At 41.1% G+C, this 66,529-nt stretch overlaps 2 protein-coding genes across 2 annotated transcripts in view; both read left to right on the forward strand.

Moving 5' to 3' along the window:
• Positions 1 to 1,158: 1,158 nt before the first annotated feature.
• On the forward strand, positions 1,159 to 14,745 carry LOC121396577 (urokinase plasminogen activator surface receptor-like). Its single transcript, XM_041571666.1, has 6 exons — positions 1,159 to 1,384; positions 8,810 to 8,959; positions 9,121 to 9,264; positions 10,853 to 11,002; positions 11,860 to 11,994; positions 13,675 to 14,745. The coding sequence occupies exons 1-6, from the start codon at positions 1,237 to 1,239 to the stop codon at positions 13,920 to 13,922; spliced, it is 975 nt and encodes a 324-aa protein (XP_041427600.1). The 5' UTR covers positions 1,159 to 1,236; the 3' UTR covers positions 13,923 to 14,745.
• A 42,923-nt stretch (positions 14,746 to 57,668) lies between these two features.
• Positions 57,669 to 66,529, forward strand: part of LOC108704964 (phospholipase A2 inhibitor and Ly6/PLAUR domain-containing protein) — a 12,334-nt gene continuing 3,473 nt past the window's right edge. Inside the window, exons 1-3 of the mRNA XM_018241716.2 lie at positions 57,669 to 57,788; positions 62,451 to 62,579; positions 63,841 to 63,984. Of these exons, the coding sequence (XP_018097205.1) occupies positions 57,737 to 57,788; positions 62,451 to 62,579; positions 63,841 to 63,984 (325 nt within the window). The 5' untranslated portion in view covers positions 57,669 to 57,736. The remainder of the gene's footprint in view (positions 57,789 to 62,450; positions 62,580 to 63,840; positions 63,985 to 66,529) is intronic.

Consider the following 66,529-nt stretch of genomic DNA (forward strand, 5'->3'; position numbering starts at 1 on the left):
ACATCTTGAAGATCTTTATGGAGGGGCCAAGTCAGGTGAAGGCCACTGTCCAGGTCTTCAAAGTTGTGCACATTAGCTCCCCATCATGGATCTTGTTAACCCATCTTTCATGTGTCAGTGACACTGCACATGCTCAGTGTGCTCTGGGCTGCTGTTGGGAAACTATGCTTAGGGGTTGTGGGAAACCATCAACACATTAGCAGAATGTGAAATTACATCTCTCATAGGAACTGATGCTCCAGGGCTCCAGCTACAGGGCTGATCATTAAAGATGTAGAATGCACTGGTTTCTCAGATGCCATGTAATCTGTAATCTGAATAATCATCATCATTGTATTGTGACATTTAAATTCTAAACAGAATATACAGAATAAATTGTGAGTCGGTCTCTAAGGACAGGAGCAGCCCAAGGCATGTTCTGTTAATGAGCAGAAAAGAAGATAGGGAACCACTGGGGCATCTTCAGAGGCAAAAAATAGACTGAGGGGTCTAAACAGGGGAGCAGGCAGAGTCGTGGGCAGAGTCCAGGCTGGAAGTGGGTGGGAGGATGGGTGTCATAGTGCTCCGGGCCCCTCTGAAGATTTTTTTGCAGGGGGGCCTGGTGCACTCTAGTTACCACACTGCCTGGATCTGCTTCCTCTGCAGTTACGCCCCAGCTAGGTAGTAACCCATAGCAACCAATCACCATTTTTCTGCAGGTAGAACAGAACCTTAGTAGAAAAGGTTTGATTCCTTCCTATGGATTACGGCCCAGGTGCAAATTTGCCCAGTCTTGGTAAACAAGTCCCATTTGCATCCTGCAGAAATGAACATTGGGGGTAACTAAAAGTGCTAAGTTTGCCCCCAGATTCAGTTACCTATTATAAGCAATCAGCAGCAAACCCAAAATAGTCTTCGATATGAAACCATTGGTTGGTGACCAATCACTCAGCAGATGTTCCTTTTTTATCCAGTTATCCAAAGTGTTTGTCTCTGCTTTAGTTGCAATTGACTTATCCTTGAGTCTTCAACCTAACATTGCTTCCTGTTCTATATTTACGTTCATAGCCACAAGGATTTTTTATTTTATATATAACTTAGGTGTGACCTCATGCAACATAGGAGTGGCTTCATGCAACATAGGCGTGACCTCATATAACAAAGGAGTGACCTCATATCATTATATGCAAATAAGTGTTCAGAGTTGGAAAGTGCTCTTGTCCTACCCAGGGCCTGACTATATCACTACCATTGGTTATGAAAATCCAAATTCTTCTCTTTCTTTCTGCAGTTAACAGTTTGCGGTGCCTACAGTGTATTGGAAGTGCCTCCTCCTGCCGTATGGTGGCCAGGAAATGTCAAGCCTATGAAACCACCTGCATCTCCCTGGCTTATAGATCTACAGGTGAGATGTTTGGGAATGGGATATAACAGTTCCAACAGATTTCCTAGAGTCTGATGTATTGATGGGGCCCTTCCCATTTATATATAGTCATAGCTATTTTGGTGAGCAGATAAGGCAGTAAGTCAAAGTAGAGTGAGAAGATTGATCTAAAGTTGACCTTTTCTGTATACAATATATAACTACAGATAACAGGACTTATGAGTCAGACCAGGCAGGACACTTAAGTAGGAAGAGTGATATGTGCTAATTAGATCACCCCAGACATTGTGTGTATATATATATATATATATATATATATATATAGCCATAGATATTCTCATGAGCAGGTGGGTCATTTAGATACAGTAGGGCAGAGGTTCCCCATCTTTTTTGTACCTTTGAGTCACAAAGGGTTGAGGAGCATTACAAGCATGAATAAAGTTTCCAGGGGAACTAAATGAGAGCTGGGATTTGGTAGTCCCTATGTGGACAGACAGCCTACAGGAGGCTCTGTTTGGCAGTACATCTGGTTTTATGCAATTAAATATTGACTCCAAGCCAGGAATTCAAAATTACGCACCTGCTTTAGGGCCACTGGGAGCAACAGCCAAGGATTTGGAGAACAAGATATTGCTCCCGAGCCACTGGTTGGGGATCACTGCAGTAGGATGAGAAGGTTGATCTGTAGGTGGCACCTCTGCATCTATAACTACAGTTATAACAGGACTTTGATTTTCAGGCAGGAGAATGCAGTGGGCAAGAGTGATTTTTTATTAGATATAACCACAAATACAGCAGTAGTTCAATGAACAGATGTGGCAGTAGACGTAGGGTGATGGAAAATCATTCAGAGAAATGTACAATTTCATCTATTTATACAACGGCAGTGACCTATGATTATATGACACAGCAACCTGTAAAGAACAGATCAAGAAATATGAGGGAAGATGAAATAAATACCTCTTCTGAAGCAAATGTCCAGTCACTCCACGTCTGGGTACTGGGATTCTAATATAAGTGTTATGTGACAGTGATCATTACGTGCAGCCAAGTGCAGGCACATTTAGCCATCTCCAGATGAGCAGATGCATTTACAGAGATGTTATATGTCACTTACCTAAAAGAGAGAGGCCTCCACTGTCTCTGAGGCTTACATAAAGGAATTCATGATTGACTCATACATTTATTGACTGGAATGAGTTCTCGGAACAAGGCCCGGTGCCCCACAAGCTGTGAATATTGCAATGGGATGTATCACAGAGTACTTTTTGTAAAATGCCGCAGGGCTTATCACTCTATTTCTCAGACAGCTATATATACAGGGGGTACAAAGACAACAACACTGTTTTATGTATCTTTGTGGATCATTGTTCTTGATTTATTTAACATATTACACAGCCCTTTACAAAAAATGTTTAATCATTCACTCCAGTCCCTGCCTTCGTGAAGCTTAAAGGAACAGTAATGTCAAAAAATAAGTGTTTTAAAGTAATGAAAATATAATGCAGTGTTGCCCTGCACTAGTAAAACTGCTGTGTTTGCTTAAGAAACACTACTATTGTTTATATAAATAAGCTGCTGTGTAGCCATGGGGGCAGCCATTCAAGCACAGGATACACAGTAGATAACAGATGAGTACTACTATAGTTTATATAAATAAGCTGCTGTGTAGCCATGGGGGCAGCCATTCAAAGCTGAAAAGGCTCAGGTTACATAGCAAATAACAAATAAGCTCTGTCTGTCTAATGGTGTTATCTGTTATCCATTAGCTAACCTATGCCATATAGCCGTTTTTCAATTTCCGCCATTGCTACACAGCAGCTTGTTTATTTGAACTATAGTAGCGTTTCTGAAGCAAACACATCAGTTTTACCAGTGCAGTGCAACACTATATGATATTTTCATTACTTTAAAACACTTACATTTTTTGGTGTTACTGTTCCTTTAAGGGTATGTATGTCTGATTGCAGTAGATCAAAGGGTAGAAGTCCACGGGCGATTTTGGTGCGTTCCGACGCGCCGTGCCAAAACACAGGTGTCACGTCGCATTCGATGTGACGCCTCCGTTTTGACGCATTGCGTAGGATCGCACCGTGGAGTTCTACCCTTTGAACTACTGCAGTCAGACATACACTACATATAAAAGTATATGACCATCAGTTCTAATTACTGGAGTTATGTTGTTAAGCCAAACCCAACATTGCTAACAAAATCCATGACAATTCCATGCTTCCAGTGTTGTAACAACAGTTTGGGTTTGGATCCTTCCTGTTTCAGCAGAATAATAACCTATGGGGCAAAGTTAGGTCCATATAAAATGGACAGGAAGAAGTTAACTAGCCTGGAGAACACTGGTCTCAACCCACTTGAATACATGCACTGGAGCCCAAACCAGGCCTGATTACCAGATATCAATGGTCAGCCTCCTACATATGAAAAAAGCAAAATCCACCAACAATGTTCCACCAAGCCTTCTGAGAAGAATAGAGGGTAAAACCTGTTGTAGTAGCAAAAAGAGGAGCAACTTTTGGCTCAACAGAAGTTCTCAAAGCTTGGGGGTTCCTTGTAGCTCTGCAAATGGGTGAGTTGTAACTTGCACACTCACATCACAGTTATGGTATAGGGCAACTAACCCAGTCCCAGATGGGAACTGTCTCAAACATCAAGTCCTTAAAACCACAGCTTTTCAATGAGTGTTCATCAGTTTATCAAGCTTTAGTAAAGTACTGCGGCCAACTGAACAATCTAAAGGACAAGCATAACTCCAAGCAATTTAAACTGTGCAAACTGGGGCATTCTTCTTCCACTGACATCTAAGCACAACCCTGGGGAAGCTGCAGTTCTTCAGCTTGGCTGTGGGAAGTCTTTCTTTTTCAGATTCATCTCACTTACTGTTGGAATGAGAATGACTGTATAAAACACCATAAATGATCACAATGCTGTGTCCTCAATGATTATGGTCATGAGATCTAAGAAGAATTCTTTTTTTTTAAATATAAGGCATGAAATATGTGATACAACTAGACTTTTGTGTCATAAGAAACTTGCAACTTGTTTATGATGTACTAAGGTAACAGAGAACTTTTGCTTATGCCAATGAAAACTGAGGGTTATCTAATACTATTCACTTATTAGCCCCATATTCATTTTTGAAACTTTTTTTAATTTTGGACATTCGTGGGAAAAGGATACAATGACAGGGAGTGGAATATACAGTCAAGGTCTTTTATTTGTTCCAGATCCCTGGCATATCTCCTGCCACTGGAATCCCACAGTTGGTGGCACACAAAAAACATTATTTACTTCTATAGTTATAGACTGGGAACTATCTTCTAAAATGACTTGGTTGGCTAAATTCAGCTTCTCAAAGGAGGTCAAGGGAATTTTCTAAACAAAGAAATCCCCATGAGTACAAATACAATCCTGCTCTCTCTGAGATGATGCTACAGTATTTTTGTTCATAGTGCATGAGAAGCATACAAATGTGGTCTTAGAAACCTAAAAATGAAGTCAAAATGAGCTTTCTTCTCTTGAGAAAGTTATCAGGGAAACCAAGGTTAGACTTTAATGATCTGGAAGAACTGCTCCCATAACTTTGCCGAATCATGAAATATGTGAATATTATTATGTTTTCTACCTTCTAAACTGTAAAACAATGCTCCCATGCTCCCAGAGAACATCTAGAAGTACAAGTAAGCAGCTTCAATATTGAAAATCAACATTCGGTGAGAAATACATTAAAGCTGCGCTGTCTCCCTGATCTGCTTTTATTGTTGTTGAAAACCTGTGTTTCAAAGATATTAGACACAATACCTTTTCATTTTCTTTCTGCGCCCGGGAAATGGATCAAACCATGGATGTGATTGGATCTGACTCTTTTGAAGACATAAAACCCAAGAGGTGCATTATTGCTGCCTGCATGAGAGTATGTAGAGCAGCCAATTTACTAACATACTTGAATGATCGCTTGTCATTTAGTGCATCAAGCCAAGGCCTGTCCATCATATTGATCATTTTTACATAGTTCATGTTTATTTGGGACAGCAACCATCATGTGTAGGGTCAATGTTTGGAGACAAAAGCATCTCATCTCAACCCCCCAAAATATATTTTATTCATAAAGGAGACCTAATACCAAAATGGATACAAAAACTAACCAGGCCCTTTTTACAATTTACAATAAATGAAGAAGCCAGTTTATTAATTTTCTAATAAACATAAGAGATTAAACTGATTCTGTTTTTTATTTCCAAAATTTTTTTTGATCAAGTTGATTTGGGAAAATATGGAAATCTGTTGTTCATTTTTAAAAATTTGGCACAAATTACTTAGTAATATACCTCACCTTGCCAGGTTTTAGCTGCTTTATTTTTTCAGTCAAACTCAAGATTTTGCCACCTGAGAAATCTTAAAAATTCAAGTTTTGGAAAAATTATATTCCAAAACAAATTGAAATCATGTTTTTTTCATCACTTTTTTGAGTTTCACTTCATTTGCTTCAAATTATCAAATTCATTATGCTGTATGTATTTGACCTCCAAAAAAAAAAATTCCCTAAAATATTTTGAAAGGGTAGAATCAATACATCACCTGGCACAGCTGGATTGACACACAAAAATGATTATGGGGCCCATTTACTTAGTTCGAGTGAAGGAATAGAGGAAAAATAGTTCGAATTTCGAATGGTCGAATATGGCTACTTCGACCATCGAATGGGCTACTTCTACCTTCGACTACGACCTTCGACTTCGAAACGATTCGAACTAAAAATCGTTCGACTATTCGACCATTCGATAGTTGAAGTACTGTCTCTTTAAAAAAAACTTCGACCCCCTACTTCGCCACCTAAAACCTACCGAGGCCAATGGGGAAGATCCCCATAGGCTTCCTAACAATTTCCTGATCGAAGGAATATCCTTCGATCGATGGATTAAAATCCTTCGATCGAACGATTATTCCTTCGATCGTTCGATCGTAGGAATAGCGGTAAACCCTTCGACTTCGATATTCGAAGTCAAAGGATTTTACTTTGACGGTTGAATATCGAGGGTTAATTAACCCTCGATATTCGACCCTAGGTAAATGTGCCCCTACATGTTACAAAAATGAACATTTGTCACACTTCTCAGGGTATCCACAAAATCTACATAACACTATGCAGTAATACGGATTTTATTTATGGGGTAATAAGAATAAATTTACTACTTCAGTACGGTACAAAACAAATCGCTAAAGTTATTGCTATTTTATAGACTTTTGGCAGCAGAAAAAAAAAGTCTTAAAGGATAAGTAAACCTTTAAAATAAGCGATTTTAAAATTGATGAGAGTGCTATTCTAAGCACTTTTGTAATTTACATTCATTATTTATTCTTTTTTCATTCCAAGATATTAAGGGATACATGTACTGTTAATATAAATGAATTTTGTTACAATAGCGCCACCTGCTGGTCAGTTTCCCACCAGTCTGACCACCAAGTAGTCAAGGAAGTTGTCAGGAGAAAGAGCTCTGATGTTTTTCTGCATAGAAAAGATTTCAGAAATGTTTCTATTTTTTTTCCTAAGCAGAAGAACATCAGAGCAGCCTCTTTCTTTCTCCTGACAACTTCCTTGACTACTTGGTGGTCAGACTGGTCAGAAAATGGCCAGCAGGTGGCGCTGTTGTAACAAAATTAATTTATATTAACAGTCCATGTTTCCCTTAATATCTTGGAATGAAAAAATAATAAATAATGAATGTAAATTACAAAAGTGCGTAGTTTAGCACTCTAATCAATTTTACATTCATTTATTGTAAAGGTTTACTTATCCTTTAATTACATTTATTCAGCATTCTTCTTCTAACAGGGTAGTTATTCTGTGTGGAATGGTTATTTAGTACAACATTTTACTTTATTTTTCTATACTGCCCCTTTTCCTATTCCTTAATACCCCTATCTGTTTTAGAAATAATAGAGAATCCTGAAAAGTAGAACCCAAATTTGCTATTATATGTATGTGTATCTTTATTTATACAGCACTTCTTGTACACGGAGCACTGTACATTTTGACATTCCATTGCCAGTATATAGGGAATAAACATTGCAATAAATAAACATATAAAAATAATATATGAATAATATATATTTTTTATATAATTCATAAAAATATATACAGTTACCAAGGTCAAAAGAGAAGGAAAGTCTAAATTACTGTGGGTTCCAAATGTTGGGTGACCCCCAGTGATTATAATAATTTACCTGATACCCCGGGGCAGAAAATTGCACCAGCCTTGGCTACTTTTCTACAAGGTATCAGGTAAGTGAAAGAATGAAAACTCCATTACATTTTTACTGCAATCACATTTTTCAAAGGGACTTTTTTGCAATGTTCTCCTGCCATTAACTACTGTGTTGCATAAACAGACACAGAGGGAAGTGTATATACTTTTTTAAAAATTCCAAAAATGTGTTGTCTTAAAGGGGATGTAAACCCAAGAATAAAATTTTGCCTAATGAAAGAAAATAGGATTCTAAGGAACTTTCCAATATACATTCAATGCAAATTTTGAATGGCTTTAACGTATTTATAACTGTAATAGCTACTGAAAGCATTTTCTATCCCTTGCTATTCTCTGCCATGGTGGTTCTGACTTTTAAAACAATGTAACACAAGTTTGTGGATTATTAGACCTGTCTTTGTAGGTGGAGAGCTGACTTCACAACATTGATTAATTGTCGGACATATGCCCTCCTCCTTTCTCTACTCAGGAGTCATGTTGCAAAAATGCTCCACCAATGAAAGGTCTGTTAATCAGATGGCTTCTGTTACATTGTTTCAAAAATCAGAGCCAAAAAGGTTCAGAAAAACACTGTTTTCTGTAGCCAATTACATTTACAAATAACTTTATAATTGATAATTGAAAAATCTATAATGAATGTATATTGAAAAGTTCATTAGAATTTTATTTTCTTACTTTAAACAACAATTTAGTTTTGGGGTTACATTAAGTTTACATGACTTTAAGCACAGGAACTGATTCAAGTGATCACAAAGGGACCTTGTTCTAAAGGTGTTTATTGATTTTATAGCACATACTGTAAAACTGCAAAAGAACTGCAAACTGTAGAACTGCAAAGTTTTTGTGTAAAGACAGTGGTCACTTTAAATAAATATAAACACTCATTTTTTTTTGCCTTTTTCTCACGGCTATTTACACTGGACTTTTCTTGGCCCTTGTAGCTAAATGTATCAACATTTTAACTTACACACAGGTATTCTGGCCCAGGTAAGGTTTGAACCCACAGCCTGTTGGGTATTCATAAGTAGGTTCAAATCCAGGCAGGGCAGTAACCCCCTACCATGTGTACATTTCACTCACAGTTTGAATATAGACAACTAGAAGAAAAAATATTGAAAAAAAGTTTATCAAGCTAATATAAAATAATTTCTTCTGTTTTTTTTCCTAGCTGGAAGCACCACTTCCAATACCGTGATGAAGGGTTGCTCAACAAGGGCTTTGTGCAACCAAACATCTGTCATCGACACAGGAAATCGATCAATATATATGTCTGCATCATGTTGTGAGACAGATTACTGCAATATCAACCGCTACTCAAGTAAGTAGTTTAAGCCACGTAGACACTTGCATTATCATAGAAGTAGGGTTATGTAGTGCTTGGGGCTTATGTAGCAATAAGGGTATGTTCCATTATTACACCCATAATGCAATATTCTGGGACTTGATCAGTAGTCTGATTGCTGCTTTCCATTCCACCAGCTAAGGCCGTGTTCTCCAACCGGATGCAGTGTTACACATGTAAAAATAACAACCTCTATTGTGGCTATCCAAACCTCGACAAAGTATTCTGCGATGGAGTTGACAACTGGTGTGTGGATGTGCTAACTAAGGAGTATACTAATGGTGAGTTGATTCAATGAGATTGCAATCGTAGTTCATCATGCAAGTGTATTTCATTTGCAAGCAGTGGTGCAATGAAAGGGGACACAAATAAAGGCAATAAAGAAGGAGACAATAGGAGAAAAGGCCCACGGATTTTGTTGATGGTTCTGTAAAACATGATGATCACCATGTACAGAGCAAACTGGAGTCACAGGAGCACAGGGGGATATTAGGGGTGAAATTAGGGTTTGTCCTAATTTTGGGAAGGTTGAAGTTCACCAAACTTGAAAGCAAAAGCCATCACTATCTTGTTGATTTCTCAGTCATGGACGATGAACTGTTGGCTGATGATCACAAGTTGAATTGGTTGCAGATCAGTTTTTATCCTGACCAATGATGACTGTAGGTCCACCAGGTGGAATCACTGAATTTACCTTTGGCTTAAAGGGATACTGTCATGGGGAAAAAAATTTTTTCAAAATGAATCAGTTAATAGTGCTACTCCAGCAGAATTCTGCACTGAAATCCATTTCTCAAAAGAGCAAACCGTTTTTTTTAATTTCAATTTTGAAATCTGACATGCGGCTAGACATTTTGTCAATTTCCCAGCTGCCCCTTATCATGTGACTTGTGCCTGCACTTTAGGAGAGAAATGCTTTCTGGCAGGCTGCTGTTTTTCCTTCTTAATGTAACTGAATGTGTCTCAGTGGGACCTGGATTTTACTATTGAGTGCTGTTCTTAGATCTACCAGGCAGCTGTTATCTTGTTTTAGGGAGCTGCTATCTGGTTACCTTCCCATTTTTCTTTTGTTTGGCTGCTGGGGGGGAAAAGGGAGGGGGTGATATCACTCCAACTTGCAGTACAGCAGTAAAGAGTGATTGAAGTTTATCAGAGCACAAGTCACATGACTTGGGGCAGCTGGGAAATTGACAATATGTCTAGCCCCATGTCAGATTTCAAAATTGAATATAAAAAAAATCTGTTTGCTCTTTTGAGAAATGGATTTCAGTGCAGAATTCTGCTGGAGCAGCACTATTAACTGATTTATTTTGAAAAAAAAATTTTTTCCCATGACAGTATCCCTTTAAGGTGAGCTGCTCATTTAGCGAGGTTGCCAAATGAGCGGATCTTGCCCAGATATGCCCACCAATGGCAGGGTGATATTGGGTTAATCCGAATGTTTAGCCCTAGAGCCTAAGATCGGATTATATGAAGGAAATGGCGCTGACAGATAGTAGAAATGCATCCGATGGAGTCGCAGGAAAAATCAAACCTGCCCAATCTACATCAGCCCAATTATTGGCCAGATATCGATCAGGGAGACTCAGTAGATGCCCAACACATGGTCAGATAAATTGCCAAATTGGTCTAAAAGACTATCGTCAGGTTTAATCTGTGTATGGCCTCCTTAAGGTTTTGCATTAGGCTTAAAATTTACACGCAAAACCATGATCTGTATCATAGCTGTTTAATTAGGTGAAATTATCTGGAGAAAGTGAATTACCAATTTATGGTTGTTCTTGAGTAATGGTTCCCAGGCTTTTTGGTATAGCCCAATCAACAGCTTGTACTGAAGGGTTTTGCAGTGACAGTTGACTTTTCTTTCAGGTAAGGTGACAGCAAGCGCCTACTCAAAGGGCTGTGGATCTGGGGAAGCCTGTAACTCGTTACTTGCATTTGACACAGGATCCTTCCAGCGCTATACACAGTACTCGTGCTGCAACAGTCAGACCCTATGCAATGATGCCTACCAGTCTAGTGAGTATGAACCATTCAGGGGCACTGGATGAGAAGTATTCATTGGTAAAGGGGGTTGGACAATATCGGTCTTTGTTGGACCAACAGGCAATTTATAATGTATTATCCAAGTTTTATTATTTGGAGCAATGATGCATTCATTAATCCAGAAGAACATCCCTTAACAAAGGGATATGTTTTCATGACCTATATTGAAAACCATCTGAGATTTATAGAATGGACTTTGTTAAGAAAAGGCCAGTCTTAAATACATGACTGCAGAGCCTAACTGCACAATGGGAGGCTGAGAATTATGATCAATAACTACTATTTTAGTGAATGTAGTGAAACGAGTAAGGCTGGAAAGTCTTTTAAGTATTCTTATTGTTCTATACATCACAGCAGGATAAGGAATTGATACGTGTAAATGTAAACAAATCTATGGAATTGATAAAACATCAAATAAACACTGTTTTTCTCTTGAGGGGCTTCGTTTGATTGGCTAGCATAATAATAACCAAACCTGTTAGGGCAGAGACACAGGCTCAAGCAGATTAGTTGCCCAGCGACAAATCTCTTCTTCGGGCAACTAATCTCCCTGATTTGCCTTCCCGCCAGCTAGAATGTAAATCGCTGTCGGGATGGCACTTGGAATGCTTTGTTTTTCGAAGTTGCCTCACAAGGAAACTTCGGGCGACTTTGGAAAACAAAGCTTTCCGTATGCCATTCTGCTGGCGGAAAAGCAGGGGAAGGCAATTCAGTCGCCCGAAGAAGAGGATTAATCGCCGGCAACTAAATCTCCCCTAGCTCTGCCCTTAAAGATTTGGATTCATTGTGAGTTTCTACATAAGCCTAAATGTACATCTTTATTTTCTCAGCAACACAAATCCTCAATAACATAAATGGGATCACATGCTGGGCCTGCTTGGACACCGGCAACAATGAGTGCGATGTGAAGAACCAAGTCCAGATCTCATGTAAAGGCACACTTATCAGATGCATGGAAGCTTATGGTAATAACCAGCTATTTTATCTCATTCTCTTGTTGAGGTAGTAACTACCCAAAGATGTAACAATACAGGGAGGAGTAGGGAGAAACCACTAGTAACTTGGAGGCATAAATTCCATTGCTTGTTTGTAGACAATGCAGGATAACAAATAGTAGTAGACCTAAAGGTATGTACTCTAGTTAGGGGCTTGCTACCATAGACAGGGTCAAGTTTGAATAGCTTGGTCAACCATGTAGCTCCAGCTTTAGGGTTCAAGTGCTTTCTGACAGTGGGCTTAAAGGGATTCTGTCATGATTTTTATAATGTAGTGAAATTTATTTCTAAATTACACTGTAAATAATTCACTCTAAAATATAAAATTTTATTCCTGAACCAACAAGTTTTTTTTTTATAGTTGTAATATTGGTGTGTAGGTGCATCTCAGGTCATTTTGCCTGGTCATGTGCTTTCAGAAAGAGCCAGCACTTTAGGATGGAACTGCTTTCTGGCAGGTGTTGTTTCTCCTACTCAATGTAACTGAATGTGTTTCAATGGGACCTGGATTTTACTCTTGAGTATTGTTCTTAGAGCTATCAGGCAGCTGTTATCTTGTGTTAAGGTGACCATACACGGAGAGATCCGCTCGTTTGGCAATGTCGGCAAATGAGCGGATCTCTCTCCGATATGCCCACCTTGAGGTGGGCAATATCGGGCTGATCCGATCGTGGGCCCTAGGACTTTCGGCCAGATCTCAATCGGGGAAGCCCGTCGGGGGGCCCCATACACGGGCCAATAAGCTGCCGACTCGGTCTGTCGACAGCTTTTATCGGCCCGTGTATGGCCACCTTTAGGGAGCTTCTATATGGTTACCTTCCCAATGTTCTGTTGTTTGGCTGCTGGTGGGAGGAAGGTGATATCACGCCAACTTGCAGTACAGCAGTAAAGAGTGACTGAAGAGCACAAATCACATGACTGGGGGCACCTGGGAAACACTACTTAGACGATATGTCTAGCCCCATGTCAGATTTCAAAATAAAATATAAAAATATCTGTTTGCTCTTTTGAGAAATGGATTTCAGTGCAGAATTCTGCTGGAGCAGCACTATTAAATGATGTGTTTTGGAAAAAAAACAAACATTTTTTCCCATGACAGTATCCCTTTAAGTTGCCATGGCCTGGACTACTAATCTCCAAATTGAAGCCAGTCCTTGTAGGTAACGTGTGCTATAATTAAAATGTTTTGTGGCCATCTTTTAAAAACTGGGCCAGTGAGCCTGCAAGTAGAGAAAGAAACGGTGTTATATTTAGAAAAAAACATTTGTTGAAGTCTTGGATCCCTGGTTTTCAGTTACTGAACTGTTTCCTAGTCACTTTTATGGGAGACCACTTTAGGTAAAAGATATTGTTTATTTAACTGCTTTTAACGAGCTCCATAGTTTCTGAATTCACAGAACCCCGAACAAATGAATCAGAGTTTTATAGAGTTACCAGTGGGAGAGCATAGAGATATCTCTTCACAGCACAGAAAATCAAAGACTGCTCTTATAACCAAGAAGGTGGCTCTGCCCCAAGGCCAGGATACTAGTGACCAAGTCTAGTTGAGAACAGAATACATCTGGGTCAGGGGGGAATCTTAGTCAGGGGGGCTCACGAGGATACACAGAATTTTATGCTCTCTCTCATTCCCGTGTTCTTTGTCTCCAGACCAGAACCGTAAGGTAGTGATGAAAGGCTGCAGCACAGTGACTTATTGCTCTGCCACCTACCCATCGCTGAATGTGCCCAACATCTCGGAGATACAGTGCTGCGCAGGGAGCAACTGTAACAATTTCACACAAATGTCCACCACGAGTGAAATCAACGGGGCCTGGAGCCCAAGCACAGACGTCAGGCTTCTAATACTTCTCTTCACCCTGCTCTGTACTCTCTTCTGTATAGTGGATCCCAACTAGGCCCATGTCCACATTAAAACAATAATTATTTATAAAGAAGGGGAAGCAGTGGAGACTGTGAGATACCTACTGAGCTTCCCCAATCAGTGTTACCAATACCACCACTTATGTATCTTCCCGTGCTGTATATCTCATCTATAAGAGGTGATAGTGGTGCCTATAGAGGTTCATTCCCAGAATGGTGAGAACAGCAGAATCTGGAAAATTTAAATTTGCACAGATGTCTACGTACTTTGACCTCTTCATGTTGTTGCTCGACTATATTATCTGCTGCGCAGAGACTGATACAATCAAAATTGGACTTGTACAAGCCTATTTATAAAGTAAAATGTGCCCATTGATGTCACATAAGAAGCAGACCTTGTGTTGAATCACAGCCGTGATGTACTAAAGCTCAAATAACCAACACACAGCTTGGAAGAATGTTGGGAACCAATTTATTTAAAGAGCTAGGATGGCTATAAGCAATGACTTCTCCTTACCCTTCTGATTGGGTTTTTTAGGAAACCTTGGAACTTGGCTTTGGATATAATCCATTTGAAAACACTAATATTCCACCCTGTACCCAGGCTCTCTTCTTACCGCTACAGAACTGACCTACAATGGGCAACTTTGTCAAGCCCTCAGCCAAAATATTGAGCTGTGAACTTCTAGCTGTGTTACAAAACTCCCTTTCATGGAAGAAAAACTTGTATGTGGCATAAGTGACCCTTCTAGAGCCCTTTCCTCCGCTTCAGTAAATTATTATATGTCTATATTTTGAAGTTAGAGGGGTGGTTACCCCTTTAAGTTAATTTTTCCTTTGTTATAGAATGGCCATAACTAAGCGTTTTTTCAATTGGTCTTCATTATTTATTTATTTTTGTTTTGTTTTTTTTATAATTTGCCTTCTTCTGACTCTATCCAGCTTTCAAATGGGGATCACTGACCCCATGTAAAAATCAAATGATCTGTAAGGCTACACAATTATTATTATTATTGCTACTTTTGATTGCTGATTTCTATTCAGGCCTCTCCTATTCATATTCCAGCCTCTCATTCAAATCAGTGTATGGTTGCTATGGTAATTTGAACCTTAGCAACTTGATTTCTGAAGTTGCAAACTGGAGAGCTGCTGAATAAAAACTAAACTCAAAAAACACAAATAAAAAAATGTAAAACCAGAATATCATTCTTTGCATCATACTAAAAATGAACTTGAAGATGAACAATAAAATAAAATAATAATGCACCCCATGCTTCCGTTCTGGGTTTCCCAGACCTACCTGTATGTAACTCAACCTTTTTGCCTTTATTTGGTCACAGAACCCCTCAGTGACTTCTAATATCCTTATCATTTACAGTAGGGGGTACATTATCCCTTATAATACGTGAGTGATACTCAGAGTTCCCTGTATAACTCAGCCTGCAGCCTTGTGTCTTTATATGGTCACAGAACAACCCCTCAGTGACTTCTAATATCCTTATCATTTACAGTAGGGGGTACATTATCCCTTATAATACATGAGTGATACTCAGAGTTCCCTGTATAACTCAGCCTGCAGCCTTGTGTCTTTATATGGTCACAGAACAACCTCTCAGTGACTTCTAATATCCTTATCATTTACAGTAGGGGGTACATTATCCCTTATAATACATGAGTGATACTCAGAGTTCCCTGTATAACTCAGCCTGCAGCCTTGTGTCTTTATATGGTCACAGAACCCCTCAGTGACTTCTAATATCCTTATCATTTACAGTAGGGGGTACATTATCCCTTATAATACGTGAGTGATACTCAGAGTTCCCTGTATAACTCAGCCTGCAGCCTTGTGTCTTTATATGGTCACAGAACAACCCCTCAGTGACTTCTAATATCCTTATCATTTACAGTAGGGGGTACATTATCCCTTATAATACATGAGTGATACTCAGAGTTCCCTGTATAACTCAGCCTGCAGCCTTGTGTCTTTATATGGTCACAGAACAACCTCTCAGTGACTTCTAATATCCTTATCATTTACAGTAGGGGGTACATTATCCCTTATAATACATGAGTGATACTCAGAGTTCCCTGTATAACTCAGCCTGCAGCCTTGTGTCTTTATATGGTCACAGAACCCCTCAGTGACTTCTAATATCCTTATCATTTACAGTAGGGGGTACATTATCCCTTATAATACATGAGTGATACTCTGAGTTCCCTGTATAACTCAGCCTACAGCCTTGTGTCTTTATATGGTCACAGAACAATCGCTCAGTGACTTCTAATATCCTTATCATTTACAGTAGGGGGTACATTATCCCTTATAATACGTGAGTGATGCTCAGAGTTCCCTGTATAACTCAGCCTGCAGCCTTGTGCCTTTATATGGTCACAGAACAACCCCTCAGAGACTTCTAATATCCTTATCATTTACAGTAGGGGGTACATTATCCCTTATAATACATGAGTGATACTCAGAGTTCCCTGTATAACTCAGCCTGCAGCCTGTGTCTTTATATGGTCACAGAACCCCTCAGTCACTTTTAATATCCTTATGATTTACAGTAGGGGGTACATTATCCCTTATAATACACGAGTGATACTCAGAGTTCCCTTTATAACTCAGCCTGCAGCCTTGTGTCTTTATATGGTCACAGAACAACCCCTCAGTGTCTTCTAATATCCTTATCATTTACAGTAGGGGGTACATTATCCCTTATAATACGTGAGTGATGCTCAGAGTTCCCTGTATAACTCAGCCTGCAGCCTTGTGCCTTTATATGGTCACAGAACAACCCCTCAGAGACTTCTAATATCCTTATCATTTACAGTAGGGGGTACATTATCCCTTATAATACACGAGTGATACTCAGAGTTCCCTTTATAACTCAGCCTGCAGCCTTGTGTCCTTTATATGGTCACAGAACAACCCTCAGTGTCTTCTAATATCCTTATCATTTACAGTAGGGGGTACAGTATCCCTTATAATACATGAGTGATACTCAGAGTTCCCTGTATAACTCAGCCTGCAGCCTTGTGCCTTTATATGGTCACAGAACAACCCCTCAGAGACTTCTGATATCCTTATCATTTACAGTAGGGGGTACATTATCCCTTATAATACATGAGTGATACTCAGAGTTCCCTGTATAACTCAGCCTGCAGCCTTGTGTCTTTATATGGTCACAGAACAACCCCTCAGTGTCTTCTAATATCCTTATCATTTACAGTAGGGGGTACATTATCCCTTATAATACATGAGTGATGCTCAGAGTTCCCTGTATAACTCAGCCTGCAGCCTTGTGCCTTTATATGGTCACAGAACTCCTCAGTGACTTCTAATATCCTTATCATTTACAGTAGGAGGTACATTATTCCTTATAATACACGAGTGATACTCTCTCTCTATATTTATTTTATTACAAGAAGCATATGGCTAGTGGTTTTGTTTATAGTTCTATTCCCACACCTCGCTCCCTCCAGGCATGGACAAGGTAAAATGTTTTCACCAGGAAAACTCCCGGCGGGTCCAGACGTCAGTGGGCCGACGGTCTAAGGTTTTCTGCTGGTCCCCTGGCATCCCAGTCCAACACTAACCATGAATCATCAGAGTATTACCCATGTATGAATACAGTCAACTGAAAAGGTTCTGCTTTGGAACCTGTTCTGATAAGATCACTGAACTATTCTACTTACTTACCAGGCTCTTCTTCTCCTGGGGTTTCTAGTCCATGGGCTCACTGGGCAATAATCATAGCAAAATTCATAGAATAAGGCCTCTGGTTTCTAATGGTGGCCCTTTTAGGAAGTGAACTCTGCAGTTTTGCTCCACTGTTGATGCTGGAGTCCATCAAAGGTCTGGAGGCCTGGTCTGAAGATTCATGTTACAAATGCATCTGCTCCAACTGTAGGAACTCTGACATCACCTGAGGCACATTCAGTTTGGTAGCCCTGATGTAGGCAAATACATAAACTGCAGTTAAAAGCTCCCTTTGCTACCAAGACATACAATTTGTTATTATAAGATCAGCCCCTTTAATAAAATCCCCCAGATCAAGCCTTTATAACACAGGATACACAGTAGATAACAGATAAGTACTACTATAGTTTATATAAACAAGTTGCTGTGTAGCCATGGGGGCAGCCATTCAAGCACAGGATACACAGCAGATAACAGATAAGTACTACTATAGTTTATATAAACAAGTTGCTGTGTAGCCATGGGGGCAGCCATTCAAGCACAGGATACACAGTAGATAACAGATAAGTACTACTATAGTTTATATAAACAAGCTGCTGTGTAGCCATGGGGGCAGCCATTCAAGCACAGGATACACAGTAGATAACAGATAAGTACTACTATAGTTTATATAAACAAGCTGCTGTGTAGCCATGGGGGCAGCCATTCAAGCACAGGATACACAGTAGATAACAGATAAGTACTACTATAGTTTATATAAACAAGCTGCTGTGTAGCCATGGGGACAGCCATTCAAGCACAGGATACACAGTAGATAACAGATAAGTACTACTATAGTTTATATAAACAAGCTGCTGTGTAGCCATGGGGGCAACCATTCATTCACAGGATACACAGTAGATAACAGATAAGTACTACTATAGTTTATATAAGCAAGCTGCTGTGTAGCCACGGGGGCAGCCATTCAAGCACAGGATACACAGTAGATAACAGATAAGTACTACTATAGTTTATATAAACAAGCTGCTGTGTAGCCAGGGGGAACAGCCATTCAAGCACAGGATACACAGTAGATAACAGATAAGTACTACTATAGTTTATATAAACAAGCTGCTGTGTAGCCACGGGGGCAGCCATTCAAGCACAGGATACACAGTAGATAACAGATAAGTACTACTATAGTTTATATAAACAAGCTGCTGTGTAGCCAGGGGGACAGCCATTCAAGCACAGGATACACAGTAGATAACAGATAAGTACTACTATAGTTTATATAAAACAAGCTGCTGTGTAGCCATGGGGGCAACCATTCAAGCACAGGATACACAGTAGATAACAGATAAGTACTACTATAGTTTATATAAGCAAGCTGCTGTGTAGCCCACGGGGGCAGCCATTCAAGCACAGGATACACAGTAGATAACAGATAAGTACTACTATAGTTTATATAAACAAGCTGCTGTGTAGCCAGGGGGACAGCCATTCAAGCACAGGATACACAGTAGATAACAGATAAGTACTACTATAGTTTATATAAACAAGCTGCTGTGTAGCCACGGGGGCAGCCATTCAAGCACAGGATACACAGTAGATAACAGATAAGTACTACTATAGTTTATATAAACAAGCTGCTGTGTAGCCAGGGGGACAGCCATTCAAGCACAGGATACACAGTAGATAACAGATAAGTACTACTATAGTTTATATAAACAAGCTGCTGTGTAGCCATGGGGGCAGCCATTCAAGCACAGGATACACAGTAGATAACAGATCTAAAGAATCCCATTGTATACTAGAGAGCGTATCTGGTATCTGCTGTGTATATCCTGTGCCTTTTCTCCTTTTTCAGCTTTGAATGGCTGCCCCCATGAGGTTAATACTGTTCCTTTAAAGTATCTACAGCAATTGTAGCAACTGTGTTTGTATTTAAACTCTCTCCAATCTCTTTATCCTGCCTGTGAACTCAGAGCTTCTAAAGAACCGGGGGCCATATTTAGAAGCCAGTTGTAATTGAGGAAAAAGAAGGGTGCGGGGGACAATAGACGCATACAGATGGGCTCAATCTGCCCGCGGCCTCCTTTAATAAATTATTCATTATAGGAACATTTTTGATCTGCATCGGAGCTTTCAAACTGAGTTTCGGGCAGATAAAAAAAAAAGAAGAAAACGTGAAGTGATAAATATTTCACCCGGTGCCATAATTACTTTATTGCTGTTGTTAGTACAAGTCGGGAGAAAATTTTTATGTCATTATAATGTAGGGAAATCAGTGCAATCCACATAAACATGTCGCTTTCTCATATGATATCGCAAAACAGTCACCGAGTCTTTAAGCCGTTTGTCTCATTGAGAGTGACGGGTGGTATTAAAAGAAACACCCCAAAAAACTCCATCTCTCAAATTCTTGGTGGGTGCAGAGGGTTGTACTGTTAGCTGCGTATCCCAGTGTCCCCTAAAAGGGAGGCCATTTTTTGGTAGCTTATGGGGACACTAGGGGGCTTGTTTATTATGCTGTATAAAACATCATTCTCAGCAAAATCCGTATAAAAAGCTGTGTAAAATAAATGGCAAATTTGTCAAGGTGTGTTTTCGCCATGCGAAAGCCAGATTTTCCGCCGTTATTTTACACTGCGTCAGACCTTTGTAAGTAAGTTCTGGTGGAAGTTGCTCAAACAAAAAAGCTAGGGATGCACCGAATCCAGGATTCGGTTCGGGATTTGACCAGGATTCAGCCTTTTTCAGCAGAAGAATCCGAAATAGTGGATTCGATGCATCCCTACAAAAAGCACATATAACAATTACGCTATTTTTACATTGTTTTACATGGCGATGTCTGGCAATGGGGCCGATTTACTAAAGGGCGAAGTGGCTAGCGACTTTCCGCCCGAAATCACATCCGCAGGGACATTGGCAATTCACTTACAGGCGCTAGAGAAAGAGACATTCGCTATCGTTCTTTCGCACTCTATCGGCAGGCGATTTTTGGCTCTTGCGAATGGTCGTTGCTCCGCAATTTCACTAAATTGCGGATTTTACTGAACGTTACCTCTTTCACCAGAGTTTCCTTCTCCACCTCAGACCAGGCTGTAACAAAGCTACATCTTCTTTAATCTTCTGTCACTCACATCATATCCTGTACTCCGGAAAATAATAAAATCATAATAGTGTAAAAAACGCAGACGACTTTTCTATTTTTAAAGCGGATCTATTAAAGATTTTTTTAAAACATTTGAGGGCATGCCACATATATTTTAGGGTGGGCTCATGTCTAGGGCATTAGAGGAGCTTTTATGTCTTTATCAAGCACCCATGGACATGTGTAATAATAAGTGGCCAGCTTGTTTCGTGGCTTCACGCCACTTCCTCCGGAGTTCCTAAGGAAGTGGCGTGAAGCCATGAAAAACGTTGAGCACATGGCCCCTATCATGTCTGGGCTATATTTATACTAGTGTTCATTTATACGTAAGGCACAAACGAACATTAGCGAATCTTCGGTATGAAATGCTTGCACTGAAGAAGTATCGCTAGTGAAAAGTCGCCACCATTTGGCACCTAGGACGCAACCTTGCATTTTAGTGAATTAGAGTAATGGTGACAAATTTGCGCCTGGCAAAGTGTGCAAAGTGGTCGCTGGCGCTGAATCTGCCCCATAGTACACCACATAATAAATCAACCCAAATCAACCCATAGCAAACAATTGGCAGGTAGAATTTACTAGTCATGATCAAAAGCAAATATCTTATTGTTTGGCCTGGGTTACTGCTACTAGGAAAACTTGTTTTTTATATGTAGGGGTCAATAATCTCCTTAGCATGTTGATAAGGGGTGAGTGCAAAGAATAGCTTGTGTTTGTCTGTATGAATTTTGCGCTCACAGTCTCATTACACTCCCACCTAATTGTTTAACATGTAGGGGGTTATTTACTAAACTCCAAATGCAAAAATCACTAAAAATTCGTATTTTTTTTTATATAAAATCAGACTTTTCAAAAATCCCTAATTTTTCTGAATTTCCATGTCTCTCAGCCAACTTTTTTTCATGCCTGATAGATATCTGGCTCATTTTAAAACTGATAGAGGTTGGGCAGGCTATCAGACTGGGCCCATAAATGGGCCAATAAGCTGTCCTCTTGGTCTGGAGAAACTGAGTTGGCAGATTTCATCAACCTACGCATAGTCAGAGAGTATCAGAATGAGATAACTGGGGCCCACGGGAAAACCTGACCTCAAGGTCCCCTGCTCCACATTATGTCCAACTCCAATGTCTCCCCTCCCCTGCGACGCCACTATCATCACTGGCAGGTATATAGGTGTAGGGAGCAGGGCCGGATTTACATAGCACACGCCCCTAGTGCCGCTGTCATTCGTCGTCTCTGTCCCCTACCTTTTATTCGTTCAAATTTTCGTCATCGGGACTGGAGCAATGGGTATTGGTGGTAAAAATGCAAAAATCTATTGTATCTGCATCTCTCCAGTGATTCTGAACCAACGTGGGTAGGGTTACCATCTGGCCAGTATTTTACCGGCCTGGACGGTAAAAATTATGGTTGTTCCCAAAGTTATTCATAGGGAAAAGCGATATATATATATATATATATATATATATATATATATATATATATATATATATAGGAAGGCTGGTATTTTTTTCCAGAAAAGGTGGCAATCCGAAATGTGGGTGTGGTTGGGCAGCATGCCGCCCCCTAAAATCCTGTCACCCTAGGCCTGGGCCTTGGTGGCCTCTCCAAAAATCCAGGCCTGGTAGGGAGCAAACTAATCCGGCACCAGGCAACAGACAGACAGTGGGGCCCACTGAGATTTTTTATTAATACCCTGTGGTCCTGTCTGACCCTGTATGTATGACCAGCTTTAGAGAAATTGTTTTTCTTGCTTAAGTGGCTTTTTTTACATTTAAAGTGTGGCTCACGTGTAAAGAAAGGTTGGGGACCCCTGACCTAAGGCATCCTTACCTTTAGGGTAGGACTACATGGACGTTTTCGACGCAATCCAACACGCGGCGACAAAACAACGGCGTCAAATCGCATGCAACGGAAATAAGGATGGTGTCTGACGCGACTGTCGGATGCAGATGCTGCAAGCTGCGTCTGCATCCGACAGAAGTGTTGCGTCGGATCAACGCTGCGACTTCATCCGACATTTCCATTACTTACCTTATTTCTGTCGCATACGATTTGACGCGGCGTTTTGTCGCAGCGCGTTGGATCATGCCAAAAACGTCCATGTAGTCCTACTGTAGAGTGGACCCCTCAAGCAACTGCTCTAGGCCACCCACGGGGGCAGCAGCACAATTAGGGAACCATGTACATGATAAGCTCCACAGGGTACTGCACAATGTTCACTTTTGGGTTCTTGAATCTCTTCAGTGGTACTTTGACCTTGACTATGAAAGCCCTGGTCTTAATCCAACTGAATATCGGTGGTCCTAAGCATCATCTGATTCACCTGGAAGAATAAGCCAAAATGCCAAACAGTGTGCAAAACAGACATATAATTACCCCTGACTTAACATGCGAAAATGTGCATTCTGTGTTTCTTGTCTAACGGGAGATAAATGGCAGCTAGATCTTGCATATAAATAGAGCCTACTGTTGCTTTAATAGGCCACATACAGAGACATCTCTGCTTTATGTTAAGAGGGTTGATGTGGGGAGGGTTAGCTTAGCTGAAGTGCCACTTATTAACGATCTCTGATTTATTGCTGCCAAACTCCAGGGATCCAGTTGTTGTGAAAACTCCATTGCCACTCTCTTCTAATAGCCTCTAGCTGCTGGGATAGGCTGGGAGATGGAGTCCACAGCAGCTGGAGGGCTGGGAACCTGCTGTATTGAGTGAGTTCAGACATCTAGGAACTCTCACTGGGGACGTGTGATTCTCATTTGCTCAGCATGGGGAATTATAAGTAGCAGCTGCCAGAAAAGTTTGCCTACGGCAGCCTAGCAGTCTCCTGTTCCCTTCTGTAGGCAGCACAATACAGGATCACTCAGCTCTAATCTGGGGGATAACTTTATTTGTGGCATGTTTATGAGATTGCGGCAGATCTGAATTCTGCTCGCTGCTCAAGGCTAATTATGCCTGTTAATTATTAGGCAAAATCCATTTTGTGTCTGGCAGAAGTCTGACATTTCTCAGCTACATGGCAGTTGCACATGGGGGCACTACAGGCATTTAGCACGGCACGTTTTTTTAGTATCCCAAGCAGTCACAAGCTGCCTTTCATTTCTTTCTATGTCAGTTGCCTGGCAAGCACTTTAACAAACTGTCAGGTGATTTCCATGGAGGGCAATTGTGGGAGGCTGGTAAGTTTGGCAGAGAAGGTGGCACCCTGCCCATTACATTAGGCTGTTGCTGCAGAATCAAACTAGGCTATACCCCATAAAGGATAAGTAAACCTTTAAAATAAGTGAATGTAAAATTGACGAGGGGGCTATTCTAAGCACTTCTGCAATGTACATTCATTATTTATTTTCTTTTAATTCCAAGCTATTAAGGGATACATGTACTGTTAATATGAATGAATTTTGTTACAACAGCGCCACCTGCTGGTCAGTTTCCCACCAGTCTGACCACCAAGTAGTCAAGGAAGTTGTCAGGAGAAGGAAAGAGGCTGATCTGATGTTCTTCTGCTTAGGAAAGATGTGAGAGAAGTTATCTGAGGCTTCTCATTTTATTCCTAAGCAGAAGAACATCAGCCTCTTTCTTTCTCCTGACAACTTCCTTGACTACTTGGTGGTCAGACTGGTGGGAAACTGACCAGCAGGTGGCGCTGTTGTAACAAAATTCATTCATATTAACAGTACATGTATCCCTTAATATCTTGGAATGAAAAGAAAATAGATAATGAATATGCATTGCAGAAGCGCTTAGAATATCCCCCTCATCAATTTAACATTCACTTACTTTAAAGGTTTACTTGTCCTTTAATGGGAGAAATGTTATGTCACTACCCTCAGCAGAAGGAAAGGCCAGGAGCTGTCCTCAACTACAACTCCCACTAATCCTAAGAGCTCACAAAGCATTCTGGAAGATGCAGTTCCAAACACACCCTCTGATCTATGAACATGTTGCCATAAACCATTCATCAATAGGCCAGCCCCAAACAACCAGAGAAAGAAAAGGCTTTTACGTCGACAGCTTTGTAGATATACACTGTAATATTTTCCTTCAGTGGAGATAATTTGTGCACTGTGCTTGGCGGGTCTCATGATTTATACACTATCGCCTACAGCAGCTTCTGGCACAGCCTGGTACACTGGCGCACTCTGCTGGATGACTGTAAAAGTAAAAAAACTATTTTAAAAGAGAACTAAAGCCTAACTAAAGAAGTAGCTAGAAATGTTGTAAATGATGTTTTGTGCTTCTGTACCAGCCCAAGGCAACCACAGCCCTTTAGCAGTAAAGATCTGTGTCTCCAAAGATGCCCCAGTAGCTCCCCATCTTCTTTTCTGCTGATTCACTGCACATGCTCTGTGCTGCTGTCACTTACTGAGCTTAGGGACCCACTCACAATATACAGTACACATAGAATAGAAATGTCACAATATAAGGCTGATTAGTAATTAATACAGATAAATACTACATGGCAGCACAGAAACCAGTGCAATTAGCATCAGAATTTAATAATCAGCAAACCTGTTAGCATCAGCTTATATTACAGCCAGGGAAGCTCATTTTCTGCTGGATAATTAGTGACGAGCCCTAAGCTTAGCTTCTTCAACAGCCAATCAGAGCCCACTGAGCATGTGAGTGTCACAGAACACTTTCCAAGATGGTGACCCCTGTGACAAGTTTGAAGTCCTGGATCATTGCTGCTATTGACAAGCTCAAACTTTAGCCTCGTGCAATAAGATCACTATATCAAATATGACATTTTTAGCCACATTCATTTTTAGGATTTAGTTCTCCTTTAATGATAAATGCAGCATGTGTCATTATTAAAAAAAACTGGTGAGTGTTAAACTAAATTAAATGCTCTTTCTATATATCAGCAACGGCTGGCATGAAGCCCACCAAACCCCACCAATATATATATATATATATATATATATATATATATATATATTATATATATATTATATATCACTTCCTGATGACGGCTCGAGTTAGGAGCCGAAACGTCGTATTAAATTTCTACATTTTTTCACGGAAAGTCCCTGGAGTGCTGTCTCTCTTTTGTTTATTATATATATATATATATATATATATATATATATATATATATATATATATATATATATATATATATATATATATACAGTATATATATATAATATACAGTATATTATATATATATATATATATATATATATATATATATATATACAGTATATATATATATTGAATAAAGTACCCCCTCTTGTAAAATATAAGGATATTATAAGTTACCAAGGAGTTCATGACCATATAAAAACACAAAAGCGCGAAGGCGAGTGTTTTTATACAGGGCAAGAAACTCCGAAGTCACTTCTAATATCCTCATATTTTGCAACAGGGGGTACTTTATTTATTATAATACACAAGTTTCAGTGAGTCATGTGACAGAAATGACATCAGAACTCACCGTTTATAAACTGATGACATCAGAACTCCACCGTTTATAAGAATATAATTACAGGATATTCATGGCTTTTGTGAAAAGCCATGAATATCCTGTAAATTATATCCTTATAAACGGTGAGTTCTGATGTCATTTCTGTCACTTGACTCACTGAAATTTGTGTATTATAATAAATAAAGTACCCCAGTTGCAAACTATAAGGATATTAGAAGTTACCTGTCGGAGTTCCATGACCTGTATAAAAACACTCGGCCTTCGGCCTCGTACTTTTATATGGTCATGAAACTCCTCGGTAACTTATAATATCCTTATATTTTACAAGAGGGGGTACTTTATTCACTATATATGGTACCGAGCGCTGCAGGGCGACTGGAGGAGACGTAACGCCAATAAACGCTGATAGATGCAAACTGGAGGGGGTAAATGCAGCATTTCCCAGAAGTCACATAAATACATGAAGCAATGCACAGGGGGAAGGGTTGCTGCCCAGTGGCTTTAGAAAGGAATATAATGTTTCCTCTATAAAATACATGAACCTGGGGATCCAGTCCTCGTCCAAAAGTGCACATCTAAAGAATAGTTCCTAGTGGCACATGTATTACACATAAGGAAGGAATGTTATGTGATGTAAGGAGCTCTATATTTATTTAACACCTGCTATTGGCACCAGCACTGGGTGCAAACCATGACATTGATACCAGTGCACCTTTCTCTTTATATAGTGAATAAAGTACCCCCTCTTGTAAAATATAAGGATATTATAAGTTACCGAGGAGTCTCATGACCATATAAAAACACGAGGCCGAAGGCCGAGTGTTTTTTACAGGTCTATTGCAACTCCGAGGGGGGGAGGGCTGGGGGGGGAGGGCTGGCGTTAGGAGAACTGGTAGGTGGTGGGGGCCCCACAAGGGGTGTGGGGGCCACTGGGGTAGCAGCCCCAGTAGGCCTTGCACACCCCAGTTGGATCCTGCCCACAATGCAGTGTTTTCCCATGATTCCTGTGGTTTATACAAATGGCCTGTAGATGTCACTGTGCTCAAGACTTATACTGTCCATACTTTCTATACAGCTTGTGGGGTTAGAGTTGCTTACTGTTGTGTAATGGCTGCATGAGCCTGGTAATAAAGCCTTGTTATAGTCTACTCATCCTCGGCCACCAAAACATAACAATTCCATCAAGAGGGTATGCGCCCAATGCAATTCAAGCCAGTGTGTCAATGATACAGTTGCATGTGCCATTAAACCCAAATCAGATGCACTTTCACTGAAAAAGTCCTGTTTTTTGTAGTTGTCATTTCCAGCAAGTGACTGGTGAACCCTATTTTTGGGCAAAACTGCAGAGTGGTGATTTATACTGGGAGCTGTGGGAAACTTGGAGGTACAGCCTGGTTCAGATTCAGATTCAGATTTCAGAACAGGAGGCAGAAGCAGAAGCAAGTGCAACTATACAGAAGTGCAAGGAGCACAACTCAATGCAAAGTACTTCAGTAAATGCAATATTTGGTGCAACTGGACTTGTTGGTTAGTACATGGCCCCTACCATCGTCAAAAAGAAAACATGTAACTGCCACTAAATTAACTGTATTCTGTGATTTAATGTGGCTAAATTGTATTTTTCTTATGGTAAACAAATATATATTAATATATATATATATATATATAAATGTAACTTTCTAAACACAATAGTCAGAAAAATCATATTTAAAATGAGCCATTTCTTCTCTTAATGCAATAGAGAGTTCAGGTTGGATTATAAATCGTAGAAACAGAAATTCATTCTGTCTTGCACAGTTCCTGGGGAAAAAAATTGCCTATTTATTAAGCAATGCAAAGTGTTCTGCCGATAGTTATGGAAAATGCAATAGATATCAATAAGAGAATGACACAGAAACAGTAAAATGTTACCCACACCCATTACTTTGATACCTTCTGGAAGGAAATTTTGATATTTTTTTTAATTTTTAAACTTAAAGGCCAAGTAAAGTCTAAAATAGAATAAGGCTAGAAATGCTGTATTTTGTATACTAAACATAAACATGAACTTACTGCACCACAAGCCTAATCAAACAAATGATTTATGCTTTCAAAGTTGGCCACAGGGGGTCACCATCTTGTAACTTTGTTATACATTCTTTGCCAAGACCAAGACTGTGCACATGCTCAGTGTGGTCTGGGCTGCTTAGGGATCGTCCATAAATGATCAAAAACAGCACAAGTCAAATATATCTGCCAGAAGCCGATACAGCAAGACTGATTAATAATCAGAATATACAGACTGCACTGGGTCCTGTGTTGTCATGTAATCTAATGTGGATTTTATAGTTTTTGTATTGTTTAATACAAACTTTCTCCAACTCTGCAGAACCAGTGGCTGCAGCAAAATAATCCTCCAAATAGAATCCCAGTTTATCTGTTTAAATCTGGCTCCATGATCTTTGTCCCTGCAGCTGGAGTTGGAAACAGTAAGGGGATGTAAAGGCAAAAATAAAATCCAATACAAATCTCTACACAGTTGCCGACTGCTCTACAGGGAAACAAACAAAGCTGCTTGAGTTCTGCATGGCTGGGAAGTAAGGCGGGGGCTCCCCATGCTGTTCATAAGTATGATTGTTTCCCTGCTCAGCAGTTAGGGACCGTCTGACAATTCCTATCCACAACAGTAAATGAAGGGAGAATTTCCCTGCATACAGTCAGGTTTCTTATAAAAACTATACATATTTTTCAATTAAAGTATATTGGAGATAGGTTTCTTTTTCATTAAAGAAAGTAAAAATGGGATTTTATTTTTTTGCCTTTACATGCCCTTTAATTTCTGCAAAAGCAAAGAGGAAATGTTCATTAAAATTCAGCTAGAAAAGTCTATGAATACTAGGCGGAACAAAAGCAGCCATAGGCATGTAGGAGTCATTCAGATATGTAAGTTAGGGAGTGACAATGAATGTAGGCCACATTGAGGCCCAGCGCTTACTTCCTAGTTATCAAACAAACATTTCATGCCATTTGATTCCTTGTTGGCATCAGCTTTCTACCGTCCTGATGGGGGTGTGATGAGGTTGATACAACTGCGCTGGCATGGGCACACCAAGTGCAACCTTACACACATATGTGTAGACTTATAAAGGAGACCACAAGGAGAAGGAGTTGAAGAAGAAAGATAGCCTCTCTCAGGCACTGGTTCTTCGCCAATGAGTAAGGGTCCAAACATGGGTCACCATTGTCTAGGATTGACGCCTTTTACTATTCTTTTTATCGGTTGGCCAGGAGCCATGAGATAAATGGGGGTGTGACACTGGGCTGGTTATGTCTAAAGGTGGCCATAGATGCTGAGATTTTTAAAAGATCTTTTTATTATCGTAAGACCAAGTTTATCTTGTTAAACCATCATTAAATTGTATTTTTCCATCAGCTAAAAAGACCATTTCAAACGATATTGTCTAGTTAAAGCCTGGAAAACTGTGGCTAGCTGCCTGCTTGGCCCTGCAAACAATTGGACAATGGATGGATTTCAATGTGACCAATGAAAAAGGGCTACCCTGCCCGATCGATTTTCTGACCAATGTTGGATGAAAAACCGATAGCTGCATGATCATTTGGTGCCCACTAACCTCACGATAATTTGACAAATTTGTCGGATCGCTTGTCGGATTCAGCAGATGTTAAAGGAGAAATAAAACCTAAAGTTAAAAAAACCCTACATAGACTTCCACCCCCCCCCCCAAGTCTAGCTGCTACTCCTGGCAAATGCCCCTAAGTCTTTACTTACCCCTCCGTGCAGTTTCTGTCCAGCGGAGTTCATGGCAGCCATCTTCTTCTCTCCAGTAATCTTCGGAATGAGACGGGCGTAGCGGCGTATGCGAAGATGGAGCAATTTCCTGCTTTACGACAACTGCATATGCACCAAAACTCACGAAAATTTCAGAAGCGCCGGTCTCATTCTGAAGATTACTGAAGCTGCTGAAGATGGCGTCCATGAACTCCGCTGGACAGAATCTGTGCGGAGGGGTAAGTAAAGACTTATGGGCATTTGCTCAGGGTAGCAGCTAGGCTGGGGGGGGGGGGAGGAAGGGGGTCTATGTAGGGTAGGGGGTAGGGTTTTTTTAACTTTAGGGTTTAGTTCACCTTTAAGGAGAGAAAAATCTTAACGTCTATGGTGAGCTTTAGTGGTGGAGCAATGACACAACAGAGAGATAAATGGTGGAACAGGAGAAGATCAAGGAGAGGAAAGGGAACAGTCTGGGTGAGGCTAAGGTAAGGGGGCCAGAGTCTACATTTACAGATATTACAAATTTACCCGGCAACTACTGGTTTATTGGTCCAAAAATATACACAAGGAAATAAAATGAACAAGGAGCTTTGTCACCAGTGATTCCACCCTCCATGGTACAACCACACCATTACTTGCTGTGAGTTAAACACAGAGCAACTTACTCAGAAAGGGATAAGAGGCAAGAAGTTGAAATAAACCTAAATAAATATTTTGTTTGCAAATTAGTCTTACCATATGCAGGTAGGTAACCCTGCAGAATACCCTACCCTGTGCAGCCATACATAGCGGATAATATCCCTGCTACCCTGAATTCTAAAGCCTGGCACAAGGGAAGGGGAGCAGTTGATGCAGTTTGGGAGGGGGTATTGGGCCCAGTGCTGCACAACATCAGATTTCTAAGTCTGTGACTATTAAAATCCAGACACCACATCTAATGTCCTCAGCTTTGCTCCACTTCAGTGATTGCAGTAACAGTGAGCCCCACTCTGACCCTTCATTAAATGTCTGATGTGAGAATGGAGCCATTGCCAGGATACATGTGGATACAGACAGATGGATCCAGGTTTATATGGCCGGCTGTCTAAGGGATATCTGGGGATAATACAGATAATTATGTTCTCTCCATTTGTTACCGTTGATTCCTGGAGAAGTTAATGAAATGGCGAGGCGACAGTAGCACGTTGTGATAAATGGACCGATAATCGAGGGTCCATCTGTAGGTAACACGTGTGGTGCCCCCTGTTAACTGCTGCAGCCACTGGAATAGACTGCCAAATAAAATCACATAGGCTGACTAGTCTGGTAATGGCAACATTGTCTGATTAATATTCTCTGACACAGAGGCAAGACAAGCCAACAGATCATTTATTTGTGTGACACCGAATGTTGTTTGATTTAGACCAGACGTATTCCATGTAAGCCCTGAGATATTGCCTGAATAATCTCAACAATGAAGATGCCAGGGATGTACTTCTTACACAGTCTACCCCACAAATATCTAAAGCAGCAGTTTACAGCAATACTCATCTAGCTCTTCTGCAACATAAGAACAAAAAGAGAATAACTTGTTTTCTGTTTTCACCTACAACATTGTATGGTGCACATTGTAGCAGTGGGGATAATAATATCATATCATAATACCAGCCTCTGGGAAGGGAGTGTGACTGTGGGATAGCAGGTATAGTAGGGAGAGATGGTGTCTATAGTAACAGTGGATAATAGTCCCTGGGAAGGGAGTGTGACTGTATAGCAGGTATAGGTAGGGGAGAGATGGTGCCTATAGTACAGTGGGATAATAGTCCCTCTGGAAGGGAGTGTGAACTTTGTTGTATAGTGGTATAGTAGGGAGAGGGTGCCTATAGTAAACCAGTGGGATAATTTAGTCTCTGGGAAGGGGAGTGTGACTGGTGGGATAAGCAGGTATAACGTAGGTGTGAAGGAGATGGTGGTAGCTATAGTACAGTGGGATTAGAAAGTCCTCTGGAAGGGAGTGGTGAACTGGTGGGGTATAGCAGGTTAGTAGGGAGAGTGGTGGCCTATAGTAAACAGTGGGATAAATAGTCTCTGGGAAGGGAGTGTGAGCTGTGGGATAGCAGGTAAGTAGTAGGGAGAGATGGTGCCTATAGTAACGTGGATAATAGTACCCTGGGAAGGGAGTGTGACTGTGGGATAGCAGGTATAGTATGGGAGAGATGGTGTCTATAGTAACAGGTGGATAATATTCTCTGGGAAAGGGCGTGTGATTGGGATAGCAGATATAGTAGGGAGAAGATGGTGTCTATAGTAACAGTGGGATAATAGTCTCTGGGAAGGGTGTGGTGACTGTGGCGATAGCAGGTATATGTAGGGAGAGATGGGTGTCTATAGTAAACAGTGGATAATATTCTCGTGGGAAGGGAGTGTGACTGTGGGATAGCAGGTATAGTAGGGAGAGATGGTGTCTATAGTAACAGTGGATAATAGTCTCTGGGAAGGGAGTATGACTGTGGGATAGCAGGTATAGTAGGGAGAGATGGTGTCTATAGTAACAGTGGATAATATTCTCTGGGAAGGGAGTGTGACTGTGGGATAGCAGGTATAGTAGGGAGAGATGGTGCCTATAGTAACAGTGGATAATAGTCTTGGAAGGGAGTGTGACTGTGGGATAGCAGGTATAGTAGGGAGAGATGGTGCCTATAGTAACAGTGGGAATAATAGTCTCTGAGAAGGGAGTGTGACTGTGGGATAGCAGGTATATTAGGGAGAGATGGTGCCTATAGTAACAGTGGATAATAGTCTCTGGGAAGGGAGTGTGACTGTGGGATAGCAGGTATAGTAGGGAGAGATGGTGTCTATAGTAACAGTGGGATAATAGTCTCTGGGAAGGGAGTGTAACTATGGGATAAGAGGTATAATAGAGTATATCCATAATTCTTTTTGATATCTTTAATCACTATACATTCTATGACCTTTAAATACTGTTAAATACTGGTTAAACATTTTTTTATAACTTTGGGGGGTGATACCTGTCTGCTTTCCATAGGTTTCACAAAGAGAGTTATCTGTTTACTATTAACATACTCAGAATATAAATAAACAAGCACCTGTTTTAGGGAGGGAGTGATAGAGAAAAGAAACTCTTATGTTGGACATTGGATTGGATTTATCTTCTACAGACTGTGGCAGCAAAACTTTAAGTACTTTAAAATTATTTTAATGGCCCTGTAAAACATAGAATCTATATTAAAAACAAAAAAAAGGTTAGAAAAACCAATGATTATTATAGAATGGTATTTTCATTATTTTGAATTCCTGTTTTGCCCTAATTTTGTTACTGCCTTACATTCCCCCTGTTGTACCAGCTCCTCATCCCTTTATATTGCCTGCTGTAAAATATTGGCAATTAAAGGCCTTTTCCCCTCGATTAGAGAACGGCAGGTTGGTTAGAAACTCAGTATAAAGTAGAACGACAGCTGGAACGGCAAATTAAAAATTATTCCAAGCAATAAATAATAAATGAAGAATCTGCTTCTCACTTCATTGTCCTTTCTGGAAAATAAAAGCAAGAAAACAAGAATAGCCGCGAGGATGGTAAATAAAATATATGATGTAATAATACGCTGGAAACGGTTGCCGGGGAGGGAGACAACAAGTCCATTGGAAAGAAAGAGGGGAAACCACCTAGAGAGGGTCGAGAAGAGTTCTTAAGGGGGAGCCATAATAGCTATAAAAGCCTCCCAAATGTTGATTTATCATAATGTTATTTAAGAGTGAGCAATGGAAGATACTCCTATAGTCTCTTGTGTTGTACACAACACATGACCCTACATATATATACAGTACATACAGTATACAGTACAGTGGACCTAGAGAAGATATGGTCCAGGACAATGTATTAAACAGAATACTACAGAATTTGCCAGTTATTCATTAGCAGAATGGATTTGGCTATGCTAATGTAATGTTTGTGGGGTGATGATGATGTGCTCTGTATTGTCTGTGGACAGAGGACGCTACTTTATACTAGGCATAGGGCTGGTGGGCTTCAACTCCCTGTAACCCTCAGCACGGCCTGCAATACAGTGACTCTCTATCTCACAATGGACCCGCACAGCGTAGTTGGAGGAAAGGTTATCCACACTGGTCTCCTACAAACAGGTAGATCTCAATAACTTGGGTGCCAGTGGTTCTTCAAAAGTAGTCAACTAGGTATTTACTTGAACATATAACAATCTCTTTGGACTGATAAAGATGAATTGGTCAGTAAATAGCTTCCAAGAAACTTCTCTTGGCGGTATTGCCTAGGCAGGACAAGTGTCCAACCACCAAGTACAAGTTCTGTGGGATGTATCTTTATCCTTAACTCTGTACAACTGAGTTTCTAATCTTTCAGGTGACACTCAGGATACTAATCCTTCTCTTTGGAACATCAGGCTGCTCACTAACTACCCTAACCAATCCTCACAGTAGCCAAACATACTGAAGCCAACCTCCACCTCGAGATCTTCAGCACCATCCACCCTCTCCAGCAAGTAAGATCTAAAGAGGCACAACCACTAGTGATGGGCGAATCTTTTTAGTTTTGCTAAGAAGTTCACAAAACAGTGAAAAATTCACGAAACGCATTGAAGTCAATGGGTGTCAAAATTATTTTGACACGTGCAACTCTTTTGTCCAAATACATTAAAGTCAATTGATGCCTGAATAATCTTGACGTGTGACAATTTTGACTGCAACAATTTCGCAACAGTTTCACAAAAACATTCGCCATCAATGAAATCCGGAAACTCACAACGGATCCATGCCTGGCGAATAAATTCGTCCATCACTAACAACCACATGGTCAATTCCCTTTTAAAGACTAGAGTCTCCTAACACCCCTGGCCAATAGAGGAACCACCAGGTTGACAACTTGACAAGCGAAAATCACCTCCCTCCCATCTGTGAACAAGTCCAACCCTTAGTTGAAATTAACCCTTAATGGGATTTTCTGGATTGTAGGGAACCTTAAGTATTTCACATCCCTACATTAGCATAGTTCTATGGTTTCTGTTTGTATGACTATGACTAAACCTGGAAAGTTGACCCTACTATGGAGAGTGGCAGCTCTATGCCTGTTTGACTCACCATATCAATTATGATGTCATGTCATGATCCTGGCCTGCAGGACACTCCACTTTCTGGTTCTTGCTATGGGATTAGAACACATGAGTGGCTCTATGGGAAGGGATAAGGAATCTAAACCAAAGGCGCATTTTAGGTTTTGGTTAGGCAGGCGTCTGATAGGGACATAGAATGGGCAATTGGTTAAATTAGATCAGGAGGGGATTCTTTGAGGGTGAAGGGGTTGGTGACTCACAGGATCCGAGGGTCCTGGTTTTCTTTGATTTTCTGTGCTGGTTGCACACTAAATATATTGCACGAATTGAGACGACTCCATTGCTACCTAAGAGGATAATCTACTCAACCTGCCACTACATGGGAGGGATCCTGAAGTGGGTGAAGGGGTTGGCATTGTGTGGGGCGGTTTGTGGCAGATCTCATTGACGTTCAGATTGATGAGGGTGATGATGCTAAGGTATTACCTGATCACCTCTGACTAACAGTCACTCTTTAGTAATATCGGTGCAATAGCACATTACCCCTCCAACCCATTGATTGCCGAGTCAATCAGTCCCTTACACATAACCCTTATTTTAATGTTGCACACTAGACCTTGTTTTTAATGACTTTTTAAAGGTCAAGTTTTATTTAATCGGTGCTTCATACGTGTTTCAGAGTCATTGGGTGGGAAGGTGCACTTGGATGGGTCAGCTCTTTCACTTCTCTTTGTTGTTATATATTAACTATTTGACCCTGCACACCATTCCCTGTATTTGATGGGAGGTGCTCCCCAACACCCAAGTATAGATTCAGCTCTTTATATTTAGGTAGTTCATTATACTCAGTATGTTTGATTATAATGGTGATAAGAGTAGAACTTGCACAACCAGCAGCCTCTCATTTTCTGTTTAACACTACTATTAAAATGTTACTATCAACCTGCTCTACAGAGTGTGTGTGTGGAGTAAAACAAGTTGCTGGTCCCAGCGTGTAAGTTCAGAAAGTGTATCGCTGTGAATTCCTAGGAGCCTCCGTCACACTCCCAAACGTATAAGATACTGGAATAAAGTTGGAATAAACAGCTTCAAAGCAGTATTTTCAATCTGCATGTGTTTCTTTTATTAGCAGTGCAAAACACGTGTGTGTGTAGGGCGTTTGGCAGCCAGCTGTCTCCAGGCACCGTCTTCATTTTATATACAGTAGATTATAAGCAGCAGACATGTATTTGCCCCACTGACGCCCTCTATAATTTAAAGGTCCTACCCTGTTTACCAATTACATCTGTCAGTGACATTATTAGTCTATGGAAGAAGCTTATCGTTGACCTTGGTGGCTCCTCTTTAATCAGGTGTTTCCTGAATAAATTTACAAGAGATCATATAACCTAAGATAAACCGGTGGCTGCTAACAGCTTCCTGTGGCTCCACCGTGTATTGAGTAGATAAATTATCCAGTAAATTGAGTTTACAGTAGATGCACAGCTGAATAGGTTATCTCTGTGCAATGTTAATCTGCCATGTGCGAGAACTCCGGGCCTGTTAAATAAGCTTTTGATTGTGCTTAAAGGAAAAGGAAAGGTTAAAACTTTGTAAGCTTTATCAGAAAGGTCTATATAAATACACCAGTAAACCCTCAAAGTAATGCTGCTCTCAGTCCTCTGTCAAATGAAACAGCACATTTCTTTCCTTCTATTGTGTACTCATGGGCTTCTGTATCAGACTTCCTGTTTTCAGCTTAAACCTCCAGGGCTAGGGCTTGAGCATGCTCAGTTTGTTCCTCTCCCCCTCCCTCCCCTCCCTGCTGTAATCTGAGCCCAGAGCTACGAGTGAGCAGGGAGAGACTCAGGCAGGAAGTGATGTCACACCAAACAAATATGGCAGCTGCTATCCTAAACAGAGTTTCTAGAACTGTTATGGTTAAGCATTCTGCAGAATAAATTTAGTGTTATAGCTTGCACTGTTGTGGCTAATAGTTGGCAATAAACTGATTTGGTCGCTTTCCTTCTCCTTTAACAGAGTATATGTGCAGGCTCTGCTGTCATCTAGGTGCACACAGTGGTCATTGTCCAGTATATGTTACTAATACTACAGTTTCTAAACACTATTTGTTTTTAAAGGGCTGCATATATCCTATATATATATATATATCATTTTATGTACTTTGTGATTTTATTATTGGCATTATAAGGCCACTGAGCACCAACTCTGGAAACCTAAGGCACATGCCTTCTCACCAATGCTTTCCCACTATCCATCTATCACCTATAAGTGAAATACAAGGGCAGCAGGGCACAAAGTGTCATTAGTGGAAGAACTCAATAACCTATAATACACAATACACTGTTCTCATTGTCACGTGTTAACAAATGTAATACAGTCTTGTCATGAGCAGAACCAAGACATGACTATTTCATTTTTTATACATATGAAACTCAGGTTAGAATACAAAGAAGGGCAACAACATGCCTTAAGGGGTTGGAAGGTTTACCTTATTACCTGTGATGGTGTATTGCTAATATATTAAAACCTCTGCAAGGTCAGGGAATGATCAGTCATATTCTTATCCACAGTACTAAGCGATAAGCAGCGAAATTAGCCTGGGCCAGAAAAAAATAGGGATGCACCAAATCCACTTTTTTGGATTCGGCCGAACCCTTTGCGAAAGATTCGTCAAATTAGGGGTGGGAAGGGGAAGATTTTTTTTACTTACTTGTTTTGTGAAAAAAAGTCACGTGATTTCCCTCCCCACCCCTAATTTACATATGCAAATTCGGATTTGGTTCAGCCAGGCAGAAGGATTCGGCCGAATCCTGCTGAAAAAGGCCCAATCCTGGCTGAATCCCGAACCAAATCCTGGATTTGGTGCATGCCTAGAAAAAAACCCAGAAAATCTGCATGAGCAAGTGTACTAAATTGCCAGCACTTCTGTCTGGCATGTATATATTACATTACACAAGCCCAGCGAAACCTTAATAAAAGAAAATAGAATTGTTATAATGCCCTACACATGAGCCCCAATGTAGGGCGGAAGCCGGTTACCCCAAAAAATGTTACACTTTTTTGCAGCCTATCACCCTTAAAAAAGGAAAAGACGCATGTGTTTTTTGGGACTTAGAAAATTTTTCAACTAAAGTTTGATCAAATCCTATCTACTGTATTGCCCTTCGCTGGGTCTGAGGTGGTGAAAGCAAGTCTGGTGCAAGGGGTAACGTTCAGTAAAATCCGCATCTTAGTGAATTTGCGTAGTTACGTCCATTCGCCAACTTTGCCTGATGATTGAGTGGCAATTAATCCTTATTGGAGGCAAAACAATCCTATGGGGTTTATTTAATGTTTAAATGGTTTTGTAGTAAAGTTAAGGTATGAAGATCCAAATTACAGAAAGATCCTTTATCCAGAAAACCCTAAGTCTTGAGTATTTTAGATAACAGGTCCCATGCATGTATATGAATGCCTCTAATCGCATTAATGCTATGTAAGTTACCTTTACAAGGTTTACTAAAGATTATTGCCAGAATTGTCCTTCAATATAGAAAAATTGTCACCAATTTTTAGCACCACCCAGAGATCGGCATAATGTAAAAAAAAAAAAAAAGACAAATTGTACAGTAAAAGAGGAGTATAGTCAGTTTTTTTTAAACATAAGCAGCAATGAGCGATTGCACTGGGGATAAATGATAAAACAAATGGAAAAATAATTTATTCCTGATAGTACTTAATTGGCCATAAGTATATTTAATAATACATTATAAACTAGTAATAAATACTATTTTGTATAAACTCATTCATACATAGATATATATTCATTAGTGTGGCCATTGGCAGTGGGGCCAAAAAAATCAGCAGATTATGAAGTTAACCTAAATGAGCGCCAAAAATCTTGCAATTTGCCAGAAATAACGTTGAAATGAACTGCTACGCTTGCGGAATTAACTCTGCTTATCGCAAGACAAATTTGTCTCGTCGAACTTAAACATGCGAGTGGCGTTAATTTTGTGGCAAGAATATTCTCAGCAATAATGGGGCATTACAGACAATTTTTATGAACTTTAGCAAACTGACCCCTCTATCAGGACTTAAAGGACCAGTAACATAAATTTTTTTTTTTTTTTAAATTAATTTGTATAGATCGAAAAAAAAAAACACCAACACAAATTAAACTTTAAAATAGCAAAGTATTTTTTTAAGAAATAACTTACTGAATCTCCGCTTGTGCTCCTCTTGAGAAAGCGATTGGCCGATCCATCGTGCGGCACTCGATTTCTCCTCCCTGCCTTCCTTATAGGAGATAGCCAGGGAGGAGAAATTAAGCGCCGCAAGATGGATCGTTGCCGTGCCGCCTTTTCTGAAGAGGAGCGCAAGCGGAGTTTCGGTAAGTTATTTCTTAATAAATACTTTAATTTTGTGATTTTAAATTTGTATTGGTGTTTTTTTTCCGATATACTAACTAATTTTTTTTTAAATAAAATGATGTAACTGGTCCTTTAAGAAATGTCATCCAACATCAGGGGGGAAAACAGAGCAAGCAGACCCTGCAGCTGCAAGGGAGCCCAGGGGATATATATTAATGAGCAATTTTAACATATATATTTGTAAAATAAAAAAAAAGGACAACCTCAGGATATGTTGGGGGCCCTAAAATGAATTTGCTGTGGGGCCCACTAACATCTAGTTATGCCACTGCTAAGCATCATGAATTGCAATTGCCAAAGTCATGAAATTATGAAAATACACAAAACCACAGCCATGTAATCTAAGGGGGTTATTTGTTAAAGCCCAAATGCTAAAAACTTGAGAAATTCAAGGTTTTTTTTACTATTAAATCAGACTTTTTATTGGAAAAAAAACCTAAAATTTTTCGAGATTTATTATAACCTGAGGATGTAGAAAGTCGGAATCGGAAAATCCACCATCTCAGACCTGCTGAGGTTGTATATAAGTCAATGGCAGATGTCCCTATCAGATTTGGAAGTTTCAAACTATTATGAGCTTTTTCAGCAAAAATAAAAATAAATCGGTCTTTTTGTTCTTCTAACATTCATCATAGTGTCTACCACTGCTGTTGGTAGACCTGAAGCTGTTAACCTGTTCCTTTCAAATACCATGCCTTGAGTGATAATGCAGTCCCCTGCAGGTGTTCCACTGGACCCTGAACTAGTAACTGTGGAATTAGTGGTAACGTCATTGGGTTGTCCACTGCCATCCTCTTGAGCAGTGGATACCAAGGTCTCCTGGGCCATTCTGGCACGATTACAATCACTTGTGCCCGATCCTGTCTGATCTTTCTCAGAACTGAAGCAATCAGCGGAATTGGCGGAAAAACATAAAGGAGACCTGTGCTCTAATTCTGTGCCATCGCATCTGTTGCTATTGCCGCTGAATCGTAGAATCTTGAATTAAATTTCTTTACCTTCCTGTTGTTTCTCGTTGCCATGAGATCTACCTCTGGTTGTCTCCATCTGTTGACAATCCTCCTGAACACACTCTGATGTAGTTCCCACTCGTGTCTGTTTATTAAACTCCGGCTTAAAAAATCCGCTATCTTGTTGTCTTTGCCTGGCACGTACATTGCTGACAAATCCTTTCGGATTGTCCTGTGCCCAACATACTATCGGTTTCAATTCCTCCATTAACTGCATACTTCTTGTCCCTCCCTGTCTCTTTAGGTAGGACATTGCTGTTGTATTGTCTGTTCTGACCAACAGAGATTTTCCTTTTAGTAGTGACCAAAATGTTGTAGGGCTAATCTTACTGCCCCTAACTCTCTGACATTTGCTGGAAGTAAAGTCTCTTCTTGTGACCACCTCCCATGTGTCACCTCTGTCTTGCAGTATGCTCCCCAAACTGTTGAGCTGGCATCGGTTGTTATCATCTCCCAAGAAATGTCCCCTAACCTCCTTCCTCTTGATAGGTGATCTGTTTTTAACCACCATCTTAATGAATCCTTTACTTCTTGAGGAACCATTAGTTCTTGATTCCAATCCTGATCTTCTACACACTGCTGACTGAGAAAACCCCTCTGAAGCACTCGTATGTTCCATCTTGCCCACTGTAACATCCGTATTGTGGAAGTTAGGAGGCCCATGACACTCATATACTGCCTCATATACTGCCTTGCTGTACATGTTGTCTTGCTCAACATCCAGGATAGTCTCTCTCTTATCTTGTGTTTCTTTTCCTCCGGTATCTTGACTAGTACAGATTTTGTACAAAATCTGGCTCCCGGATAAACTAAATCTTGGGAAGGGGATAATTGACACTTTTCCCAACTTATCAACAGTGTTGCTGTAGGTATCCTATTACTTGATCCCTGTGTTGTATTAGGATTCTTGGATCTCTTGCCAGCAATAAGATATTGTCTAGATAATGATATATACTTATCCCTTGCTTTCTTAATGTTGCTATCAGTGTGACCAACACCTTCGAAAAGACTCTTAGCAATGTTGCTAGTCTGAACGGTGGGCAAGTGAACTGGTAGTGTTGATGTAGTCCCACTGCAAAATGGAGAAATCTCTGGTGTGAAGTTGCGATTGGTACATGTTAATATGCATCCTTTCCATTTCCGGAATAATCATAAACAATGATTCCATATTGAAAGCCTTTGTTCAGTTGAATGTTTGTTTAGTTTTCTTAGATCCAATACTGGTCTGAAATCCCCTGTCTTTTTCTTGAGCATGAAGATCAGGGAGTAAAAACCTATCCTCTCTTGTGATCTTGGAACTACTGAAATTGCTCCTTGCCTCCGCAACTTCTCTACATAGTTGAATAATATCTTTCTTTTCTCCTTGTCCCGAGGAATCTGTGACAGTGTTTCTCTCTCGGTCTCTTCTGAAACTCCAACCAATATCCTTTCCTTATAGTCTCTATCAGCCACTGGTCTGAAATTGACTCTGCCCAGACCCTCTGAAATCTTTTTAATCTTCTGGGGATATATATGTGATCTGGGCTGCCTTTATCTCAGAAATATTTTCTTGAACCTTTTGTGAAAGAGCTTCTACCCCTTCCAGGTCTTGATGTAGCTGACTGACCTCTCTTCCAGCTCTGGTCTATATGATCTTTGTTCTCTGAAAGATCATCTATCTTGAAATGATTCTCTTCTTCTTTCCTGAAAGGTATCTGTTGTAAAATCTTGTCTTCGCTCCTGAGGTAAGAAAACACTTTTTCCTCCTGTGACCTTTTATTATAAGAGCTTCCAATCTTGAACCGAACAGCATCTCACCCTCAAAAGGTATCCCGCATTGGTTCGATTTTGATGCTTTATCTGCATTCCATGATCTGAGCCATAAAGCTCTTCTTGCTTCCAGTGCAAGAATGTTTTTACCAGATCAATCAAAGCATCTGCTACAAAATCTGTCTCTATCTATTCCTTGTTTGAGGGATCTCTCAGTATTATGCATCCATGACTGCATTGCCCGTGACACCGATGTTAGGGATATCGCCGGTCTTCATGATGCCGCTGTGGCCAGATAATTTTTCTTTAAAATGTTCTCCATCTTGCGGTCCTTAGGATTTGCAAATGAGGCAATGTAATCCACTGGTAAAACTGTCCTCTTGGAGAGTCTAGCTACTGCTGCATCAACCTTTGGTGGTTTCTCCCATACTCTTTCTTGATCCCAAGAGAATAGATATAACTTCTGAATCTTACTCCGTATAGTAAACCTAGCATCCACCTTTCCCCATTCCGTTGTAATGATCTCTTTGATAACCTTATGCAACGGGAAAGTGGCTAGGATTGCTAGTTGAAGGAGGAGGCTCCTGTACCTCTGATCATTTTAACTCTTCTCTAATTGCCTATATTAATGGCTCAACGAGCGCAAAATCAAATGTAGAGAATTGTTCCACCACTTCCTCTTCTTCTTCGTCTGACAATTCACCTGCCGAAGGAACCTCTAACACAGGGATCCCCAACCTTTTGAACCCGTGAGCAACATTCAGATGTAAAAGGAGTTGGGGAGCAACGCAAGCATGAAAAATGTTCTTGGGTGCCAAATAAGTGCTGTGATTGGCCATTTGGTAGCCCCAATGAGGATTGTCAACCTACATTGAGGCTCTGTGTGGCAGTGCACCTGGTTTTTATACAACCAAAACTTGTCTCCAAGCCTGGAATTGAAAAATAAGCTCCTGCTTTGAAGCCATTGGGAGCAACATCCAAGGGGTTGGAGAGCAACATGTTGCTCACAAGCTACTGGTTGGGGATCACTGCTCTAACAGGAGACACTTCTCTTATGAAACAATCCCTCTCCGGCACTCTCTTTCGTGATTGACTTGGTGTAGGTTGTTTTGAGGCTTCCTTAATACCTTCTGCCAGTGCCTCCTTAATCCATGCCATAAAATCCACTGATTCTGCTGCCTTTTCACCTAACAGCTTTTTTGAACAAGTTGCAAAGAAATTTAAATGTTTGACTGGTGGATTATCACATGCTGCACATCTTAATCTTTCTCTTGATCTTCTTGGTGAAGACACACTAATGCAAAAAGAGAAAATAACACCCAAAAAAAAAATTGAAAACCTTCTGATTAGAACAACACCCTTAATTCTTATAAAATCATGGCCCACCTCCTCTCCTCTCTGTTTGTTGCCTCTGGGCTGTGAGAACGTCTGGTCTCCATGACCTACTGTGGAAAACATAAGACATGTGTATGGAGCCCTTTTATGATAGCTATCCTGCTATCTAGGGCAAAATTAGTACAGGTATGGGACCTGTTATACAGAATGCTCGGGACCTGGGGTTTTCCGGATAACGGATCTTTCCGTAATTTGGGTCTTCATGCCTTAAATCTACTAGAAATTCTTTTAAGCATTAAATAAACCAAATAGACAGTTTTTTCTTCCAATAAGGATTATTTATATTTTAGTTGGGATCAAGTACAAGCTACTGCTTTATTATTACACCGAAAAAGGAAATCATTTGTAAAAATTTGGATTATTTGGATAAAATGGAGTCTATGGGGTAAATTTATCAAAGAGTGAAGTTCCGCCACTAGAGTGAAATTCCACAGCTCACAATTCATTTCCATGGGATTTTGAAAGGCATATTTATCAATGGGTGAAAGTGAAAGTTCACCCTTTGATAAATACGCCTTTAAAAATCCCATAGAAATGAATGGAGAGTGGCGGAATTTCACTCTAGTGGCGGAACTTCACTATTAACTTCACTCTTTGATAAATATACCCCTATGGGAGACAGCCATTCTGTAATTCGGAACTTTCTGGATATCGGGTTTCCAGATAAGGGATCCTACCTGTATACCTCCAGGTTTTTCTGCCTGCCTCTGCTGCGATCATCCAGCGTGGAATCAACGCACGCGGCTGTACTTCCTGGTGTACATTAGCGTTCGTCCAGCCCCTCCTATTCCGTGACGTCAGCTTCGTCACAACTGATGCGCAGCTTCTAACTAGTACTTCTTGTTAATGCGTGCGACACTCCTTGTGCGCGCGTCTCCTTAGCAACAGCAAACTCTCAGTTCCCAAACTTAATCTGGTCTGTGTGCTCATTCCTCTCTACCAACAGGTAAAGAAAAAACTTTATGTGTTAATGATACTCAGTTTCAGCTTTTAGCAGGCCATCTTGGCATAGCCAAGCTCTTCCGTGAGATTAAAATAACGGTGTCAGAAAGAAAACGTCCCCACTGGTCTTTAATTTGGTGATCCACCAGGTTCCCGTGGGCCATAAAAAAACTCTGCCAGTCTGTTATAGGACAGAAGAAAAAAAAGACAAGAGGCAGAGGGAGGAGGTGGGATTATATAGGAAGGGACTAAAGAGTCTTGTTTGCTTGGAATGTGCTCTGTCCAGTTGGGTATAGGAGGTGGAGATTACCCTCTTGTATAATGATGCCGTCTATTAACCAGGGAAATACTGTATCTTTATACCAGGGAGTCTCTGCTTCATTATGATGACTTCAGTTCGTTAGGGGGCAGATTTATCAAGGGTCGAAGTGAATGCAAGGGAATTTTCGAAGTAAAAAAATTCGAAATTCAAAGTAATTTTTTGGATACTTCGACCATGGAATAGGATACTACGACTTCGAATTTACTTCAACTTCAATTTGAAGTAAATATCGTTCGAATATTCGGCCATTCGATAATAGAAGTACTGTCTCTTTAAAAAAAACTTTGACTTCAATGCTTGTCGAAGTGCTATGTTAGCCTATGGGGACCTTCTAGAGCAGTTTTCTAAGTCTTTAGAGGTTGAAGGAAAATCCTTCGATCGATCGCTGAAATCGTTCGAACGATTTTACATCAATTACCAGATTCGGTAAAAAATCCTTCGACTTCTATATTCGAAGTCGAAGTATTTTAATTTGATGGCCGAATTTCGAAGTATTTATTACTTCGAACTTCGACCCTTGATAAATCTGCCCCTAGGTGTGTAGTAAATGACCATATTAGATGCCATATGTAATGGATTTCTTTGGCTGCTTCGGGGATGAGCCAGGCTGTCACAATCACATTCAACTGCAGAATGAAATGTGTAAAAACAAATATAATTTAATGTTGGCAGAATGGCCAGACAGCTTTTCATGAGAGGAAATGTTGTTGTACATCCAAATAACTTGATGGGAATAAATAACCCTTCAGCTATGGATGGCTCTGCCTATGGAATATGCCCTTTTTTATTAGCACCAACATGGTAGCCAACATTGCCCACCCTGTCTGTATCTCTGCCTCTAAGCTCTCTTAGCATAAGCAGATGAGCCCCTATTGTAGTTTGCCTTCCCTTTGTCATTGGAATTGTGAGCTTTTGGGAAATGTTACAGGCAGTAGCACCTAGAGATATTAATGCCCCTAGCCCACTAATAACATCACTTAGCCATCGGAGATGTATCTCTTTCAATGCCCCAAGAATTGTATCCCTTTATCCATAAACTCTAGATACAAGAAAACACCATGCCTCCTAGAGTCCATTCCAAAGAGGCCCAACTCCTAAATAAGCTCTTTTTAAAACTTCATCAAAACCTTCTAAAGTCCAAACTTGGGGTTTGTTACTCTCTTTTGAATAAACATGAGAACTACACCTAAATCTAACAATAAATGATAACTCAATGTACCTCCTCTTATATACTACTACATGTATTACATAAGAAAAATTGCATTTAAAACAAAACAGGGACACGGATGTTTTCATCGCAATCCAACACGACAAATCGCATGCGGCAAATTACAGTCGATGGAAATAAGGTAAGAGATAGAAATGTCTGCATCCGACGGTCGTGTCGCGTTGGATCATCGCTGCATCTTTCCTCGACATTTCTCTCCTACCTTATTCCCGTCGCATGCGATTTGTTGCATGTGTTTTGTTGCAGCACGTTGGATCACGCCAAAAACGTCCGTGTAGTCCTACCCTAGAAGATATTAAGTGGGGTTTGACTGTGCTCTGCACCTTGCACTTGCATGTCATGGGTTAACTGGATTTTTTGTTAGACCAATGTTGCCTTATTAGATTTTGATTGTTAAGGGGCCCTAAAAAAATAAAGCTTGGTCTTTTCAGTAAAGATTTTCCCCTCTTAAAGTACCGATATGGGACCTGTTATCCAGAATGCTGGGGATTTTCTGGATAATGGATCTTTCCGTAATTTGGATCATCAGACCTTAAGTCTACTAGAAAATCATGTAAACATTAAGGGGCCAATTCAATAACTTCGAGTGAAGGATTCGAAGTTAAAAAACTTCGAATTTCGAAGTTTTTTTTGGGCTACTTCGACCATCGAATGGGCTACTTCGACCTTCGACTACGACTTCGAATCGAATGATTCAAACTAAAAATCATTTGACTATTCGACCATTCGATAGTCGAAGTACTTTCTCTTTAAAAAAAACTTCGACCCCCTAGTTCGCCATCTAAAAGCTACCGAAGTCAATGTTAGCCTATGGGGAAGGTCCCCATAGGCTTGGCTAACTTTTTTTGATTGAAGGATATTCCTTCGATCGTTGGATTTAAATCCTTCGAATCGTTTGATTCGAAGGATTTTACCGTTCGATCGAAGGAATTATCTGCGCTAAATCCTTCGACTTCGATATTCGAAGTCGAAGGATTTTAATTCCTAGTCGAATATCGAGGGTTAATTAACCCTCGATATTCGACCCTTAGTGAATCGGCCCCTAAATAAATCCAACAGGCTGGTTTTGCTTCCAATAAGGATTAATTATATCTTAGTTGGGATCAAGTACAAGCGACTGTTTTATTATTACACAGAAAAAGGAAATTGTTTTTTTAAAAATGTAGATTATTTAGATTAAATGGAGTCTATGGGAGAGGCCTTTTCTTAATCCAGAGCTTTCTGGGGAACAGGTTTCCGGATAACGGAAAAGATAATGGATAAGATCCAAATCAGTATAGGCAGTAGGGATGTAGCGAACGTCGGAAAAAATTTTCGCGAACATGTTTGCGAACTTCCGGACAAAAATGCGAACGGTTCGCGAACGTCGCGAACCCCATAGACTTCAATGGGAAGGCGAATTTTAAAAGCTAGAAAAGACATTTCTGGCCAGAAAAATTATTTTAAAGTTGTTTAAAGGGTGCAACGACCTGGACAGTGGCATGCCAGAGGGGGATCAAGGGCAAAAATGTTTCTGAAAAATACATTGTTGACACAGCGCTGCGTTTTGTGCTGTAAAGGGCAGAAATCACACTACGTCACTCAGGTGATGTTTCTGGACATGGAATGTGAAAAAGCTCACACAGCTAGGTGGCCGTTGTTTGAAAATGAAGAACACACTGGGCAAACAAATTGAAACAATGCCTGCAAGGTCAACGTATACACTACTACAGCAGTGGATACGGAATATATTATTGCTGCTTGAAAAACGTCACTCAGGTGGTGTTTCTGGAGACGGTATTATTATTGATATTTAGACAGAATGTGAAACAGCTCACACAGCTAGATGGCCGTTGTTTGAAAATGAAGAACACACTGGGCAAACAATGCCTACAAGGTCAACGTATACACTACAGCAGTGGATACGGAATATATCATTGCTGCTTGAAAAACATCACTCAGGTGGTGGTTCTGGAGACGGTATTATTATTGATATTTAGACAGTATGTGAACAAGCTCACACAGCTAGATGGCAGTTGTTTGAAGAACACACTGGGCAAACAATGCCTACAAGGTCAACGTATACACTACAGCAGTGGATACGGAATATATTATTGCTGCTTGAAAAACGTCACTCAGGTGGTGTTTCTGGAGACGGTATTATTATTGATATTTAGACAGAATTTGAACAAGCTCACACAGCTAGATGGCAGTTGTTTGAAGAACACACTGGGCAAATAATGCCTGCAAGTGCACTACTATTGGTGCACTACTATGAAGAACAGCAAACAGCACTGGACACGTTAAAGAACAGTGAGATAAGTAAAATAAAAAAATATATATATATATTAAAAAAAAAAAATTACTCTGGTTGGTGCTGAACTACTAGGAGCAGCACACCAGTCCCACTCCCCACCCCAACACTGCTAGACTAATAGCACTGGGCTCTTATAGTAGCAAAGTAAAACAACAAAAAAGAAAATAAAAGTAGTCCTTACAAGGACTATTGGGTTATTACAGCAGTCAGCAGATGAGATCAGAAGAGATCAGTGCCCACAGCAGGCAGCTACATACAGAGCACTGCAGTAGAAGGTAGATTACTAGTCAGCAAAGCTACCTAACCTAAAATGTCCCTCAAATCCCTGCAGAGTTCTGTCCCTACAATACAGAGCAGTATCAAGTAGATTACTAGCCAGCAAAGTTAACAAAGTCATCAACTGTCCCTCAAATCACTAACAGCTCTCTCCCTACACTAGCTCTTCCAAGCACACACAGGCAGAATGAAAAAACGCTGCAGGGCTTCAGTTTATATATGGAAGGGGAGTGGTCTAGGGGGTGTGGGGGTGGTCCAGGAGGGAGAGCTTCCTGATTGGCTGCCATGTATCTGCTGGTCTAGGGTGAGAGGTCAAAAATAAGCGCCAGCTATGGCGAACCCAAATTGGCGAACGTCGCGCGACGTTCGCGAACATTCGGCAGACGCGAACACCCGATGTTCCCGCAAACTAGTTCGCGGGCGAACAGTCCGCGACATCCCTAATAGGCAGTTCAATGTAAATGCATCATTTTAGATGAGCCGAAGGGAGAATCTCCATATAAATTGCCCTGCTGGGTGTGTTGTGATTGAATGATTGAGACGAACCTCTGATCTACAGATAAAACATTAGGAAATTTCAATCAAGGGCGCATGGAAGAATACACCAAGCTATTATCTATTAACTAATAAACCTGAAATGAGGTCAGGCATTAATGACGTCTGAGCTCCTTCAGTCAGTGGGAATCAGCAGGCTAGATATTTATCTGTATGGAGTTTATGTTTCTTAATAGCTTCCTCTGACTTTCTCTAAGGGCTATTCCACACGGGGAGATAGCGACGCGTTTGCGGTCGCGGCGACAAAGCGCCGCGACAGTCGCCGCGACCGGCGCAGGCGACAGTTTTGTATGGGCGCCTATGTAAAAACGCCTGTGCTAACCACACGAGGCGATGCGCTTTTCAACAGTCGCCTGAAAATGCCCCAGGCTTTTTCAGGCGACTGTTGAAAAGCGCATCGCCTCGTGTGGTTAGCACAGGCGTTTTTAAATAGGCGCCCATACAAAACTGTCGCCTGCGCCGGTCGCGGCGACTGTCGCGGCGCTTTGTCGCCGCGACCGTAAACGCGTCGCTATCTCCCCGTGTGGACTAGCCCTAAATTAAGACTCTATTTAGGTCACCGCTCTTAAGCAACTGCGAAGATCAGATTTGAATCAGTTATGGAAGATGTTAAAATGATGTCTTATTTGTCTTGTTTTTAGGTTCAGGACAATTAAAGGGAGATATGCTAGCCATTCCATCAGTGGTGTAACCAGAGTGTGCCGAGCAGTCCTGCAAAAAAATCTCCAGAGGGGCCTGACTCACTCCGATTCCCATCCTCTGCCCACTCCCCAACTCGACTCCACCCACTCCCCAACTCGACTCCACCCACTCCCTCCCTGACTTACATCCCCCATTCTCACTGGTTTCTATTTGCTATAGAGGAAGCAGACCCCACAGTCCAGCCCCCCATTTTCCCCAGGCCCCCCTACGACTGCGGGGTCTTCTTCCTTTATAGTTACGCCACTGAATCCCATCACCTTATGTGTCCTTCCAGTTTAAGATGCAAAGGGATGATGCATTTTCCAGGGACTGAACAGAAAAACAAGTAATAAAAACTAAGGGGCTGATTCACTAAATTCGAGTGAAGGATTCGAAGTAAAAAAACTTTAAATTTCGAAGGTTTTTTTGGGCTACTTCGACCATCGAATGGGCTACTTCGACCTTCGACTACGACTACAACTTCGAATCGAAGGATTCGAACTAAAAATCGTTCGACTATTCGACCATTCGATAGTCGAAGTACTGTCTCTTTAAAAAAAACTTCGACCCCCTAGTTCGGCAGATAAAAGCTACCGAAGTCAATGTTAGCCTATGGGGAAGGTCCCCATAGGCTTGGCTAACTTTTTTTGATCGAAGGATATTCCTTCGAATGTTGGATTAAAATCCTTCGAATCGTTCGATTCGAAGGATTTAATCGTTCGATCGAAGGAATAATCCTTCGATCGTTCAATCGAAGGAATAATCCTTCGATCGTTCAATCGAATTTTCTGCGCTATTTCAATTCCTAGTCGAATATCGAGGGTTAATTAACCCTCGATATTCGACCCATAGTGAATCAGCCCCTAAGAATAACAATAAAAATGAAGCCTAAGATATTTTGTTTCTCAAGGTGAGTGTCCCAGACAGTTGCAGAAACGAGAGCAGCACAACAGGAATGCGCGAATTGTAAAGTCTTGTGTCAAAAACCGCCCAGTGTGTTCGCACCGGAGCTGACACAAGGGTTCCAGACGCGATGATGAAGGAGGATACAGTGAGGTGCTTTAATTTAAAACCATTACTTTGATTGTCTTTTATTTATACTGTATAGCATCAGCTTATTTACATCTCCAGAGTGTATACATCATTCCCATCAGTCCCTGCCCCAGTGGCGCTTGCAGTTTAAGTTCCCTATACCATTTACACAAACACTAAGGTCAGTTTTATTCTATTAAAATTTATTAAATTAAATTGCCAGTATGTTTTTGGAGTGTAAAACGGAAACCCTTGTAGACACAGAAAGAACTTGTATAGATAATAAGAGGTCAGCGCTCATCAACAAAGCACGGTATAAAAGGCAGTCATCCCCGGCCAGACTTAAAGGGGATCTATGGTCCAAATCTATAATCTTTCTTAGGCTTTTGGGAATGATTATAATTCTATTTGTAATTGCAATGCATTCTTCCACTGTATAGAGCACTGGTAAGGCCCCATCTAGAATATGCCGTACAGTTTTGGTCTCCATCACTCAAACAGGACATTATTGTATTAGAGAGGGTACAGAGAAGGGCAACTAAGCTGGTAAAGGGAAAATCTTAGCTATGAGGAAAGACTGGCCAAATTGGGGATGTTGACGCTGGAGAAGAGGCGCTTAAGGGGTGATATGATAACTATGTTTAAATATATAAGGGGATCATATAATAATCTCTCTAATGCTTTATTTACCAGTAGGTCTTTCCAGCTGACACAAGGTCACCCATTCCGATTAGAAGAAAAGAGGTTCCGCCTAAATATTGGGAAGGGGTTTGTTACAGTGAGAGCTGTGAAGATGTGGAATTGTCTCCCTGAATCAGTGGTACAGGCTGATACATTAGATAGGTATAAGGAAGGGTCGGATGCTTTATTCACCAGTAGCTCCTCCCAGCAGACAGGAGGGAGCCAATGAGATTAGAGGAGGGAAAGGGGTGTTACAGGGAGAGCTGGGAAGTGAATCAGGGGTACAGGCTGATACATTAGATAGGTATAAGAAGGGGTCGGATGGTGTTTAGCAAGTGAGGGAATACAGGGTTATGGGAGATAGCTCATAGTACAAGTTGATCCAGGGACTGGTCCCATTGCCATTTTGGAGTCAGGAAGGAATTTTTCCCCCTCTGAGGCAAATTGGAGAGGCTTCGAAGGTTTTTTGCCTTCCTCTAGATCAACTGGCAGTTAGGCAGGTTAAAATAGAGTTGAACTTAATGGACATGTGTCTTTTTTTCAACCTAACTTACTATGTTACTAAAACTCACTTTGTTTTGTCCATTTTAGGAAACTTCACGTGAAGAAAAAATTGGAAGACGCCCCAACTTCTTTCTCTATAAAAAGTGAAATAAAATCTTTATAATATCCTTGGATACAGCCAAGATGAATGTCTAAGCACCACCAAAAGATCAGCAGTAGAGTAGAGCACCCATTGTCATTGGGTGTCATTGGGTGCTAATTTCTACGTCAGTCTAGAACTGGGGGGATGTGTTTGCCGGTATCTTGGAAGAGTAATTTGACCAGGCTACTAAAACCGGTTAACTGTGAGATTTCTCTTTTAGGTCCAAGTGAGGAACGAGACTGTCGATAAGACAGTTGATTAATACACTGTATTTGTTCTTGCCGCCATCAGTCAAAATGAAGACACAGAAAGCCGGCTCTTGTAAACAGGAGCTCTAAAGATCGGCTCTTTGAAGGCAATTAGTTTACAAATGGTTTCATCAATCCATAAAAAGGCACTGTCTCACCTGTGGTTTCTTCAGCTACAGTCTCAGTAGAGGTAACATTAGACTTTGCACACACCATGAGCCTGTTTATTTCACTGATGTCCAACCCAACACAACTCTTGTAATGGGACACAGATTCCTATGCTTGCAGATAGCCTTTACTTAAAGTAGAACTAAACCCTAAAAATTATTGTGGGTAAAAACGGCCTATTTTATATAGTGAACTTATTGCACAAGGCTAAAGTTTCAGCTTGTCAATAGCAGCAATGATCCAGGACTTTAAACTTGTCACAGGGGGTCACCATCTTGGAAAGTGTCTGTGACACTCACATGCTCAGTGGGCTCTGATTGGCTGTTGAGAAGCTAAGCTTAGGGCTCGTCACTAATTATCCAGCAGAAAATGAGCTTCCCTGGCTGTAATATAAGCTGATGCTACAGGTTTGCTGATTATTAAATTCTGATGCTAATTGCACTGGTTTCTGTGCTGCCATGTAGTATTTATCTGTATTAATTACTAATCAGCCTTATATTGTGACATTTCTATTCTATGTGTACTGTATATTGTGAGTGGGTCCCTAAGCTCAGTAAGTGACAGCAGCACAGAGCATGTGCAGTGAATCAGCAGAAAAGAAGATGGGGAGCTACTGGGGCATCTTTGGAGACACAGATCTTTACTGTTAAAGGGCTGTGGTTGCCTTGGGCTGGTACAGAAGCCCAAAACATAATGTACAACATTTCTAGCTACTTTTTTAGTTAGGCTTTGGTTCTCCTTTAAAGGGATCTGGGCCGGGCCTAGCTGACCGGGTGCCCTAAGCAACCCGGCCTGCTACTCCCCCATGTGTAAGTGTGGGGGTGCACTACAACATAGGTGGAACGAAGGGGAAGTGTGGGGAAAGTTTGGGGCATAGGCAGGACGGACGGATGGATAGACAGAGGGGCGTAGGTGAGAGCTGCAGAGGGGAGTGAATCTGGACTAGTAGTAGGCAGAAGAATCTTGAGGAGGAAGCTGCCAACGTCCCCACAGAATTGTGCCCTAGGCAGTTGCCTCTTCTGCCTACCCCTAGTTCTGGCCTGAAAGGGGTAGATCAACATTTTGCTGTCAAATGGTAAGACAGATAATACATCTTTTCAGTTATTTCCTCATTTAAATATTTTTAATATATAGTATAAAGCAAATTGATTTAATTGCCCCTCTCTCGTGCTTCCCAGTAACAGCACAATAAGTTGGATAATGGCTTTTTTAAACTGTTACAGTTTTATACAGAACCAGAAGCTTTAGATCATATTAAAGGACATGTCAACCCAAAAAATAATGTTTTGCCTAATAAATGAAAACGTAATTAACTAAGCACCTTTGCAATATACATTCATTACACATTTTCTATGCTTTTTTTAAGTTATGTGTATATGTGTTGCTTTTGAAAGCAGTGTCTGTCCCACTCTGGCTTTTGCAAATTGTTATAACAAAGTTATTTGTTATACAGTACTAAGTCTGTGTTGAATGTTTTTTCCTAATGGGGCCACCCGCGTGTGTATTCCCGGATCCCATTAGGTTTAAGCACTGCCAGAGAAGAATTTCCCAGTACTCTTTCACTTGGCAAAGGGGACTCAGGACCCGAGTTGGGAAGATGGTACAACCTGGGCACCAGGGGGTCGCCAAGAGGGTGTTACACATATATGGCTTCTTTAACACCTCTGTTGTAACATTTGCTTTCCTGGTCTAGAATCTGGACTTGGCAGTCTTAAAACGTGTGTCCTTTTTCCTTTAGATGTAGAGGAGTAGAGGAGCTGGCTTTTCTGTGCTGCTCCAAACCAAGTTTGAATAAAGCAATAAATAAGGTGCAACAAAACCCAAAAGTTACCCCCACAAAGAGTGACAATATCAATTCATTTCTAGTGATGGGTGAATTTATTCGTCAGGCATGGATTTGCAGCGAATTTCCGCGTTTCACCCCCAGCAAATGTTTTCGACAAAAATTGGTCGCGCATCAAAATTACCCCATTGACTTTAATACATTTGGACAAAATAGTTGCGCATATTAAAATTCTCGCTCATGTCATAATTGTCGCGCATCAAAATTATTTTGATACTCATTGATTTTTTGCCGTTTCGTAAATTTTTTCACCATTTCTCGAATTTTTCGGCAAAATGGGACAGATTCGACCATCACTATACATTTCTATATACTGGGTTTGCAAACTCAAATAAAGTACATACATAAGGTGGTATCACAAAACAGTTTCTGTATATAGTAATAATAAACAATATGTCAACCACAATTTTAATTTGCCACAAGCAGATAAAAATGCATAATTCAAGGATATCTATATATACATACCACCATATTGTGTCTACAAGGGTAAAAAAAGGAACAATAGGAAGTGGATACAGTTACTAAAAGAATAGCCCTACCATTTTGGTGCAGTAGCCTTTGTCAAGGGGAATTCCAAGAGGGGTGGATGGGAAAAGCACACAGGTGTCCCCCACCTACTCCTTAATTGTGCATAATTTGGCAGCACAATTAAGGAAGCAACAGGAGGCACAGACCACTAGGGTTGCCACCTTTTGTGGAGCTTAAAGGAAAAACAAACCCTTAATAAAAAAAACCCTACCCCCCTACCCTACATAGACCCCCCTCCCTCCTTCCCCCCAGCCTAGGTGTTACCCTGGGCAAATGCCCCTAAGTCTTTACTTGCCCCTCCATGCAGATTCTGTCCAGCGGAGTTCACGGACGCCATCTTCTTCTTTTTGGTAATCTTAGGAATGAGACCGGTGAAGTGGCGCATGCGCCAAAACTCACGAAGATTGCTGAAGCGCCGGTCTCATTCTGAAGATTACCAAAGAGAAGAAGATGGCGCCCATGAACTTCGCTGGACAGAATCTGCACAGAGGGGTAAGTAAAGAGTTAGGGGCATTTGCCCAGGGGGGCAGCTAGGCTGGGGGGTCTATATAGGGTAGGTGGGTAGGGATTTTTTTATTAAAGGGGTTGTTCACCTTCAAATAACTAGTTGTTTACCAATAGATCACCAGAAAGAACGACTTTTTACAATTTCTATTTTCTATGTGTCACCATTTTTCTAATATTGAAGTATAATGTGTCTTTTTTCACCTTCTCAAGCAGCTTGAGAAGGTGACCCCCTAAACTGTTCTAAATGGATACATTTAGGGGCAGATTGATCAAATGTCAAAGTGAATATTTCAAGCTCATTTTTGTGTACTTCGACTAGGCAATAGACCAAATTCGATTCAGTGCTGGAGTGTTTAAACCTTTATAACCACACCTAATAGTGTGTGCGTTTGAAATGGTGTCTATGTGGCAAAGACTTTATGGAAGGCGTCATTCAAAGCCTTCTGGGTAATGGGTTTCTTGATAAAAGATCCCATAACTGCTGTTAATATAGGTATTTTATTACATTCAGAACCACAAACAAGAGGCTAGAAGTTGGTTATTGAGGTCCAGCCAGCAGTTCCCATGGTTGTGCAGCCGGAGGACTAGTCCATGGTGCTGAAACTAACACAATGCTGGACTGTTACTTCTCTGCACACTTATTGTGGTTGAAACAATGACATCTGTCCTTTTTGCTGAACTAATTTTTACTTCTAGATGATTTAGATCAGTGGTCCCCAACTAGTGGCTCATTAGTAACATGTTGCTCTCCAACCCCTTAGATGTTGCTGCCAGTGCTTATTTTTGAATTCCAGGCTTGGAGGCAAGTTTTTGTTGTATAAAACCAGGTGCAGTGACAAACAGAGTCTCCTGTAGGTTGAAAGTCCATATATGGGCTACCAAAGGGCCAATCACAGGCCACATTTGGCACTTCCAAGAACAGTTTTCATTCTTGCGTTGCTCCCTAACTCCTTTTATATCTGAATGGTGCTCACGGGTAAAAAAGGTTGGGGCCCTCTGATCTAGAGATACTTGGGAAAAAATCCAACTACACATCTCTGTACATAGAATCATGGTAAGTTCTTGTCTTGTAGAGGTTATGGTCTTGGTTTAGAATACAGTGCCTTAAGGTGGCCATAGACTTAAAGATCCGATCGTTTGGCGACATCGCCAAACGAGCGGATCTTTCCCCGATATGCCACTAAACTGCGTGGCTATATCGGGGGTAATTCGAGCGTTCGGCCGTATGGCCAAACGATCGAATTACGATGCGCCAAGCGGCTCCGACGGGTCGGTTGGGTAAAAATCCAACCTTCCCGATCGATATCGTTGCCAGATATCGATCGGGATGACCCGTCGGAAGCCCCCATACACGGGCAGATAAGCTGTCAAATCGGTCCAAACGAACGATATCGGCAGCTTTATCTGCCCGTGTATGGCCACCTTAAGTGTGTTTTCTCATTGTTATCTTGTTATACCTTAATAAACCTTTGGAAAGGGTTGTTTCTTGGCAATTTGCATTAATGAGAATCTCTGTACATTTAGCTGCCTTCCTACCAGGGGAATCATGGCTCACCCACCCCTCCTACACTGCAATGGAAAGCACTGCAGTAACCCCAGCATAATCCTTATGCCAATCTTTACGCTATGGGCCTGTCCATTCAACTCTTTTCAGTGTGCCACTCCCTATAATGAGCAGTGTTTATGTCTTGCATGAGTCTGTCTTCCCTCTACTCCCTCCTCCTCCTCCTCCATCACAGAGAACTTAAAGGGTTATGTCCAGATGAGCTGTTTTCTTTGAAATCCAGTGCAGGTTTATAATAAGGCTTATAATAAAATGGTTCAAACAAGCAGGCGCCCTGCCCGGCAGTGGAAAGTTAAGTGGCCAGTCTGATTGATGCTCTAAAAAAAAATCCCCTATTACTTATCATAGGTCTTTCTGTGCAATGAAGGGTTAATGCCCCAGAACCCCTCTTTTTGGCCACTGCCCTGGCAGGGAGGAGGTGTAGCACCGATGATTTCAATGTTTTTATGAAATGACGCACACTTTTTTCCTTGGCCCTGCACTCATTGGTTTGCTCGCCCTCCTCCTCTCTCTGTATCCCCCTTTCTCCAAATCCTTCCCCTCTCCCCCATCCATCCTGCGTATAAAAGGCCACACCCTGAGGATGTGATGATCTGAAGCTTCCATAAAGCATTGCAGAAGCCACATCTCTGTCTACCCTGCACCATGAGTTCTGGAGCCGTCCTGCTGCTGTTGCTGTCTGCCGGGCTGCAATCAGGTGAGACTATTGCTGTCTGTGCTCCTGATCAGCATAACAAGTAGCAGTGTGTAGTCTGTATGTGTGTGTGACACTAGAGATGTATGGAAGTGCCTGTCTAAATTGCCTCTCCTCTGGGGGATCTCTGTGTAACCGCTACACTTTCTTTATTCTAGACATGCCATTGAAGGTTCCCATAACAGTGCTCCATGTTTGTTTCCCTTCTGGCACTACATTAGCAGAATAAGAGATGAGATTAAAAATAATTATTTTAATAGTCCGACATCCCCACTGACATGTCTACTGTTCTATATAAATACCTGATTGCTAATAAATAAGATGTGAGTGTTCAAGCAGGAACCACGTAGATCCTTGCAAAGAGATGAGATAAATGATAATGCATGTCTGGATAGTGTCTGGCTGTGACGCACATCGTGCAGTACAGGTACAGGACCTGTTATCCAGAATGCTTGGGACCTACGGATTTACGGATAATGAATCTTTCTGTAATTTGGATCTTCATAAATCATCTACTGGAACACCATGTAAACATTAAATAAACCCGATAGGCTGGTTCTTGCGTCCAGTAAGGATTAATTATATCTTAGTTAGGATCAAGTACAAGCTACTGTTTTATTATTACAGGGAAAAAGGAAATCATTTTTAAAAAAAATTTTGATAATGGGAGATGGTCATTCAGTAATTCTGAGCTTTCAGGATAACGGGTTTCCGGATAACAGATCCCATACCTGTACTAGGATGTTCATCCGGTTATTGGGAAATCAGAAGATGTCTAATAAACATTGGTCACAAAAGACTTCGTAGGCCGAGAAGGGAAAAGAGACAAAGAATGGGAGAGATTTTATATCCATCTGTGATAAGAAGCTGCAGCTACTGCAACACTGGAAGTGAGCCCAAACCCAGAAGGCTAGGTTCTCTGGCACACGCCATCAGCATCTCAGCCCTCATCTTTGGATGCACCCTCCAATCTTCTAGAATTGCGTATTAGCTCTATTCCTCAATTCACTTGCATTCTCATTGGTTTCTTTCAATGTGATACACTCAATAAGACCCGTGGAATTTATATCTTGCAACAGCTGTTGGCTGGAGACGATGGGAGCTTTGACTGTCCAACTACAACTGTAGAGCCACAGTGTAGAGATTTCTCCATATACCTGTTCCAACTTAGAAGATAAGTCAAGTACTGAGAATAATGCTTTAGGGCAGGGCTCCTACCAAAATAACTTGACATTGCCCTCTCGAAAAACCAAATCTTAAAAATCAGGTTAGTAACACTGAATGAAAACTCAACAGCTCCTGCCTTTGTCAGGATTTAATGGGTTTATTTCCTGTTCCAATATTTATTTAATCCATCAAATTGGCCCTATATGTCTAGAAATGATCAAGCTATTTCTAATTACTGCTCGAATGTCAGGGCATGCATTGCATCACCTAAAGGAGGCATTTTTAACAGATCAGCATGGGATCAGTTAGTCAAAGAAGAAAAAACAAATCAATCTGAAAACCCAAAAATTGGGTTTTGTATGGCCACCTTAAGGGCAGAGACACACGTGGAGATTCTGGGAGATTTAGTTGCCCAGAGTCAAATCGCCTCTTCTTCGGGCGACTAATCTCCACTGAACTGCCTTCCCGCTGGCTAGAATGTAAATTGCGGGTGAGATGGCACTTGGAGCAATTTGTTTTCCAAACTCGCCCTAAGTTGCCTCTCGAGGAAACTTCGGGCAACTTCAAAAAACAAAGTGCTCCAAGTGCCATCCTGCCGGAGTTTTAGATTCTAGCTGACGGGAAAGCAGTTCGGGGATATCAGCTGCCCGAAGAAGAGGCGATTTGTCGCTGGGCGACTACTTAGTCATGGGCTCAACTGACTATGTACCCTATGTACCCAAATTCTATGAGAACAAAGAGGCTAAATAGATGGAATAATAGATTATAGTATATGAAGAAAAGAGACGAGAAGAATAGAGGTTGAGGGAGGAGAGGAAGAACAATAGTACTGAGAGTGGGGCCCTGGTCTAAGATTAATTGGTGGGCCCCTAGTCAAAGGTTTTTGGGTTGGCCCCTGATGTCCCAGTCCGACACTGGCTTTTTCTGTTATACAATTCGGATTACAAATTTATACACGCAGCCCTGGCCTCAGCTAGTAATTTGCTGGCTATTGGGGTGGCCAAAAACTCCCAGATTCATTTCTTTGGCCAGAGACGTCTTTGAATTTGCCCACATGAAAACAATCAGTTCTATTTGTAGCCAGCTCCAAGTAGCTGCTATTAATCTTCCTGTGTGACATCAGCCTTAGAGAACAGTGACAGTCTATAAATGTGACAGTCTGGGGTGGTCAGGGGGCTACTCAGAGGCCAGTCTCTGCCATTGCAGCAGGTAAGACAAGTCAAGACGATAACCGCAGAAAGCATTACACTTATCTGAAGGCAGACGCCATGGGATATTCCAGGCAATTTACAAATAGTGGGGGCTGCTCCTTGGAGAGTATTGAGAACGGGCTGGATAGAAATGTAGCCATGACATCACGTACATTAGCCGGGGCTTCTCAGTAGCAAAGTGTAATGCACCGGGCAAGTCTGCCGGGAGTCTGACTTCTTTCCCAGAACCCCAGTCTGGATTAGATTACAGTTTAGCATCATAAAATAATTATGAAGAAATATTCAGAGAACGTAATGGTAAGGGGAAGCTTCATGTGCCTCATCACATCATGATATTAGGAATTAGTAAGATCTAATAATAATAAGTGGCTGCAGCCCTCAGAATCTTTCTCAGTCTGCTGTGCAAGTGGCTTAAAGGAGAACTATACGCAAAAAATGAATATGGCTAAAACTGTCATGTTTTATATAGTGATCTTATTGTACCAGCCTAAAAATTCAGCTTGTCAATAGCAGCAATGATCCAGGACTTCAAACTTGTCACAGGGGGTCACCATCTTGGAAAGTGTCTGTGACACTCACATGCTCAGTGGGCTCTGATTGGCTGTTGAGAAGCTAAGCTTAGGGCTCGTCACTAATTATCCAGCAGAAAATGAGCTTCCCCTGTAATATAAGCTGATGCTACAGGTTTGCTGATTATTAAATTCTGATGCTAATTGCACTGGTTTCTGTGCTGCCATGTAGTAATTATGTGTATTAATTACTAATCAGCCTTATATTGTGACATTTCTATTCTATGTGTACTGTATATTGTGAGTGGCTCCCTAAGCTCAGTAAGTGACAGCAGCACAGAGCATGTGCAGTGAATCAGCAGAAAAGAAGATGGGGAGCTACTGGGGCATCTTTGGAGACACAGATCTTTACTGCTAAAGGGCTGTGGTTTGCATATGCAAATCCAGGATGCGAAAGGAAAAAGTGGAAAAACTTTTTTTACTTCCTAGTTGTGACAAAAAGTCACGTGATCTCCCTTCACGTCCCTAATTTACATATGCAAATTAGGATTCTGTTTGGCCAGGCACGAGGATTCGGCTGAAAAAGGCCAAATCCTGGCTGAATCCCAAACCAAATCCTGGATTCGGTGCATACCTACTTGTTATATGTGCAACTAACTTATTCTGCCAATCCATTTTTTAAAGGAGAAACAACCCCCTTATTGAAAAAACCCTACCCCCCTACCCCACATAGACCCCCTCCCCCCCCAGCCTAGCTGCTACCCCGGGCAAATGCCCCTAACTTTTTACTTACCCCTCAGTGTAGATTCAGGGATCAGAATTCACGGAAGCCATCTTCCGGGTCTTCGTGTCTTCTTCCGGCGATTCGACAATTTCCGTCAATTTAGGTGAATGCATAGTTGTTTCACGAACCGGGATACTGCTCCAACTGCGCATGCGCTGCCTCGCCAGTCTGGTTGTTGCTGCTCCAGGGAGGTCAGTCTATGTGGGGTAGGGGTTTTTTAATAAGGGGTTTGTTTCTCCTTTAAGTAGGGATGCACTGAATCCAGGATTCAGTTCGGGATGCGGCCTTTTCAGCAGGATCCGCATTGGGCCGAATCCTTCTGCTCGGACGAACTAAAACAGAATCCTAATTTGCATATGCAAAAGGAAGTAAAAAATGTTTCCCCTTCCCATCCCTAATTTGCATATGCAAATTAGAATTTGGTTCGGTATTCTGCCAATCTTTCTCGAAGGATCAGGGCTTTGGCCAACTCCAAAATAGTGGATTCAGTGCATCCCTACCTTTAAGGCTTAATAAAAGCAAAGCAATGCTTCAAACAAGGACCACTTGTCTTTGTCTAAATAAATATATATATATAAATTCAGCATAGTTGTGTCTGATTTGCATAAAAACACAAGCATAATTGCCTTTTCCCCTGGCAACTGCAAAGACTCCGAAATTATGGGATATCTGCTAAACCACAGCTAAAGAAATATGGGGATTTGCATATGAAATTGTCCTTTGCATAAACAAGCCTTTTTTGTGCCTTATGCCCCCTCCTCCCTTTAGGTGATAAACTTTAATGAAACTTGTAATCTGCGGATGTCAGTGTACCATATACTCCTCGTATTCTACAGCACTGCAGAATTTCTAAAAACTTGTCAGAAATAGTATTATCACTATTCACCTTTTTGTTGAACTTATTGTGTAAGTGCTAATTATTTTTCTTCTCATCAACATTAAACTAGGTTTGCTGTGTTTCCAGCCTTAATGAATATTATTTGCTTCTCTTCAGCTTTCTCTCTGGAATGTTATAACTGCAGCTTCTCTGTAAAGGATAATTGTACAACTGCAACGACGTGCGTCAATGGAAGGAATCAATGTGTCTTGACTATCACCGAAGGCAACATAGCAAGTGGCATAGGTAGGTCTAATCAGCTGAAATAATTGGGATCTAATCAGCTGGAATGTATAGGGTTAAATGAGCTTGAATCTTTTGGGTAAAATGAGTTGGAATCTTTTGTGGGTCTAATTAGCTTTGGGGTCTAATGTGCTGGAAATGTTGGCGTCTAAAAAGCTGGGTCTGTTGTGTCAAAAAAGTTGGTATTTTGGGGGACTAATGAGTTGGAATCTTTGGGGGTCTAATAAACTTTGGTATCTAATGAGCTGGAACCTTTTGGGTAAAATGAGTTGGAATCATTGTGGGTCTAATTAACTTTGGGGTCTAATGTGCTGCAAATTTTGGGGTCTAAATGAGCTGGGTTTTTTGAGTCAAATGAGTCTGAATTTTTGGGGTCTAATGAGTTGGAATCTTTGGGGTCTAATGATCTAGAATCTTTGGGGTCTAATGATTTGGAATCTTTGGGGTCTAATGAGATGGAATCTTTGGGGTCTATTGACTTTTAACCTATGGGGTCTAATGAGCTGGGTCTTTAGGGTGAAATGAGTTGGAATTTTGGGGGACTAATGAGTTTGAATCTTTGGGGCCTAATGTGCTGGAATCGTTGGAGGTCAAATTAGCTTTGGTATCTAATGAGCTGGAACCTTTTGGGTAAAATGAGTTGGAGTCTTTGTGGGTCTAATTAGCTTTGGGATCTAATGCTCTGGAAATTTTGGGGTCTAATTGAGCTAAGTCTTTTAGGTCAAATGAGTAGGAATTTTTGAGGTCTAATGAGTTGGAATCTATGGGGTCTAATGATCTGGAATCTTTGTGATCTATTGAAATGGAATCTTTGGGGTTTATTGAGTTTTACTCTATGGGCTGGAACCTTCTGGGTAAAATGAATTGGAATCTTTGTGGGTCTAATTAGCTTTGGGGTCTAATGATCTGGAATTTTTGGGGTCTAATGAGCAGGAATTGTTGGGGTCTAATAAATTGGAGTTTTTGGGGTGTGAGTTGGACAATTTTGCTTTAACTCACCTACTTGTTTGAGCTGCAAATAGGGAAAGATTCTGCAATAAATCTACATAAAAGGTCACAAAAACAAACAAACAGTTAAATCATGGGACTGTATATCTATTTGCAAGATGACTATGAATAATCTATGAATAATCTAGACTACAGCATGCACATTTCAGCCTATTCCAGGTATTGGACATAAATAGAGGCTGCAGACTCAGTGGCTGGACAATGGTCAGATTGCAACTTCAATAGATAAAATCATTCCCCTTTTCTCAATTGTCAGTCACACCAACCAAGTACTTCAGCTATTCCTGTGGAATGAAGGATGACTGTGATAAGAAATTCAGTATGTCCGTTAATAACACCATGCAAAGGAGCCATACATTTTGCTGTTCTGAAGAAAAATGCCGACCTACAAAGACTGAAAGTGAGTATATTCCTCACCTTACCTGTAACTTCCACAGTGTTTCACCTTGCACATCATGAATTAGTTGCATTGAGGGCTCTGAATGTCAGCACATTATTAGAGCAAGATTGTCACTGTAACTACAGCTGTCAGGCAGTGGTGGTACTAAAGACAAAACAGACTTTTCATTGCCCTAATATTTTAAAAGGACTGTTATGCCATTGGTATGCTGGGCACCATCTCTCCCTACTATACCTGCTATCCCACAGTCACACTCCCTTCCCAGAGACTATTATCCCACTGTTACTATAGGCACCATCTCTCCCTACTATACCTGCTATCCCACAGTCACACTCCTTTCCCAGAGACTATTATCCACTGTTACTATAGACACCATCTCTCCCTACTATACCTGCTATCCCACAGTCACACTCCCTTCCCAGAGACTATTATCCACAGTTACTATAGACACATCTCTCCCTACTATACCTGCTATCCCACAGTCACACTCCCTTCCCAGAGACTATTATCCACTGTTACTATAGACACCATCTCTCCCTACTATACCTGCTATCCCACAGTCACACTCCCTTCCCAGATACTATTATCCCACTGTTACTATAGACACCATCTCTCCCTACTATACCTGCTATCCCACAGTCACACTCCCTTCCCAGATACTATTATCCCACTGTTACTATAGACACCATCTCTCCCTACTATACCTGCTATCCCACAGTCACACTCCCTTCCCAGAGACTATTATCCCACTGTTACTATAGACACCATCTCTCCCTACTATACCTGCTATCCCACAGTCACACTCCCTTCCCAGATACTATTATCCCACTGTTACTATAGACACCATCTCTCCCTACTATACCTGCTATCCCACAGTCACACTCCCTTCCCAGATACTATTATCCCACTGTTACTATAGACACCATCTCTCCCTACTATACCTGCTATCCCACAGTCACACTCCCTTCCCAGAGACTATTATCCACTGTTACTATAGGCACCATCTCTCCCTACTATACCTGCTATCCCACAGTCACACTCCCTTCCCAGAGACTATTATCCACTGTTACTATAGACACCATCTCTCCCTACTATACCTGCTATCCCACAGTCACACTCCCTTCCCAGAGACTATTATCCACTGTTACTATAGACACCATCTCTCCCTACTATACCTGCTATCCCACAGTCACACTCCCTTCCCAGAGACTATTATCCACTGTTACTATAGGCACCATCTCTCCCTACTATACCTGCTATCCCACAGTCACACTCCCTTCCCAGAGACTATTATCCACTGTTACTATAGGCACCATCTCTCTCTACTATACCTGCTATCCCACAGTCACACTCCCTTCCCAGAGACTATTATCCACTGTTACTATAGACACCATCTCTCCCTACTATACCTGCTATCCCACAGTCACACTCCCTTCCCAGAGACTATTATCCACTGTTACTATAGGCACCATCTCTCCCTACTATACCTGCTATCCCAAAGTCACACTCCCTTCCCAGAGACTATTATCCACTGTTACTATAGGCACCATCTCTCTCTACTATACCTGCTATCCCACAGTCACACTCCCTTCCCAGAGACTATTATCCACTGTTACTATAGGCACCATCTCTCTCTACTATACCTGCTATCCCACAGTCACACTCCCTTCCCAGAGACTATTATCCACTGTTACTATAGACACCATCTCTCCCTACTATACCTGCTATCCCACAGTCACACTCCCTTCCCAGAGACTATTATCCACTGTTACTATAGGCACCATCTCTCCCTACTATACCTGCTATCCCACAGTCACACTCCCTTCCCAGAGACCATTATCCACTGTTACTATAGGCACCATCTCTCCCTACTATACCTGCTATCCCACAGTCACACTCCCTTCCCAGAGACTATTATCCCACTGTTACTATAGGCACCATCTCTCCCTACTATACCTGCTATCCCACAGTCACAGTCCCTTCCCAGAGACTATTATCCACTGTTACTATAGGCACCATCTCTCCCTACTATACCTGCTATCCCACAGTCACAGTCCCTTCCCAGAGACTATTATCCCACTGTTACTATAGGCACCATCTCTCCCTACTATACCTGTTATCCCACAGCCACACTCCCTTCCCAGAGACTATTATCCACTGTTACTATAGACACCATCTCTCCCTACTATACCTGCTATCCCACAGTCACACTCCCTTCCCAGAGACTATTATCCCACTGTTACTATAGGCACCATCTCTCCCTACTATACCTGCTATCCCACAGTCACATTCCCTTCCCAGAGACTATTATCCACTGTTACTATAGGCACCATCTCTCCCTACTATACCTGCTATCCCACAGCCAAACTCCCTTCCCAGAGAATATTATCCCACTGTTACTATAGGCACCATCTCTCCCTTCTATACCTGCTATCCCACAGTCACACTCCCTTCCCAGAGACTATTATCCACTGTTACTATAGACACCATCTCTCCCTACTATACCTGCTATCCCACAGTCACACTCCCTTCCCAGAGACTATTA

Source organism: Xenopus laevis, chromosome 7S (genome assembly GCF_017654675.1).
Source record: "Xenopus laevis strain J_2021 chromosome 7S, Xenopus_laevis_v10.1, whole genome shotgun sequence".
Taxonomy (NCBI): Eukaryota; Metazoa; Chordata; class Amphibia; order Anura; family Pipidae; genus Xenopus; species Xenopus laevis.

Bases quoted from the DNA above. Each gene is read 5' to 3' on its own strand.
- LOC121396577 (XM_041571666.1), top strand. From the start codon at position 1,237: ATGAAAATCCAAATTCTTCTCTTTCTTTCTGCAGTTAACAGTTTGCGG. The intron at 1,385-8,809 runs GTGAGATGTTTG...TTTTTTTCCTAG, and splicing joins CCTGGCTTATAGATCTACAG to CTGGAAGCACCACTTCCAAT. The intron at 11,003-11,859 runs GTGAGTATGAAC...TTATTTTCTCAG, and splicing joins CAATGATGCCTACCAGTCTA to CAACACAAATCCTCAATAAC.